Source organism: Phascolarctos cinereus, unplaced genomic scaffold (genome assembly GCF_003287225.1).
Source record: "Phascolarctos cinereus isolate Bilbo 61053 unplaced genomic scaffold, phaCin_HiC Scaffold_4;HRSCAF=312, whole genome shotgun sequence".
Taxonomy (NCBI): Eukaryota; Metazoa; Chordata; class Mammalia; order Diprotodontia; family Phascolarctidae; genus Phascolarctos; species Phascolarctos cinereus.
Genome location: NW_027555847.1, coordinates 446,794,966 through 446,867,054, shown reverse-complemented (window position 1 = coordinate 446,867,054; position 72,089 = coordinate 446,794,966). Strand labels below are relative to the sequence as shown.

Here is a 72,089-nt window from a genome sequence, read left to right as displayed (position 1 = left end):
CAAGTCACATGACTAGAGTAGGAGGTAATAAATAGATAAATGGGTAAACTGTCAGGAAGAAAGTAACTCTAGCGACTAACCCTCAAGCTAGAATATGACTATGTGACCAGGTGATTACCTGAGTAAGAATCCCAGTACAAAGTTGCCCAGCAACCAAAGATGATACCTAGAATTGGGAGAGAACAATACAGCAGACCTAATGGGGTGAGTAAAATCATGGCCTGAAAGAAGAAGAGGAATCTTGATATACTTGCAGATTATTATTGTTTGTCCTTCATTCTTGAAAAGGACCAATGAAATCAGGAAGATGCTATCATAACTTGCAAGTTAATTGGATTTAAGTGAGGCAGGGCTGTACAAAGTCAACAGCCTCACTCTCTCCTCCAGAACCATCTGGATTTAGTGGCAAGACATAGATCAAGATGACTGGAGATGGCCCCAGATGCAGTGGGAGACCTTGGCCTTTTTAAACCAAGGTCTTTCCCAGGTCTCAGTTTGTCTGATACAACACCCATTCAATGATTAGCTAGGCAAAAAATGAAGCAAAAGACAACCTCTTTTACCTACTCAAAAATAAAATCAATCTGGGAGGGTTTCTGGGTCAGAACAGCAACAATTACTATGTACACTCAATCTGAGCCATCAAAACCCAAACAATGACCAACAGAAGCTTGGGCTGGGAGAGTCAAAGTGATTTGGGCTTAAGGCATACCCAAGTCGTTCCATTTGAATCCCAATGGGTTTTACCAAAACCTGTTTTTTCCAGAGCTCTATTTCAGGAAATCCACTTTTCTTTGGGCCAAACACTCATATGTAAGTTCATGATTTCTCATATAGACAGAAGAATGTGAGGGAGGGAGGAAAGGAGGGTGGGAAGAATGAAGGAAAGCAGGAGGGCAGGCAGGCAAGAAGGAAGGAAGAAAGAGAGGGAAAGAGCAGCATTGCCCAACTAGAACTGGCAAGCTGGGTCCCCAGTGGGGCAGCAACTACTAATCACAGATTGTTGTTTGTCCTTCATTCTTGAAGAGGACCAATGACATCAGGAAGGTGATTTCTTGATTTGTAAGTGAATTGGATTTAAGCAAGGCACAGCTGGGCAAAGTCACCAGCCTCACTCTGGCCTCCAGAGCTATCTGGGTCCAGTGGCAAGGCACAGATCAGGATGACTGGAGAGGGTACTGGGTACAGTTAAAGACCTTAAGCTAAGGTCTTTCCTAGGTCTCAGTTTGTCTGAAGCATTCCTGCAGATAGGTACAGCACAAAGCACCATGGGCCTGGAAGGCAGGAGGCCTTAATTTGAATCTTGGCTCTAAAGCTTTCTAGCTCCATGATCCTGGACAAATGCCTTAGTTTTTTCTAATTTCTAAGCGTCTGTAAATTGGGAATGACAGCATTGATAATAACTATCTAAGCAGGTTCTTATGGGCAAGTCATTTTAGAAATGAGAAAAGTTTTATCTCCCACCGTGGTTATCTTTCCTCCTTGATACCTCCAGGGGAGTGCCCTTCTTCCCTACCCATCTAGATCCTTTCCAGCTCTGGGACTACAATCAAATCAATACTGTCATTGCTACTGGAAATTTATCAACCAATTTCAACCAATGACTCTACTCATTATCCGTATAACTTCACTAGCCAAAATAACCTTTCCTAGCTAACACTCTCCTATTTGCATGGTCTTTCCCTATTAGACTGTAAGCTCCTTGAGGCTTTGAACTGTCTTACTTTTTTATTTGTATCCTCATAGCTTGGAAGTGTTTAACACATAGTGTTTAATAGATGATGGTTCATTCATTCATTCATTCATTCATTCATTCATCCAAGCAACTAACAGGTGCGATGTCCAGAGGACTGTCAATGCTTCAATTGAAGCTTTCTTTGCTAGATTTGTGCAAAGGAAGAAAATAAGTGTCCACCTATTAAATTATCCATGAAGTATCTCATTAAACTCTCAGGTATGCTGGGTCAAGGCTTGTCTCACAAGTGTTATTAGAGGCCCATTGTGGCCCACTCCCTCATAGCAAAATTATTTACATGTTTCAGAGTTCAACTAGATGTTGTTCTACAGATAAATTGCAGAAAGTCACAGTATCTACTTTAAAAAACAGAAAAGAAAAATCGCTATTCCTCAAATCCCAGGGATGGCTCTATGGCTACACAACTTTTGAATGAGTCCTGCCAAATGATTTTTTTTTCTGTCAAGGCATTACTTAAAATACACTTACTCAGGTGATTTTAAAAGGCAATTTGTCATAGTTCAGAGGGGGAAAGTTTAAAAAAAAACCTGTTAAATGACTTCAAAGATCCCTTTATAAAACATTACTTAGTCAAAGTTCAAATCAGTTACTTTAATTGAGACAAGTGGGAATATTTGCCCCCCTTCCCTCCCCCTCAAAACAAACCCCTTTCATTTATAAATAATGTGTTGGGGTAAGAGAACACAACTTGTAGAAACATGAAGACTTAGAATTTTAATTCAGGTGCATCATTGAAAGGCACAGAATAAATATACAAAAAGCTTATGTATTATTTTATAAGTTGCAAACATGGACATAGTTTAAATGGGTAGATCGGCTTTAGGAAAAAGAATAAAGCTCCATCTCATGAAATATAGCTAATTAAAGAGCTATTATTTAGTTATATCTAGACAAACAAGGGAGAGGAAGCAAAGAAAAAAGGGGAAAAAAGAAATTTATGTGATAAGCTTATTTTATATTTGAAAGGAACATCAAGTTGTGCTAATACATTCTCATTTGCATGTGCAATCATCTTTTTATTTATTATATTATGTTATGGAAGTGATTGTTTTATTCCATAAATTAAAAATTAAATATAATTTAAGAAAAGAAAAAAAAAACCTTGAGTAGAGAAGATGGGTTATGATAAGCCCAGGTGAAACCACTGCAGTACTCTACTACTACTTTACTCAGTAGATTCAGTGGCTCTCCTTCTAGAGCCAAATATAAATTCCCTTATCACTTGAAGTTTTTCACAACTTAGCTTCTTCCTAAGTTTCCAGACTTTTAACAAATTATTTCCCCTCCCTAAACTCTGTAGTTTGATCTCACTGGAGTAGTGGTTTTTCTCTTTACTGAAAGCTCAATCCCCCTTCTCTATACCTTTGTATATTGACTGTGCCCTATGGCTGGCATGTTCTTCTTCCTGATCTCTACCTTGTGGAAGCTCTGACATCCTTTAAGATTCAGCTCATACCAACTTTGGTGGGATGACTTTTCCAGTTCCTGCAGTTGCTAATTCATTCCTCTTTAAGGTTACCTTATGCTATATTTACTATTTTTATGCTGACTTATGGATGTATTGTCTTACTCATTGAAATAAAAGCTCTTTGATGACAGGGACTGTTTTTTTCCTACTTTCACTTAGCATATGTCTAGCACCAAGAAAGTACTTAATAGATGCTTATTGTTTGATGGAGCTAATTATAAAGAGAAGCTAGTTAAATGATCTGCCAAGATGTCATTAACTCTGTAATTCCTCCTATAACATAGCCTTCACAATCTTTGGAAAGTCCACAAGAAGCAAAATTTACCCCAAAACAATAACATTCTGGCAAAACTAATGGTGCCAAATCAATGATAAGTTCTTTGAATTTAATGTGGCTATTATTGCAGACTGTTTCAGAAAATAATGGCATCATCTTATGTGAACTTTCCCGTAATTCTTTCTGCATGACTCTTCATTGAACCTTGGTAAATAGGTTGGGACTTTTTTGATTGGACCTTGCATTATTGAAAATTACTTGTTTTTAAGAAGATGTAATAGGAAAAAGCTAAAATGAAGTTATAAATCCCTAATCTGCATCTGTCTATTCCATATTTAACCTTTTAATTATTTCCATTTATCTGTAGGGATTAAGACTACATGAATGGTGTGCTGTTGGAAGAGTGGAACTTAGAATTTTAGCATTTGAATGAGTCTCCATCCAGGAGAGTAGGGACTTTGGGGACTTTGAGGAAATCACAATATAATATAAAGTTTACAAGGCAGGAGTCCCAATTGCGCTTAGCAGGTACTTGAAATAATAACCTGAAAAATTTAACAGCCACATGGAAGAGGCCAAGGTTGAAGGCTCTGGGTTCAATTCTCTCCCCAGGCATTTCCGGTGGGGAGTAGGAGAGGGAAGGTAAGGGAATAAGAATTTATATAGCACCTATATTTGCCAGATACCATGCTAAACACGGCACAGATATTTTCTCATTTAATTTTCACAGCAATCCTGTGTGACAGGTGCCATCATCATCCCTATTTTATAGTTGAGGAAACCAAGGCAAATAAAAGTGTCTGAGTCTGGATTGGAAAACTCAGGTCTTCCTGACTTCAGATCTATTGCTCTATTCACTCCACTATCTTGCTACCTCTACCAGGAAAAGTAGAATAGCCAAGAGTTATAAAGTTAAATATGTTTAAACCTGACAACATTCCCTACACCTTTCTGGTAAGATTTTCCATCACATACTACACCTCACTGTAAGTATTGTCTCCAGTGACCCTACCACACAGATACATTTGTTCCCAATGACCTGTTCATTCACTTCAATGGATTCATGATTTTTCTACCATACAAAAGAGCTTAAGACACTTTTTGGATTCAACACAATTATCTGCTTTCATCTATCTATCTATCTATCTATCTATCTATCTATCTATCTATCTACCATTTAATGTCTTAATATAGGTATCCATTTAGATACCAATCTGTGCAGATATATGTGTATATATGTATAAACATATGTGCATGTAATAGTATGTATGCCATATATGTACATAAGTACAAATATTTATAGAGATACAGGTGTGGATAGCAATATCTATCTGAATACATATGCATATCTATCTCATTGTAGAGAGATTTTTTCATGTATGCATGTATGGGGTGACATTTTTATGTACATATAGATGTACATGCACATATTGCATAAAAGTATACATGTATATATTCATGGCATAAAAAGTCACATATGTAACACTAATAATACTAACAATAACTACCATTTAAATAGTTCCTACTAAGTGTCAGGTACTGTGCTAAGTGCTTTACAAATATCTCATTTAATCCTCTCTGCAACCCTGGGAGGTAGGTGCCATTATTAGCCCCATTTTACAGTTGAGGAAAATGAGTCAAACAGAGATTAAGTGACTTATCCAGTGTCACATAGTGTCTAAGGCTGGATTAGAACTCAGATCTCCTTCCAGGTTCAATGTTCTATCTACACAGTTCTATATTTGTTCATATGTGCATATAAGTATATTTGTAGGTATATGCATTTATATGTGCATATACATATGTGTGCCCACATATACATGAACTAGTGTACATATTATGAGTACATATAATTACTTCTATATAGATTTATAAATCTTTATATAGATACCTATATCTAATATATGTGTAACCACTATCTATATTTACTATATTTATCTATATTGTATAAACATCTATATTTTGTCATTATAGTTATTTAGAAAGATGTGTATTTATGTGTGTGTATGTGTGTGTGTGTGTGTGTGTGTGTGTGTGTGTATATATATATATGCTCTTATGTTCATGCATCATTTGTATATCAATGCAGGTACATGTGTATGCATATATCCATACACAAATATATAATATGCACATCCATACACATGTATATACACATGCACGTACACATATATGTATATACATGTGTGTTTATGTATGCATATGTGTCAATGCATGTATATATGTGCATTTATGTGTACACAAATGTAGAAACATGCACACAGGTATTTTCCATGTGTATACACATACATACATACACACATGTTATGTATAGATACATAACACATATGAATACATAAATATACACACATATACCATATATTTTAAAGTATATGTATACTTATGTATATAAATGAGTACACATAAGTGTGTATATGTGCATATACATTAACTAGGCACCGGATCTCTGACATCATTAGTATAGGAAACTTGCAGGCCAGTTAGAGGGTATAGAAACTTCGTACTTGACATAGATCAGAATCTCATTCATAAACTATGTTCTTATAATCTCAGAGTGGTACTTGGGCCAAAGAAAGACTAAACTTGTCAATGATCACTTAGACTACATATATATATATGTATATGTATATATATATATACATATATATATATGTATATATATACATATATATACATACATACATATATATATATATATATATATATATGGAGAGATAAATATAGATACACACATATAAATATATACATATATGTGTGTACCTATATATGTGTGTGTGTGTATGTGTATATCATGTTCTAAAAGTCTTAGTGCATTTTTAGATTTAATAACTTAAAGCTTCACTACGACTTTTGGAGCACCTAATATATAAAAAATAAGATGTGAATCAAGGTTTGATTCCAACACTGGTTCTTTATCTAATATACTAGCACTCTCTATTTATGTACCTTAATTTACAAAATGAATTTATTTTTAACTTCACGGATGGAAGGCACTATTTAATTACAGGGGTTTCATTTGATATAGCAATCAACTATTGAAGAATGATGATTTAACTAAACATGGCATAAATTTGAATCTGATTTAACAGAAACAACATCTGAGTTGCATTGTAATATGTGAGACAATACCTGAAATGAAAATACTAGATGTATTCCCTCACAGGTGACTAGACACTGAAACAGACCTTTGGTTTAGTGAAAATGTAAAGTCCTTATGCTTTCTGCATCTGTGCAGGTGATTACGGTTTTGAGTATCTCCTAGGAAGGCAACTATTCTCATTTCAAAGATTTTCTCCTGGGAAAATTGATTAACTACATTTTGACTCATCATCTCAATTTCTTTAAAATTCTTCCTATGTACTATTTGTCAATGGACCAGAACAGGTTTTGTTAAATTTGCTTCCTATATATTGACCAACCCACATGTATGTAAATTAAAGATTTCATATGATAGAATCATGGGATCATAGATTTAGAGCTGGAAGGGATATCCAACTATATATTTCATAGATGAAAAAATAGATGTGCTGAGAGGACAAAAAATTGCCTAGGGTCACATAGCTGTAGTATATGAGGAAGCATATGAATGCAGGTTTTCTTGACTCCAAGTCCAACATTTCTGTTTTCTTTACCTGGAATCTAGTTCTAGGTCCAGTCTCAGCTATATCCATTCAGTAGTGATTACAACATGAAGGTTCCTTTAATTATCAAGGAAGAAATATCTAATTTCCCAATATGTCAAATGTTGATCTGACCATCAGAGCACTGTTTTCATAAACCATACAGAATAAGTCATGTGACTAGGTAAAGTTCAGGGGAAAAACATGTACAAAACCTCTCTGAAGGAGACCATGACAAAGAAGGAAGCCCATGGGAAGTTGAGGGTTTCAGATGGCTTGAGGACATCTTGCAATGTGAAAAAGGTCCAGTGGAAAGATCTTTTTTTTTTTTGTGACATGAGGATCTGTATTCATTTCTACCCATTGATGTTTACTACTTTGGGTAATTCAATTAATCTTCATGAGCCTCAATTTTCTTATATGTAAAATGAAGGTGGTAGACTATATCCTCTTTGAGGTCCTTTATGGCTCTATTATTCCTATTAACTTAAAATACTGTACAGATGATGTGGCTACAATGAGAATTTAGCAGCCATCACTTCTACTTTGCTTTTGGCCTTGCAGAACACATAAAATGCTCCTTATTTGATCTTCATAAAAACCCTGTGAGGTAGGGAACATTATCATATTCAATGTCAGATAAGAAAACTGAGGTTAAATGACTTGCCCATGGTCATGTAGATAGTAAATTTCTGAGATTGTATTGAAATCCAGGTCTTTCTGACTTTAATTTCATCAATTATCACCTCTATTCAGAGGGATCCCAGATCTATTTATTCATCCCTACTCACTCTTCTGAGGACTGACAACAATAAATTCCTATTAGACATTTCTAACTGGATTCCCATAGGTATGTCTTTTTTTTTTGTCCAGTAAATAGTATTTTATTTTTCAAATTGTTTAGATCTGACTTTATTTTTATGAAAAGTATTTTGTAATTGTGTTCATATGGCTCCTGCATTTGTCTTGGCAGGTAGATTCCAAAACATTTTACATTGTCTACAGTTATTTTATTAGAATTCTCTTTCTATGTCTTGCTGCTGGGCTTTGTTTATAATATATAGAAATGTTAATGATTTATGTGGGTTTATTTTATATCATACAACTTTGCTAAATTGTTAATTATTCCAAGTAGTTTTTAGTCGATTATTAGGATTCTCTAAGTATACCATCATATCATCTGCAAAGAGTGATAGTTTTGTTTCCTCATTGCCTGTTCTAATTCTTTCAATCTCTTTTTCTTCTCTTACTGCTAAAGCGATATTGAATAATAGTGTTGATAATGGGCATCCTTGTTTCTTGGGCATCCCTGATCTTATTTGGAAGGCCTCTAGCTTATCCCCATTACAGATAATGCTTTCTGATGGTTTTAGACAGATACTACATATCATTTTAAAGAAAGCCCCATTTACTCCTGTGTTCTACAGTGGTTTTAGTAGGAATTGGTGCTGTATTTTGTCAAAAACTTTTTTTCCACATCTACTGAGATGATATGATTTTTGTTAGTTTTGCTATTGACATGGTCAATTATGCTGAAAGTTTTCCTGATATTGAACCAATCCTGCATTCCTGTTATTAATCCCACCTTGTCATAGTGCATTATCCTGCTGATAAATTGCAGAAATCTCTTTGGTAATACTATATTTGAAAATTTTCCATCAATATTCATTAAAGAAATTGGTTTATAGTTTCCTTTTTTGCTTTAAATAGTATTTTATTCTTTTTCCCGTGATTACATATGAAGAAAATTTTTAGCATTCCTTTTTTACAAGATTTTGCGTTCCAGATTTTTTGCCCCCCCTTCCCTCCCCTCCCTACTTCTGAAACAGTAGGCAGTTTGATATAGTTCATACATATGCTACATGTAAAACATGCTTCCATATTCATCACAGTTGTGAAAGAAAAAATAGGTCAAAAGAAAAAAAACACAAGAAAGAATAAAGTGAGTGAGAAAAATATGCGTTGATCTGCATTCAGAGTCCATTAGTTCTTTATCTGTATATGGATAGCATTTTCTGTCACGAGTCCTTTGTACTTGTTTTGGATCATTATGTTGCTAAGAAAAGTGGAGTCATTCATAGCTGACCATCACATGATGCTGCTGGTTCCAGGTTCTGCTCATTTTGCTTTGCATCAGTTTATACAAGTCATTCTTGCTTTTTTCTGAAATGTGCCTGCTCACTGTATCTTATTGCACAATAATACTGCATCACATTCATTTGCCACAGATTTTCCAACCTTTCCCCATTTGATAGGCATCCCCACAATTTCTGATTTTTTTGACACCACAAATAGGGCTTCTATAAACATTTTTGTACATGTAGGTCCTTTCCCCTTCTTTATGATTTCTTTGGGATATAGACCTAGTGGTGGCATTGCTGGATCAAAGAAAAGGTATGCACAGTTTGGTTGCCCTTTGGGTATAGTTCCAAATGGTTCTCCAGAATGGTTGGATCAGTTCTCAATTCCACCAACAGTGCATTAATGTCCCAATTTCTCCACATCCTCTCCATCATTTATCATTTTCCTTTTTTTTGGTCATAATAGCCAATCTGATTGGTGTGAAATGGTCATCTGACCATCTGAGATGGTCATCTCAGAGATGTTTTAATTGGCATTTCTCTAACCAAAAATGATTTAGAGATCTTCTTCATATGCCTATAGATAGCTTTAATTTCTTCATCTGAAAATTGCCTGTTCATATCCTTTGACCATTTATCAATTAATGAATGATTTGAATTCTTATAAATTTGATTCAGTTCTCTATATATTTGAGAAATGAGGGATTTATCAGAGATACTTGCTGTAAAGATTGTTTCCCAGCTTTCTGTGTTCCTTCTAATCTTTGTTCAATAATTTTGTTTTTGAAAAAGCTTTTCAATTTAATATGATCAAAATTATCTATTCTACATCTTGTTAGGTGATGTATTCTTTCCCTCCCCATAGATCTGACAGGTAATTCCTCTTCTAATTTGATTACTTCATTGTCTATGGTACCATTCAGCTAAATGTAGTTTCCTTCTTTATCTCTTCAAATTAGGTCTATTTTTGCTTTTACTTTGTGTAAGATCAGGATTGCTCCCCTTGTTTTATTTTTTTTAACTTCAGATGAAGCATAATAGATTCTGATCCAGACCCTTCTGTTTATTCTGTGTGTTTCTCTGCTTGTAGTGTGTTTCTTGTAAGCAACATATTTTAGGATTTTGGTTTTTGATCCATTTTACTATCTGCTTCTGTTTTATGGGAGAGTTTTATTCAATTCACATTCACAGTTATGATTACTACCTGTGTATTTCCTTCCATCCTATTCTTCCTCCTGTTTGTCCTGTCTCTCCTTTCACCCTTTCCCACCTCACCAGTGTTTTGCTTCTGTCTACCACCTCCCCTAAACTGCCCTCACTTCTGTCGGTCCCAACCCTCATCCCCTTTATTCAATCTCCTCCCCTCTTGCTTCTTTTTGGAGTAAGATAGATTTCTATATTCAACTGATTGTGTGTATTATTCCCTCTTTGAGCCAATACCGATGAGAGTAAGATTTAAGTGATGCCTATCTCCCTCTTGCCCTATCTTTCCCTCCACTGTAATAGGTCTTTCCTCTTCATATGAGATAATTTACCTATTTCTCCTTTCCTTCTGTACCTATTGTACTCCTCTTTTTCATCCCTTAATATTTTTATTTCTTTCCTTCAAATTTAACTTTGAATTTGTTATGGTTATACCCATAACCTCTGTCTATATATATTCTTTCTATCTGTATCATTAGTGATGCAGTTTTTTAAGGGTCATAAGTATTTTATTCTGATGTAGGGATATAAACAGTTTAGCTCAGTTGAATCCCTCATGTTTTCTTTTCCCTTTTCACCTGTTTATGCTTCTCTTGATATTGAGGGTTAAATTTTTGGGCTAGTTCTAGTTTTCTCCTTATGAAGGCCTGAAATCCTTCTATTTCATTGAATTATGCTTGACCTATTAGGCTTAATTTTGCCAGGTAAGTTATTCTTGGTTGTAGTCTTAGCTCCTTTGCACTCTGGAATATCATATTCCATGACCTCTGAACCTTTAATGTTGTAGCTGCCAAGTCCTGTGTGATCCTAATTGTCACTCCCTAATATTTGAATTGTTTCTTTCCGTCCATTTGCAGTATTTTTTCCTCAACCTGATAGTTCTGAAATTTGGCTATAATGCTTCTTGGAGTTTTGATTTGGGGTCTCTTTCCTGAGGTGAATTGGTGGATACTTTTAATGTCTCTGGTTCCAGGGCATCAGGGCATTTTCCTTGATAATGTCTTGAAAGATGCTGTGCAGATCCTCCTTTTCATTATGGCTTTTAGTTAGTCCAGTGATTCTGATATTGTCCCTCCTGGATCTATTTTCCAGGTAAGTTGTTTTTCCTATGAGGTATTTTACATTTTCATACATTTTTTGGGTGTTCTTTTGAATTTGATTGATTCCTGATGTTTCCTAGAGTCATTAGCTTCTGCTTCCTCAATTCTAACTCTTAAGGAGTTGTTTTTCTGAATTAGCTTATTTACTTTCTTTTCCATTTGGCCAATTGTACTCTTTACAGAGTTGTTTCCTCAAGTAGATTTTTGTATCTCCTTTTCCATTTGAACAATTCTACTTTTTAAGTAGTTGTTTTCTTTTTCCAACCTGTTGACTCTTTTATCAAAATTATTTTGCATCACACATTTCTTTTCCCAATTTTTCTTCTACCTCTTTTATATGACTTTTAAGCTCCTTTTTGAGCTCTTTCATGAGTTCCTTCTATTCTTGAGAACACTTCCATTTTTGGGGAGAGGTTTGCCTATAGGTGTTTTGACGTTGTTTTCCTCTTCAGAATTTGTTTCTTGACCTTCCCTGTCACCATAATAACTTTCTATGTTCAGATTTTTTTGCTTGCCTTTTTTTTGTTTTGTTTTTGCCTTTTTTCTTTCTTTTAGATTTGATCTCTGATCCCAGGGTGGAAGGGTCTCTGTCTTAGGCTTCTTGTGCCAGTGGCTACAGGCCCTGGCTATATACCTGGTGCTGTGCTGATGTTGTGCTGAGGCCCACAGGGGACCCTCATGTCTGGTGCTGTGTTTAGGGGTTAGGTTTGGGTGCAGCTGGCACTACTGCAGGCTGCAGGGTTTGGGCACCTTACCTGGTGATGAGCTATGGTCCTAGGAGTATTGCCTGGCATGTGCTGAGGCCAGGTGGAGTTTTCTAAACTTCCCTTGGGCTACACTGAAGCACATGGTGGTCTGGCCACTGCAGGATGCCTATTTGCCCAGGGCTAGGCTGAAACATGAGGCAGTTCTTGGGGCTGAAGTTTGCCAGTTCCCCTGGCTATGTCAAGGCACATGGGAGGCCCTGGTGTAGGCATTTGCCAGCTCTACCATACTGGGGCTCAAGATCTTTCACTAATTTGCTGAGGTGAGGCTTGCTGATGACTTGCTGGGATGCTTCCTGTTCTGTTATGTGCTCCCTTTTTATCTGAGTGAGATAGATCTTTCTTGCTGATCCTCCAAGTCTTCTGGGCCAAAAGACCATTCCATTCCATTCTTCTATTGGCTCAGCCATTCCAGGATTTGTTCTGGGGTATTATTTTATTTTTGTTTGGAGGTGAATATGGGAGAGCTACAGCAACTTATTGCTTACTTTTTGACTCCCAGTATAATTTTCTTTCTCTGTTTTGCTCTTCCTGGTTTCAGATTCAGCACCATATATGTGTCATAAAAGGAATTTCACAGGACTCCACCTATTTTCCCAAGTAATTTCTATAGCATTGCAATTAATCATTCTTTAAATGTTTGATAGAATCCACTTGTATATCCATCTAGCCCTAGAGATTTTTTCTTACAGAGTTCATTGATGGCTTGTTCAATTTTTTTTTTCTAAAATGGGGTCAAGTATTTTATTTCTTCTTCTGTTAATCCATGCAGTTTGTATATTTTTTGTAAATATTCATCCATTTCACTTAGATTGTCAGATTTATTGGCACATAATTGGATGAAATTGCTCCTAATTATTGCTTTAATTTCCTCTTCATTGGTGATGAACTCACCCTTTTCATTTTTGAGATTGTTAATCTAGTTTTCTTTTCTTTTTTTAATCAAAGTAACCAAATGTTTGTTTTTTCCACATAAAACCATCTCTCAATTTTATTTATTAGTTCAATATTTTTCTTACTTTCAATTTTATTGATCTTTCCTTTAATTTTCAGAATTTCTGGTTTTATGTTTAATTGGGGAATTTTAATTCATTAGTTTTCTAGCTTTTTTAGTTGCAAGCCCCATTCATTGATCTGCTCTTTCTCTATTTTATCCATGTAAGCATTTAGAGATGTAAAATTTCCCTGAAGCACTGCTTTGGCTATCCCATAAATTTTTGTATGCTGTCTTATTATTGTTATTCTTTTTGATGAAATTATTCTATTAGTTGTTGTTTGAGCCACTCATTCCTTAGGATTAGATTGTCTAGTTTCCAATTAGACTTTAGCCTATCTTTCCATGGCCCTTTATTAATGTGGTTTTTATTACATCATGATCTGAAAATTATGCATTTAATATTACTGTTTTTCTGCATTTGACTGTGAGATTTTTGTGCTTTAGTACATGATCAATTTTTTGTGTAGGTGCCATGTACTGCTGAGAAAACTATATTCCTTACTATCTCCATTAAATTTTCTCCAGAAGTCTGTCATATCTAACATTTCAAAAATTCTATTTACATTCTCAACTTTTTTCTTCTTTATTTTGTGGTTAGATTTATCTATTCTGAAATGGTGGGGGTTGAGGTCCCTCACTAGTATAGTTTTGCTCTCTATTTCTTCTTGTAACTCATTTAACTTTCCTTCAAAAATTTGGATGCTATACCATTTGGTGCATATATGTTTAGCAATGATATTACTTCATTTTCTATGGTACCTTTTAGCAAGATATAGTTTCCTTCCTTGTCTCTTTTAATTAGATCTATTTTTGCTTTTCTTTTCTCTGAGATCAGGATTGCTACCCCTGCTTTTTTTTTTTTACTTTAGCTGAAGCATAATATATTCTGCTCCAGCATTTTACCTTTATTAATGTGTGACTCTTTGCTTCAAATGTATTTCTTGTAAACAATATATTGTAGGAATATGATTTTTAATCCACTCGGCTATCCACTTCCATTTTATGGGAGATATCATTCCATTCACATTCACAGTTATGATTACTAAGTTATGATTACTGTGTATTTCCCTCCATCCTATTTTCCCCATGTTTATACTCTCTTTTTCCTCTTTCTCTCCTTTCACCCTGTCCCTCCTTACCAGTGTTTTGCTTCTGACCACTGCATCTTCTCTATCTGCCCTCCCTTCTACCAGTCCCCCCTTTTCTATTTCCCATCTCCTCTGCTTCCCCATGCTGTAAAAGAGATTTCTATAGTCAAGTAAGTTATTCCCTCTTTGAGCTAAATCCAAAGAGAGTAAGGTTCAAACAATGCTTTCCCCCTTACTTCTTTCCCTCCACTGTAACAGATCTTTTATGTCTCTTCACATGTTATAATTTACCACTTCTACTTCCCCCTTTCCTCTTCTTCTAGTACAATCCTTTTTTACCCCTTATTTTTTTTTTATCATCACATTTCTCAACTTATACCCACACCCTCTGTCTACATACACTCCTTTTAACTTCCTTAATAGAGATATAGTCTTAGGAGTTACAAGTATTATTTTCCTGTGTAGGGATGTGAAGAGTTTGATGTTATTGAATACCATGTATTTTTTTTTCCTTTCCTTTTTTCCTTTTTTATGCTTCTCTTGATCCTTATATTTGAAGATCTAATTTTCTGTTCAGCCTGGGTCTTTTTATCAGGAAAGTTTAAAAGACCCTTATTTCATTAACTGTCTATTTTTTCCCCTGAAAGATTATGTTCAACTTTGCTGGGTAGTTGATTCTTTCATGTAATCTAAGCTCCCTAGCCTTCCAGAATATTATATTCTAAGCCCTCTGATCCTTTATGTAGGAGCTGCTAAATCCTATGTAATCCTGACTGTGGATCCTTAATATTTGAGTTGTTTCTTTCCAGCTGCTTGAAGTATTTTTTCCTTGACCTGATAATTCTGGAATTTAGCTACAATATACCTTGGTGTTTTCATTTTGGGATCCCTTTCAGGAGGTGATTCTTTCAATGACTATTTTATCCTCTGGCTCTAAGACACCAGGACAGTATTCTTTTTTGATCACGCCTTTCAGGTAGTCCAGTAATTCTTAAATGATCTCTGCTGGATCTATTTTCCAGGTCAGTTGTTTTTCCAATGAGGTATTTTACATTTTCTTCTATTTTTTTCAATTTTTTGATTTTGTTTGCCTGATTCTTCATGTCTCATGTAATTGTTACCTTTCCCTTAACCAATTTTAATTTTTTTTTCTTTTTAGGCAATTGGGGTTAAGTGACTTGCCCAGGGTCACACAGCTAGTAAGTGTCAAGTGTTTGGTCTGAGGCTGGATTTGAATTCAGGTCCTCCTGACTTCAGGGCCTGTGCTCTATCCACTGTGCAACCTAGCTGCCCCACCAATTTTAATTTTTAAGGAATTATTTTCTTCAGTTAGCTTTTATACCTTCTTTTCCAGTTGGCCGATTCTACATTTTAAGGAGTTCTTTTCTTCAGTAGATTTTTCCTCCCATTTTGGCCAGTTGTATTTTTAAAGAAATTGTTTTTTTCCAGTCATTTGATTTGCTTCCTTTTGCAGGCTATGTACTCTTTCTTGCATAACTCTTATTTCTTCTCCCAATTTTTCTTCTACCTCTCTTACTTGATTTTTAAAATATTTCTAAAGCACATCTGACCATAGTATTACCCAGTTCAATAAACTCCAATATTTGTTTATTATCTCTACATTCAAATACAACATCTTCTATTTGGTATTTAATAAAACCTTTTACCACCTTGCTCCAACCTCCCTTTCCATGTTTAATGCATGTTAACCCCTGTTCCACATCCTATTGTTCAGGAAAAAAAAAACAAAAGCTAGCCTTCTTAATGTGCCTCTCACACACCCTTCTGTCTCTTGTTCTTATACACTTAGAGTCTGTCCTTGTGCCTGGAAAGTATTCAATCCTCTTGATCTCTGGTTCTTATAATTCCCAGTTTCCTTCAGAGGTCAGTTCAAGAGCTATCTACTCTATGAGGCCTTTCCTTGTCTCCCCTGAGCTGTGTGTGCCCCTCGTGCTTCCCTCCTTCCACCCAAATGAAATTGGTTTTCATTTAATTTTTATGTATTTCACATCTAATTGCATGCATACCTGTTGTTTTTCCTCATAGCGTGTAAGATCCTTCAGGGAATAAATGCCCTAATTTTTGTCTGTATGTTCCTAGTGCTAAACATAGCACTGAGCACATAGTAGACACTTAATAAATGCTTATTGCTTAATATGTCATATTAGACTTCCTCATCAAACCATTGGATTCAACCCCAAATGACTAACTGGAAGGGCAGAAATTTTAAAAAATATATCTTATCCATTTAGACAGGGATAAAAATATCTACCCTCTATACCCTCTCCTCCCCTCACAATATTTAATCAAACATTTCTTGAATTTACTGTATCTTACTTCCTATCATGATCACTCATATAGATAGTCAAGGTATGGTATGGGTTGGGGAAGATAACAAAGAAGGCAAGAAGATAACAATAAGCTAACGAACCATTAGATGTTTCCAGGTTCCAGTTAACAAGTGGAAGAAGATGGAGAAAGAAGTGGGGAAAATTACAGATACAGAGTTCCTGATTAAAAAGAGAGAGATACAGTATAGCACATTTCATTTCATCAACCTGAGATTTTCTAGTCATGGGGTCTCTCTCTGCTAATATATATCAAAAATATCTGTAAAGTTGTGGTTGCCAGAAGTTCAGAGAAGTTAAATACTGTTACAAAGGAAATACTGTCAGATACATGATTTCTGCAAAGAACTTCTTCTTGCCTAATCAGGGCTCTCAGCTCTCCCTACTACAAAACACTGTCTCTAATGGGCACCTTGGGAGTGTTTTAACACTAAAAGTTAAATATATTAATTGCTCTTTTAATATAAAACACTTCCTGTCACAACTACCATATGATATGATAAACCAGCATTTAGTATTTCTCAAGTGTTGGAATAGAACGCAGGTCACTGCATATTAGAAGTCCTTAGGCAGGAAGAACATTTATTACATTCTAGAAGAAACTTGTCTAAGTTGCTGGTGATACTGTGAAAATGAACAAAGGCAGGCTTTCTGTCTCACCTGAAATCTGCGGCATTTATGATTCACATACTATAGATTTCCAGTGTTGATACTGTTGCGTGATCCATCTTTTTTGAGTAGATAGAAATGAAATTATTCCCCGGCCCCCAAACTGAAAGCCTTTATGCTTAGCAGAATCGTCAAAGGTCGTATTTGAAGGGACATTGGAAAGAGAAATGAGACAAAAAGAGAAGCACAGAAGTTATTAAATGAAAAATGAAGCTGTGCAGTCTCTTTTGTTCTTTTTAAGGACAAAAGAAGCAAAACAAAAGATTAGCATTAGCTATTTCTCTTGTGTCCCAGAGTGATAATCCCCTTTGGCCTAAAGTGTGGGTACTTTTTAAATGACAATAAATATTAGACACAAACATATGAAACTACCCAAATACTTGATTAAGGGTATGTTGAACATTCCTATGAGGAAGGGCTGTGGAAAGATTAGTGGAAAAATAATTAGATCTTGCATCTGGAAGACCTGGGAACAAATCCCCTCTCAAATATTGACTTGCTATGTGACCACAGACTAAACACATTCTCTCTGAGCCTCAGTTTCCTCATGTATAAAATAGGGATAATTATATCCCAGAAAAGAGAGCCATTGTATTCCCTCAGGATTTACAGGACCTAAAATATTCAAGGATCTAACAATGGTGATCTGGCACTTAGAAGCTAAATTGTTATAAAGATTCTCATGTCAATGGAACTATAATTATTTCTACATGCATTAGAGAGAGGCAATATGGGTATGCAGAATGAAGGATAATTTGCATTGTTTCTGTTCTGCCTTCTGAGGCCAAAAAAAGAAGTCTAATGTCTTCTATGTTATAACTCTTCAAATACTCGAAGTTAGAAATCATGTCCTCTTTCTACAGGCTAAATAGCCTCCATTCCCTCAATAGATTCATAAAGGACATGTTCTACAGGCATTTCCCCATCCTGATTGACCTCCTTTGGGGCTCCCCAGTTTAACAATGGCCTTTCATAACTGTGGTATCTAGAATTAAACACAGTGTCCCTATGTCCTGAGAGAAATGATTATTGAATAACTAACCATTAATATTGGAGAAACACAGGATTTATGATTTTCTAAAACCTTACTCTCTACTGGGCCAAGCCAGCATGTGAAAGACATTGAGGTTAATGAGACTGGATTAACTTTCTCTTCAATCTTGCTCAGAACTCCACCCAGGCAGGGTTATATTTTACTCAGGTTATATTCTACCATTATATTTTACTCAGGGCTATATCCTACCATTATATTCTACTCAGGTTTGGGTGGGGATAAATTCTTTGATTAATTAAATGATGTGATTAAAGTCAGATTTTTCCCCAGTCCCTTATTAGAATAGGTCTACCTCTCATTATAATACTCATTTTCTCTCATTACTTGTTAACCAATCAGAGTCGATTGGCACCTTCAGGAACCCACTCTTCCAAGGGCATATAAGTGTTGAGTGGGTTCCATGAGGGTTTTTTTTTTTACATTCAAGAGTGTCACTGACTCACTTTTATCAATTATATACCAGCATGACTAATAAATGAGTAATTACCCAGAAGTTGTATCTCTCACACTTTTCAAATGTCACATGCTATATGATAGCAGAATACAACAGAATAATCATTTCCCTGGCTCCAAAAAGATTGCTTCTTTTTAGGCAATGTAAGATCTCAGCTTTTTTTGGCTTCCATGTTGACTCATATTGGGGTACTCATCTACTAATACCCTCAGATTTTTTCTCTCACTAAGAACTTTCTGCTCATGCTTTTTCCATCTTGTAAGGTTTATATTTTAAACCCAAGTGTAAGACTTTACATTTATTCCTATTCAATTTAATTTTAATATATTGATTCATTTTTCTAGTCTGCTGTCAAAAGTGTTTTTGGATCCTGAGTTTATCATCAATTATTTTAACTAATTCTCTTAACTTTGTGACATCTAAAGATTTATAAAATTGTTCTCTATGCTTTTTATTTTATACGTCAATGATAAATATGTTAAATAGCTCTAGTCCAGTGTGAGCTAGGGCAATCCATGGGAGATGCCCTTCCAAATTGAGCACACAATTCTTTGGCTTTAACCATTCCTTTAAGGTTCATCTAGCTCTGGAGTTGAATACTATGAATGTGTTTAGATTGTGATTTTGATTATATTTGTGATAAACTTGAAACTCATTCTACAGTTTGTGGAATCTACTTCTCTCTTAAAAAAATTAAAATGCTTACCTGCATATAGTCTTCTGGAATCTTTCTCATTATTAATATTTTCTAACACTTTCCTGATACTTGTTCAGATACCATTTCTCCAAGTTCTTTCAGAGCTATGGGATTTTATCCTTTGGTTCAAGAATCATGAGCTCATTCAGTATCACTTTGTACTGCTAATGTTGTTCCAATTCATATTGCTATTATTTCCTTTTCTATTTTTGGCTCCAATAAACTCCTAATTATGTTTGTTCTGTTCTTTCTGGATCTATCCCAAGTTAAAGATATGGCCATTGGTGGCCTAAAAGGTATAATGTCCTTTAATCTCGAATGAGTCATGAGATGTGACAATCACACTATTAGTCAGTCTGTCTCATCCTTTATGGATAAAGGAAAAGTCTGTCCATTCTGTTAATAAACTATCTTTGAGTTTTAAATGTGCTCTCAAAAATATTAGGCAATGAAGCCTAATGATAAATGTTTTGAGAGCAATAAGTAATTTTGCAATTTGGCTGACATTTATGTATTTGCTATCTGAGTTCTAACAGAAAGGGGAAGAAAAATACCTTCCCTACAATTAGGTAAAGATATTTACTATAATGTCTCAAGGCAGAGATTTGACAAATTTCTTTTCTATGATTTCTTCTATGCAACTCTGTAGCAATCAGCAAAAGTAAGAACAGGGTGACATAGCAAGTATTATCTTAAGCTTTCCTCATCACCTATCCGTATTAATAGTTTACAACCACAAACTACATAAGGGGAACCTGTTCTTCCATAAATAATGATGATGTTGTACCAAATTATCTCAATCAGTGTTAAAACCTCATCCTAACAGTGTAATAAAAAGGGAATGATATTTCTAGGAATGACATTTTTCTCTTGAAAATGGAGAATGGTCCATCATAGTAAGAACGAAATGATGCTAGCAATTAAGTGGGCAGTTTTTTTCTCAGTAAGATGATAGTAAAACTTCTATTGTTACATATATACTAGTTATCTTAAATGTGCTATTCTCTCCTCACTTTCTGGGGCCCAAGTCACTTGGGTATCACTATGCTCTCATCCATAATATTTTTTTATATTCTCCTTCCCCTCTAAAATATCCATTGCTCTATCTCTCTATTAAAATCATTTTCTGGTTTTATTTACCCCATTAATATTATCTCAAATAATTCTGCTTATTTTTATTCCCCTCTTTTTTTAAATTTTTGCCAGCATTTTTTTTTCAATCCTGCCTCAGACAATTACTAGCTATGTGATACTGGTAACATCATTTAATTTATCCCAGCCTAGTTTCCACACATGTAAAATGAGAATAATTCAATTCAATAAACATTTGTTAAACACTGACTATGTGCCAGTGTGGATGCTAACTGCTGGGGAATACAAACAGGTGAAAGAAAGATAGTCCTTGTCCTCAAGAAGCTAGGGATAGCAATTGATTCAGCACTTACTTTCCAGATATACTGTGAAGACCAGCAGACAATGTATTTTTTATCATGTGACCCTGTGAATCTAGAAGTGTGGAGAACACCCAGTGTGGAACTGCCTTCGCCAATATAGTTTGGAAAATTTAACCAATCAATGAATAGGAATTTATTAAGCATTCAGTGTATACCAGAAACTTGATGGCAACTTTTTCTTACAGAGTTGCTTGAGGGGTAAAATTACTTGCCTTTGCTTTTCTGGCTAGTCTGTGTCAGAATCAAGACCCCAAACCAGGTTTTCCTGATTCTAAACCCAGCCCTTTAACTACTAAGTGCGCCACATTGCCTCTCTTTAATGTTTTTGAAGGTACCTCATCTACAGCATTTAGATTCCACCTCAAATAGTAAACAGCATTATGACATAGAGGAAAGCATGTTGTACATGAAATGAGAAGATCTAAGACTAGAATTCTAGTTGCATGACTATGGGGCAGTGACTTAAAGTTTCTGAGTTTTCACATCTGTAAATGGGAAACAATCAGGCATGTGTTGTCTCCCTTTAGAGTTTCTATGAGAAAAGTGTTTTATTAGCCCTAAAGGGTCACATAAATTTGAATAATTAATTTAACAGGCAACAACATACTTTTTTATCAGTCTCTATTTGTTTCATGTATAGTTGTCTTATCTTCACTATTAGACTGTGAACAGGTACTACGCTCTTTAGCATGAAGCAAGCACTTGTTCAAATGCCCTAAAAATAATAATGTCCTTCTTACCTACAACAGCGCATGCAATATTAACAACTTTTATATTTTAAGCATTTTCATAAAATTGCTGCATTTGGAACTGGAAGTGATCATCTGGTGGATTCCTTGTGCTTTGCAGATAAGGAAACAGGCCTGCAGATATGAAGATATGCTCAATTCTGCATAACTAATATGAATTCAAGTTAATTTTTAAAAATGTAAAAGTCTCTGTGATGTATAATAATACATCCATTAATTCCTTATTATAAACTGTTGTAGGACTCAACATGGAGAATGGAAGTGATGTGTAAGGATAGCAACATACTCCATAATGCTCCTGAGTATCTCAAAACCAAATTAATATATAATTGAGAAATATCTAACAAAATAAATGAAAATATAATAAATCAGATAATGTTAATATGAGATTTTCTAAGGCAATATACTCCCATAAGGATCTTTATGTATGGTTTGGTAAGTCCTGTTTCTTTTTGAGTTTGACAACACTGGAGTAGAGTGTTGAGAACTGATCTAAGAGAATGGAATTCCTAAATACTAGTCCAGAATTCCACACATGCTAGGTGGCTTTGGACAAGTCACTTATATTCCTCCAAAGTTCCATGAAACTTTGTAAGACAATACAATGCAGAGAAGGTGCATATTTGTATTGGTTGGAGGAATTTCCTTATTAGGAGTTCTCTATACCAATGAAATCATGTGTAGACTGAAAATAACTAACTAAATGAATGAATGGATGGATAGATAAGTGAAAGAATGAATATGCAAACAAATGAATGAATAGATTGGCCAGTTTTCATTTAGCAAGCCAGTGATCTAATAATAATGAGTTCCTGGATAAATGAGGCTCTGAAAAGGTAAGTTTTGAAGGGGCTAGGAAGGAAGGAGAAATCTGGAGCATCTACTGAATAATTTCTTATACTTCCTGAGTTTCAGTTTCTTCATCTGCAAAAAAGAGATAAATGTAAATATATTGTCTATATGGGATTATTATAGAGCAAACACTTGGTACAATGTAAAGCACTTCATAAATGCTTTGGTTTTATTATTGTGAGGGTGTGTTGCTAGTGAAAACAGCCTTTGATGGGGTGCTTTGTAGGGGGGGAGTTGGCAAAATGGTACAAAACAAGAGCTTCTGATAATGGGGAGGCAGGAAGAAAGGGCATTTGGGGTTGCCTAAGCAAATCTCTGCCTACTTCTCAGCTCAACACCGTAATCATACCTCTCAGTTGTCTTCCATGCACAGATAAGTGGGTTGTTGGCTTAATAGTATCAGTGTAAAAGATTTTTTAAATTGCTATTCATTTGTCCTTATTCAAATTATTTTTCCTTCTTGCCTCTGTCAGGATTCCTCATTCAGATTCATTTTTTCCCTAGGCCTCAGGATAGTGCTGCAGAATCTAAACAGTACCATTTAAAAATTAAAATAAGGATTCCTCCTTTTTGCCCCCTCATTTGTTATTTTTTTTTCCAAACAAATGACTGGCAGCCGTGTAGCTCTTCTGTTGATTGACATTCGTATTATACACAGACTTTAATGCTTGTGCACATCTGTAAAAATGAATTCAGTATCATGTAAAAAAATGAGTACTGTATTCACACCTTCATTCTGTACTCAAAAGTACAAACACCAGAGAAAGCTAACTTGAAACAAAAATAGGAAACCAGACAAAGCCAGAGTGTTTTATTGAAATAAAACTGATGATAAAATTCATTTTCTTTTGTTCTAGGCCCCATGAACACCAGTAAACAAAAAATTATCAGATATAGAAAGATGTCATACCTATTAATTAAGAAAATATAATGAATGAGTAGGGATCAGTGATAATTTTAATTCCTTTATAAGTTTAATTCTTTCATAATATTTACCTCTCAAATGAAAAAAAAAATCTCCAGGATGATATAACCTGTGGCCTTTCAAAATGAAGTGATAATGCCTATACTTAGTCCCATCTGAACATTTCACAACTCCCATTTTGTATTCTTTTAAAATTTTATGCATATTAAGAATAATGAAAAAAAGAAAACACCAAGGATCTTATTGTTTATTTTCCGTTCAGGCTCATCCAACATTTAGACATATCTGATTAGCCCATTCAATTAATTAAAACTTAATACCCACTCACATTCATTACTTGTCAGATACTCATTTAAATTACAAAAGAGATCAAATATAAACTTGAATCATGAATCAGCATAGCCTTCATTCTGGACAACACAACTGCTAGATGAAGGGCACAGGGTCACCACTCCAGGATGAGGATTAAAAAAGCATAGCAGAATGGGAAAGAACAAACTATTTTCATATACTGAGTTTACAATTGAGATAATGGCTATTTTGAATGAGACCTTACTCTTTGCATGGCCTCAATTATGCATGTGCCCCTAGGAAGTACCAACAAAAAAAAATCATCTTATAAACTTAAAGTTGCTTTGTGAATGATCACTTTCAATATGGTGAAGGCAGCAATTATTTATTGTCACTTAGGAAAAAGGGGGGGAATCTGGAAAGGGACACAAGGTTCAGCTATCTACCCTTGCTGTTCTACCCAGGAATTTATTTTGTGTTGCTTGTTCGGGGGTAGGAGTGACTACGAATAACATATAGTCTCAGTCCTGGTGCTTCCAGTTTATGATGAAGGGAATGAGACCCTCTGGAGCAAGGGGAGGGTGGGCAGGCACATTCAGTTTTTTGGATACTCACCTGGAAAGACCATGATCATAGCAAGCTAGGAGTAATGCTTCAATTACACCTTAATAAAGCGTAGAGTATAGAGGCAAACGGTGTGTGTGTGTGTGTGTGTGTGTGTGTGTGTGTGTGTGTGTGTGGGTAGTGGCTGGGGAAACAGGGGCAAACAACCTAGAAACTGGGATGGGATGGTGGAAAAAGGCAGGCAGTGGAGGAAAGAGAGTGAGAAGTAGGTAGAGTCATTTAGAAACAGTGGTTATGAAGAAGTGCTGGGGGATGGGTTGGGGGTTTGGAGTCTCATTGTTATAGGATTTTGGTGGTGGGGGATGAACTGTTATCAATGCCACCTTATATCTAGTTCATTTACATATCCACATCATCTCCAAGTTATCAGAAAACCTCAGGCTTAGCTAATTAAGGTAATGCTTTGCTTCTGTTCTGCTTTTCTTACTGCACATGTCTGGAACTCACCTGAGGCTTACAGACCAAGAGCAGTTTGAGAGACTGAGGGGCCCTTACAGAAAGGACTAGCTGGCTAACCCTAATTTAGCACAGTCTCAAGATGTGGCCTTAGTCAGTTTATGAGAGTTTCCACTGGCTGCTATGCTCCCTTATTTTATGAGACAGTTTGCAAATAACTGTTATGCTCCCCTAATTTATGGGACAGTCTTTAAGTGAATTCTAGCTTCCCCTTTGTAACTTACTTCCTACTATTGTTACCTATACTAGCTGCTTGTAAACTTACTTTAATAACTAACAGGGTGGAGTTGTTAGAAGGACAAGAACAAGATACAATTTTAATGCAATTATCTAATTCAGAGTGTTAGAATGAAAAAATCATTTTGAAACTTTGGTATATGAACGAGAGATGTACTACATAGTTTTTGTTGTTGTTAGAGTATCACATAGAAGTCAATAGATAGAAAGATCTATTGTGGATGTGAACAGGCTGCAACATTTAACTAATACAGAATTCCAGAGAAGAGCAGGAATAAATAATGCTATCAAAGAACAGGACAGACAAAGACAATTGACTAGTCACATGGTGAGAACCATGATGACAAGAGGGTGGTCAGAGTGTTTCACTAATATGCTTGAAATCCTGGAAGAAAAAAATAATTATTCGGGGCAGCTAGGTGGCACAGTAGATAGAACACAGGACCTGAGTTTACATCCAGCCTCAGACCATACACTTGACACTTACTAGCTGTGTGACCCCAGGCAAGTCACTTAACCCCAATTGCCTAAAACAAAAACAAAACAGAACAAAACAATTCTTCCAGCACATTGGATGAACTCCTACCCTGAACTTTTGGTAGTTCTTGGATGTTGTTTCAGTTTTAGTCATTTCTAACTCTTTCTTGGCAAAGATAATGGAGTGGTTTGCCATTTCTTTCTCCAGCTCATTTTACAGATGAGGAAACTAAGGGAAACAAGGTAAAGTGACTTGCTCAGGGTCACACAGCTAGTATGCAATTGAGGCCAGATTGGAACTCAGATCTTCCTGACTCTAGGCCTGTCACTCTATCCACTATATCACATAACTGCCACAGACCTGGATGAGTACCACAGTATTGGCAGGCTTTTCCCTCCTACCTGAGCTTCTGATTTTCCTAATTACAGCATCATTGTTCAATGTTAATTCCCTTAGCATGGGGAGGCTTTCTCATCCTGGAATATCCATGCATCATGTATGCTAGACCCCTTTTCCTCTTTGCTGAGTTCCTTTTGTGCCTCCATTTTGGAGAGGGTCCCAGGCACTAAACTTCATTTCCCTCTTTGCTATGCTTTTGACTTTTTGGACTTCAATAGCATGTGCTTTGTTGATATCTTCCCCATTTCCTTTTCAGATCCCTTTTGTGTGTACTTTTCCTATTTTGCAATGTAAGTATCTTCATGGCAGGGATGATCTCTCTTTTGACTTTTATTCATATCCCTAACATTTAACAGAGTTCCTGGCTAAAGGAAGTGCTTAATACATACTTCATTGCCTTTCCTTGCATGGGTAACTTGTTATCTCAATTGCTAGAGGGAGCTTTTGAATATTTGTGCATAACTGAGAGGTATTACTTTAATCAGTTTAATGTGCTAGGTGGTACATTGAGTAGAGTTCAGAACTTGGAGACAGCAAGACCTGAATTCAAATGCAAACCCCAAATCCTTCCAACCTGTTTTCTAATCTGTAAAATGGGGATTGTAGTTCTCACCTCAAGAGAGTTTTTATGAGGATCAAATGAGTTAACATATGTAAAGTGCTTGGCAGACCTTTTAATGTTATTGTTCAGTTGTTTCAATCATGTTCCAACTCTTCATGACTCCTTTTGGAGTTTTCTTGGCAAAAAAGTCTGGAGTGGTTTGTCATTTCCTTCTGCAGCTCATTTTACACTTGAGGGAACTGAAGAAACAGGTTAAGTGATTTGCTCAGTGTCACACAGCTAGTGAGTATCTAAGGCCAGATTTGAACACTCCAGGTCCAATGTTCTATCCACTGCCACCTAGCTGCCCTTGCAAAACTGAAAGTGCTATATAAAGTATTATTATCATCCTTATTAGTATACTTATTAAGTATTGAGGGAGTCCATGTTTTAAATGCTGAGGCAATGATTATGATGATAAAGAGTATCTATCTTAGACTTCAATCCTGTGCAATGAAAACTAGAGTTGTACTAGATGATCCCATATGTTACATTTAACAATTCTTTACAAATCTTGCTTACAGCAGTGAAGCCAAGAAACAAATAACTCATAGTTTTATATAGATAGAAAATTATATGATTAAATAAGTCTTTGCTTTTTCTAATTTGTTATCTTGGCTTGGGGACATATCTAAATATTTGGATTACACTCTTGGTATTAATATACCCAAAGCAACCATTTATACTTTGGGATCAGGTAAATCTAGGACCTAATTAGAATCACGCATCTTGTGTAGATGCACCTGTAAATGCAAAAAATGGGGGTGTAGAGAACCCACTTCCTGGGTCATCACTGCTCATGATGCCTAAGGGTTGCAGATATAGGAAAAAACTCTGGGGAAAAACTTCTTATTTTTGTCATAGGAAAGTAAAAGTTAACAGTCAATATACTGCTTAGGACAGGCATAATGTTTACAGAATTTTTTACCACATTGGTAACACTGGGAATAGTGAAGACTGGTTATTTATGATGATAATAAATTCACATAGTAAAACTGCTAAATCTCATGTAATAGATATGTAGTAGACAACTACTGTAGTAGTTATTATGTAGTTGAAATCTATAGATATCTTAAATTCAATATATACAAATCTATACTCCTTACTCCCCCTCCCCCACACTCTTTCCCTTTCTAAACTTCCCTGTTACTGTCAAGGGTACCACCATCCTCCCAGTCCCCAGGATATATCATTCTCAATTCCCCTCTCTCTGTTTACTTATATTTTCACATAAATAATAAGCTTGAAAAATATATATCATCTATATCTATTTTATACATTTATTTGGAAGACAATGGAAAGAATTGAATATGAAGTTACTGCAACTGAACTCAAATCTTGATTCTGCCACCTTGGGTAAATCACTTAATTTTCCTGGTCCTCAGTTTCTTCACCTATAAAATGATAAGGCAGGCCTAAATGACCACTAATCTCCTTTCCAGTTCTAACTCTGACATTCTATAAAATGTCTCAGAAAGTTTGACCATGCATTTTTAAGGACCAATGTATATTTATGCATGCTTTTTAGTATTTTGTTTGGTCGTTTTGAGTTCTTCAATTCAGTTTTATTAATTTATTAATTCAAGTTTATTAAGGACCTCAGGTGAAGAGCTAGACAGGTATTATCCTCCTTTTGTGTAGTTTACAGCATAATAAAAGTATGCCAACACAAATAAATCCTATATAAAAACGATGGAATCCCAATAAACTGCTCCCAGATTCAACATTCTAACTTTCTTATAGGGCCCACTGAAAAGAAGGCATGTCCTGATTTAACCACACAATCTGGTTTTAACCACACCACAGGCCCCCAGACTCAATATAGCCACTGCCCCTAGCTAACCACTGCCCCCAGATCCAATTCATATATGTGAACATATGTGTCCTTGTACTGAACCACAACCACATCATCCGTTTAGCCCAAGACAGGGACCACAATACCTGACTATCCATTTTGACCAGACAGGGCCACAATAGCTAGCCAATCAGCAGCATGACAAGAATGTTTGACCACTGAACCATAGAAGGGACCCATCCCCTATTACCTAACCCGTTAACAAACTTCTCCTGCCTTTTTAGTAATCATAACTTCTGTTGTATAATCAGCATCATTACACTATACATTTGCCTATGTTGTTTTACTAAGTTGCAGTTCTTGTAAGTTAGCCCGCTTCTGAGGGGCATCAATCCTCAATAAATGCCTGTACTTGGATAAGAGGTGATCTGACTGAATTTTTTGAGATGTCTCCCACAAAACACCATGAAACTGCAAAAAAAAGAGATGTTATAATCATTATATATGTATATATTGTGTATATAGTGACTACATAGATATATAGTTGTATGACTTCCATACAAGTATACTTTATTATTAAATCATCTTTTTTTAACAGCTGTCATTATTGCTGTCACTTATCGCACTATTAATATGGTCAACAATTTTGTTTTTAATTAACAGACCATCCCATTAAGGATCTACTACCAGGCTTTGCAGTCACTATTAAATAATTTTCTACAGAGCATTTCTTCACCTAAATGCTTGTGTGTGTGGGTAGCCACTTCATGAAGATGATATTTTGAAATAGTACAACTGCTAAAGGTGATGAATTCACTACAGACTTGCAGAACTCTAGTATGACCAAATGCTATATGTGAGGACTAGACTACAAGCTGCCCCTGCATTTATTATTTTGAATCCATGTTACCCAACTTCAGTTCACTTGGTACATAGGTGGTCAGTATTTAATTTTAACAATAATTCTAGTAGTCAAAGCTCTTTCCCCACTACCCCTGAAATTCCAGTTAGATTTTCTCAATGCTGAAAGTTTTCATGTAAGATTCGTTAGGATACACATGTATAACGACATTCAGATCTGAATCAGTATGTGACCAAAGTTGCAGACTTGGCCTTATCTTCAAGAATCAATCATCTTTCCCTATGTGGTACATTAGTATAGCTTGGTTTACCAAGCCCTTTCCTTCCAAAAACATCAAATATGACATAAAATAATATCAATATTATAACTTGTACATTCTAATTATTTTATTATGAAATTAAACAAAAAGATGAAGCTATGAACTGGATTACTTGTTACTTTCTTTGCCTCCCACTTCAAAATGCTTACATTTCTTAATGGCCAGTCATTAGTTACCAATACAGTTGTGCTCTAAACACTCAAGCCTCAGTAAACCTTTGTGGTTTTGCTCCTCCTTTTTTTTCTTTTTTCAGAAAATTGACTTTATTTGACCACCATAGTCACTTTCCTTCTAGTCATAGCACCTTTTGTCCTTAATATAGAGTCCTTTCCCTCCTTTCACTGTGTCCATTTGTGAGACTGGTATCTGCCTTACTTTTGATAGGAAGTTCTGTGTGTTTTGGTGGCATTCACTATGTCAGTGACACCATTGTCAGCATTGTCAGCTATCTTTTTTATTTTGAAAGAAAAGCTTTTAGCTCCAGTCAAATTCCTACCTAAAATTCTTTGATAAGTTCAAATTATACACTTCTTTGGGTTTTAGTGGGGATTAAAATAATAAATTTAAAGTTCTGTTAACATATGAGGTGACTACTAGCACTTTTTCAGTCCCGTAATAACAGAGGTATATCAGTGCCAGGAGGTGCCAAGAAATACACCAAAAATACAATAAAAAGGATTCCACTGGTGACTGAAAACATTGCTTTCTTAAGGAATTTTTACCTTTTGGTGTCATGGACCCTTTCTTAGAATATTTTTTTAAATTTATAAAATAAAATACGCAGGATTTCAAAGGAAACCAAATGTATGAAATAGTTATTAAAATACAAAAAAGTTCGTGGAACATAGGTTTAAAAAACACTGTTTTAGGTCAGCTGACCATTCATAACCCTCTTTCCTGTTATATTTCTCCTAATTCCATCCAGATTTCCCCATCTCTCGTCTCCCAGCATGCATCACATTCTTAAGTTCCCTTGTCTTTGTTCAGGTTTTTCCTTCCTACCCTACAATCATAAGATATTCAGAATTGGAAGAAATCTTAGATGATATCAAGTCCTTTCCTGTTATATCTATATATGTATGTAAGTATTTTATATATGTACATACATACACAAACATATACACGTATATGTATGTGTGTGTGTGTGTGTGTGTGTGTGTGTGTGTGTGTGTGTGTAAGATTTTTTTGCCTCAGTGCTTGCACTATGTTTTTTTTCCTGCAAAATTCTGGTTATCAACTCAAGTTTAGCTTCTGGTTTCTTTACTTTCTTCATTTGTCTTATAGCCCATTTTCTCAGGCTTTAGAATTGCCCCACTCATGTTGCCTCATGTAGATAAAGATCATAAATTTATACATTTAGAGCTTGAATGTACCATTGAGGCATGTAGTCCAAAACCTCTTATTTCATAGATGAGGAAAATGAGGTCTATGCACATGAAATGACTTGAACTCTAAAAATTAAAAATATTGAACTCTAAAACTGCATAAAACTGTCACAATCCAGAAATCACTAAAATAGAGAAATCGTCATCTGCAGATATAAATGTCTAAAAACTTTTGTACATGAACTGATAGAGTTAAAAATGTTGAATAACTAGCTGAGGGTTTTATATATTTTAATACATGTTGTAATTAACTCATGTAAAATATACTCATTTGGAAACTTAAAAAATGTTATAACTTCAGATGAATACAGTCACAATTAAACTGATATATCTTTTTCATTGGGGGATGACTTGCTTAAAATACCTGCATACATAACAGACAGGGTCACCTCTACTGATACATTAAATGAAGAATGCATGTATTCCTTCCTAGCCACCATCTTATGATTTTACTTAGCATATTAATCAGATCAACTTTATTCCTGGAAATATACTTCATTTGCAGATAGAATATAAAACATCTTATGCCCTTATAGAACTCAGAGAAGATAAGAAGGGCTTTATGGATGAAGGATACTTATGACAACATATAGGATAACAAACTGGAGGATGAGAAAGAAAGAAAGAACATTTTCTTCAGATGCAGTAACTGAGTGGAAAACAAGAAGTTTAATGACTGTATTTTATTGTTTTCCCTACTTCACGGAGTTGTGAGGATAAAGTAAAATTATATATGATTTCCCTATTTTCTGTCTTCCCATTTCAGCTCCTAACATATGCCTCCAGTAGAAATCTCTCAAAAGCACCATCTTGAGTATTATGCCATATCTCTATTCAATAACCTGCACTGGATCCCCAATGCTCATGATAAAAGAAATCAAACTCTTTAGCTAAGCATTGAAGACCCTCCAAAACTTGACTCTTATTTACTTTTCCAGACTTGACTCTTACTAGTACTATATATGAATACTGTGCTCCAGAAAAGATTGAATTGGCCTACTTGCCATTCCCTGGGGAAGTCCTTGTGCCTATCTGCTTTCACATCTTCGCTAATACATAAGATTATGGAATGGAATAATAAATAGTGTGCTAATTTTGGACCCAGAAAAACAAGAATTCAAATCCTACCTGCCTTTTATATTTCCTAGACATGCGACCATGGACAAGTCATTTAAATAAACTTCAACTTTGTCACCTCTAAAATGCAGATAATGATGCATGGGGTTTTATGGCTTCAACTAGATAACATATAATGTTGTCCAATTAAAAAAAAGCATTACACAAGTATTAAATATTGTTACAAATGTCTACTACTATTACTAGGCGAATACCTATTGTAAGGTAATGTGCTAAGTGTGTGTATGGGGGTGCCGCTGCAAACATAAAAATAAAACATCCATTCCTCTTCAGTCACTTGAATTTTCCTATTATGTTATTGTTTCCTCTGTGTGGAGTGCTTGTCATGTCTCTGTCTATTGTGATTGTTCCTTCCCTTCTACATACAGCTCAAATACAGGCTCCTCTATGAAATTTTCCCTAATTATCCTTAGTAGAAATGAGTTCCTCCATCTTTGAAGACTTACATTTTGTGGTCATTATTTGCGTAGACTTGCTCATATACTGCTTTATATTATAGTTCATTATATTCATGTCTCATCTCTCTTACTAAAATAAAAACACTGAGGTAATGGGCTACTTAGGCCTGGTTCTATTACTAAATATTAATTTAAATTCAAATTTATTTTCATGCCATTTACTTAAGGGGGTCTCCATGTTCCCTGCTTTGTCAAGAAAATCCCAAGTGAGGTCAGAAGGAGCTAGACATAACTGAAAATGACTGGACTGGTAGTGTTTACAAAGCATTTTTACATAATATAACCTAATCTCATACAGTGTCTATGTGTTTTTGTCTTATTTTTGTGTCTTGATTCTTGGTCTATTGCTTTGCCTATACTTCTGCTGTCAGAAATCAGTATTTCTGATTGCTTACTGCTTTCTGCTTTGCCCAGTTTCTGGTTGAATAACTGTGATCTGCCTTCTACATTGTTCTCTTGACTTGTGCTATGAATTCCCCTTGGTTTTGGCACCAATCTTCTTAAACTCAAAACTTGTTTTCCTGAATAGTTGGATGGATTTGGTATTTCAACTATTTTTGACTTTTTGACTCATGGCCTTGTGACTCCAGTTACCTATGTGATCCTTGAGTTCAGATTGCTCACCTCTCTTTTGGTACTTGGCATCATTCTTGGTCGAGCTCACTTTCATGTTTGCCTTTCCTTTTAATTCTTTTCCTTGCCTTGGTTCTCTGGTTTCAGTCTCTTATGCTATCTTGGCAATCCAATACAAGCGATGGTACTGTTATTATAAAATGTAAGATATTACTACAATGAAGACATTTCAAAGATTAAGATTGTATAACTTTTAGCTGTGTTGATCTTTAGAACGAGCTTCCTTCAACCACACATTTTGTTTTATTTAAGAAAATTAGTTTATTCTCAAAAACTTCACTCTCTCATATTTCAGGATGACAACTAAAAGCATAATCATTCTTCACATAAACTTATACTTCCATGCCACACCTACCTCCTGCACACATTCTCTCAGAGCATTATTAAGAAATATGCTTGTGGCTGCTAAATATCTTTTATTTTGTATTGATGTTTTAATGATAAGTGAGTCATTTTCATTTCAAGTTGACTAATGAGATTTTATCTCAACATTTTAATCTTTCCTTTCATTAAAGATTACACTTTTTTGAAAATGATGGATTCTTTTTTTCAACAGCATGTCATTCAACAATTCATTCCTTCATTCATCTATTCCTCCATTTATTGGTTTATTAGTTCATTTATTCATGACTGAGTTTTCTCTTTTGTGTAAAGAGAGTTGGACTAGCTACTTCTCTATTCAAAAGTTCTATGAATACATGATTCCTCTAAAAATTACATACCTACTCTGCAATATAGACATTGAGGGTACTGCAAAAGGAATGCAATATACTCTCTCCCCTACATGAGCTCAAAATCAAGTTGAAGAGACAAGATACACATGCATGAAAGAAATAAAAAATGATCCAAGGTGGTTTATTACTAATTGGTACGGGAGTTAGAAGAAGTGGGACACAGAGTGGGCTTAGTTAGCTATATGTTCCCTCTCCTATACTTCTGAATCTTAGATTTATCTTGGAGATCTAATCAGGAGAAGTTGGCTCCAACAATAGGCTTTTGCCTTGTTTCCATGGTAACCAAATAAAAATAATCACAAAACTATACTTCAATCCTTAATGCAATTTAGTCAACAACATTTACTGAGCACCCACTGTGTGTGGAGCATTGTACTGGATGCTTATAGCAACAACAAATTTTGTTGTCAGAAGTAGGAATTGCTAAGAAAAAAAATGAACTTCTAAACAACAGACGTCTCATTTTTCCCCCTGAAAATATTCTCTGAAATAAAACATTTGAAAAATATGCAGAATTATTTCCAAACTGAAGTCTCTCAAGGTTATTTTGAGCTACTAGTGCATGAATGAAACTTTCAAACTTTTGGAAAGAAAGAAAAAATAGGAAAAAAAATTGCTTAGAGGAGAAATGGGACATATTTTTTCTTTCTGTGAAATAGAATTCAATTTAGAGAGAAGGGTTAGGAAGCATTCTACTTATACTGGAAAGCTCCTTTGAACTTTTCCCTGAGAGTAAGCTTGCTATTTTTTTTCTAATGCAAACATAATTTGTGTTTGTTTGCTTTTGCGGCAACACACATAGATTCCTTTCACTGGCCCCTAGGAAGATAGAATTGAACAGAAAGCTGTTTAGTATGATTAAGTAAAGCCAGGACATACAATTAAGTGATGGCAAGTGCTAAGACAATTTTGGTGATCTCCAGAAAAAGCAAATTGCTTACAAGCTAGCTGGCACATTATCTAAGTCGAGGCTCCAAATACCTTCTTTTAGAGCTATTCACAGATGTATGCTGCTAATCCATCCACAGATTGCAATGAACACCAGGTGTTTGCCATCAACCTTCTTATTTGGACATTTATTCTGTGTGTTCATAAGTGGGGTTATCTCTTGAATACCTCTCTTTAATTTACTCTCAACTACAACTTTAGCTTTTTAGGCAATTTTCTCTTGAAACTTTTTTTTTTACTCCACCTGCATTATTTTTATTCAAGTAAAATCATGCTTTTTCAGCCATCTTACAATTCTTTATCCCACTATTATTGGCTCCCAAACCTGCATCATTTCCAAGAAGTATGGGTAGTTGGTAGACAGTATGTGTTAGTCTATATTCACAAATAATTGTTTGCAACTTTTTAGCTGTGAGTCAGAATCACCTCTAACTATCACTGTTCCTTTTGACTTCTTCTGACTTCTGGGATATAGTTCTACAGTTCATTTCAGGATTATAGTCAAAAGCTCTCAAGAATCTCTTATGTATGCACAATATGAAGGTTAAACTTAGTTTGCTTCGGGAATATACTGATTCCCTTGGGCTTCTTGCAGTCTCTCCCAAGGCATGACAGGTAACTCTCTAGAACAAGAGTGAAAATTCTCACAGACTCCTCAAAGAGTTTTCTTTATAATATTTCTTCAAAAGAGTTCTCTCAAGAAAGATGTTTTGATTATCCTCTTTCTCTATTTTCTTATAGTTGCTCTCAAAATTTATCACTATTAACTTTCTCTAGAATGACAGGTAAACTACCAATTTTCTCACAGACTCTTCATAGAATGGCAGTTAAACTGTTGTCATTCAACATTCCAAAACCTCTTAAAGAGACAGTAACATAGTCTATGGTCTCTATGGCAAAGGCTATTGAAGATGATGTTACACTAGCACCTCCCCTCTTTCCAAAAATAGAGAAGTCAATAATAGGTGCCTTATATGGGCCTCCATCCTTTCTCTTGGAAAGGACCCAAGGAAGAAAAAAAAAGGACATTATGGCCCCATTAAAAACCATGCTTCTGATTCCCCACATTTTTCTCTTTTCTTACTTCTTACCTTTTTGTAAACACCACTCTCTCAGGTACATTGATTCCCAGACTTGCTTGTATATTTTGCTGAAGTGCATGTCTAAACTTTAGTAGAGGATGGGAATTTTGAAGCACAAACTGATACATTTGAAGTAAATTATATGGAAGGTTTCATATTGTTTATCTTGTATAACCTTAAAGCACTATATTATTTGCTAAAGAATAGCTGGTTTTAGGGGGCAGCTAGGTGGCACAGTGAATAAACCACCAGCCCTGGAGTCAGGAGGAACTGAGTTCAAATGGGACCTGAGACACTTGATCTTTACTAGCTGTGTGACCCTGGGCAAGTAACTTAACCTCATTACCTTGCAAAGGACAAAAAAAGAATAACTGGTTTTATTTCTTACTTATTAATATTTGCCAATCAGAAAATCATCCAGTCTTACTGCAAAACACTCCCTTCCAAATAATAATAGCTGATATTTATATAGAACCTTCATTTTTATCTAATCTGTACCACACAATGACACTGTTAAGTAGTTATTTTTAATGGATCTGGTCTTTTTATTGACATAGGGAGCTCCTTTCTGTGGAAATTCCCTCAACCAAAGCAGATTTTACTTCAGCCAAAAGTCTTACAGAACTTCCTGGGCCACCAAGAGATCAAATGGCTTGTCTAGGATCCTACAGGTAGCATGTATCAGAGGCTACAATCAGACCATGTCTTCCTGAAGACTTAAAGTCTTTAAATGTCTTGCCTATGATGAGTGTCATATTTTGTATTTGAACCCAGGTGTGTATTACTCTGGTTTGGCTGCCTATCCTTGATATAAATAAAGTTTCTACTGAATTCATCTTCCAACTTTTATTCAGGCCTTGAAAATGAACTCAGTTTATCCAATTTGCACATTCTGGTGTAAAATAATTATCCATGGTCCACAAGGGATATAGACTATAGGAATCTACTCATTTTCTTCATTCTGCTCAATCTTCTAATAAACTAGATTATTTCTAACTCAGCCTTTCTATTTGTACTGGAAGCTACACTAGGCTAAAAAGTTCAACTCAACTCAATTAACATTTTTTAAATATAGACTATGTTCCAGGTCCAGTGCTAAGCTCTGGGGAAACAAACAAAAACAGAAAGACAATACCTGCATTCAAGTATCTTAAAATATAATGGAGGAAGACAATAAATAAAAGGAAGATGAAAAATGGGGAAACCAGAAAATACTTGGAGTAGAAATCAAGAGTAGCTGATGGAAACTAATGGAAACTAAAAAGTTTTGGCCTCTCTATACAGGAAGGCATTAGGAGTTTATTATTTTTTCGTTGAGCCTTCCAATCAGAGGTGACAGGCAACTGACGGTATTAGAAAATGCTGAGTATCAAAAGTTGAGTCAATCTGCATGATTATGAGATTTCATATGATCAGCTTATCTGGGAAAGGAATAATATTTCTGGAGTCCAAGCCAAACAAAACTGTTGATAGAAAGCAAAGAGTTACCTGGAAAGTTCATATATCACTTAAACAGCATGGACAGCTCTCTCAGAAGTCATACTGAATCCCATTCTCTTCTTTATTGATGAGAGTGACAGTTTAGAACCTGTCTACATCTCTACACTGGATGGATGGCTCCCAATGCCAGATCTCATACTATCCCATGATACCTCCCCATCATTATGGGGTAACATTAAAGTAGACCTACTCCAGTGGTCAACAGCATTTAACTTTCTTAAAGCCTAAGGATCTAGCCTGTTTCTCACTGTTCCCATCTCCAAGTTTCAGACAAGGTCTTATTTACATGCCATCTAATTCCAGCAAACATTGAGTAAGTGCCAGCAATGTGCAAAGCATTGGAATGAGATATAATTGTATAAATTATTATTATTATCACTGTTATTATTAGTGTTTTTTATTATGCCCTGGAGGATATGCAAAGATAAATTGGATACATGCTTCACACTTGAAAACAGTCAGGTTGCACTGGGATAGGTTTATGAGGGAGCAGGAAGCACATCCTGGGGACTTTGAGTTTCCTATGCTGCTTAAGAAATGACTAATCCTGGTGCACTGGGTAGAGTAGGGGAAGATGGAGAGAAAGGCTGCCCTAGGCTGAGGCCACAGCAGATATTTTTCTTTCAGGAGTACTGTTTTGATGGTGATTATTTAGAAGCACTGCTCTAGGCTCTGGAGGAGAAATAAAATTTAGGTAAGACATGGTTCTTGCCTATTCTGAGCTTATAATAATACATGACATCAGGAGAAATTTGGCAATGACCCTTCTTGTTTGCCAAAACAGAGAAATTGTAAAGGGGCTATGGACAATGAAATTGGGCACGTAAAACTAAAATTTTGTTTTTCTAAGAAATTTATGTTAATTATGATCTGTTTTTCAAAATGCTTACCATTTATTTTCAGTTACCATGTAGAACAATAACAATTATGTATATCATTAGATATGGTTCAGTAAAATTTTATTATTAGTTCATTGAATTTAAAAAATGTACCACTTTTTTATTGCTGTTCATGCAATAGATTGAGCATGTCTCTGTGGGAAAAATGCTAGAAGTATACTTAAATCCTTCCACTGATATACTTGAGCAAATTCAGGCAAGTCGGAAAACTTCTCTGAGCCTCATTTCCCTCATCTTCAGCAAAGGGATAACAATTCATGTATACCTATATCATTACTTTGTGAGGAGATACTATATGGAAAGCACTGTCTGACTTGACTATACTCCCCATCTGATGTTTTCCTTTCTTTTTTTCTTTCTCTGTCTCTTCTCACTTAAAATTATTTTCCTGGCCATTGTATGTAGTTTGTTCCCCATTTCCCCTAAGCTAGAGTATTGCATCCTGTGTGGTTTTAATATTATCTTGCTCTATGCCTGCACCTCCCCCAATTTTTCTGCTTCTATAGTTTAAACTAAACTCACTCTTTAGCTCTCTATCAATTCTTCTATTTGTGTCCTTCCACCCGGAATCTGTATCTCCATTTAAGGATTTATGGGTACATATTTTCATATCATTGAGAACCATCATCTAATTTGGATAATCTTTAATATATTTTGGACCCCACACTTACATTCTAAAATGGAAATGTCTAAGCTGTGTATATGTGGTAGTCCCTGAATCAAAATCTACATTTTGGGGGAGACAGTAGTGTCTATTTTGTGACAAATTCAAAATAATGCAGCTCAATCCCTATATTAAATGCTATCTTCAAGTAACTCATTAAGCTGAGACCAATGGCATCCAAAGCATTTTGCAATATAATAAGTTCCTTTTATAATCAAGTCATTTCTTACAGTGATATGTTGGGTGGTTGCTATGGAGCTGGAGTCTAGTTGTTTTATTTGGACACCAACTAATCTTCATTAGATATTTTAGCATTAACCGTCAACACAGATACCCAAGGCAGCTTTTACATTCTTTGGTGTAAAAGGGGTATTGGTTTCATGTAATCAAAGTTTTGAAAAGCTGTATTCAAAGACCAACAAGTCATTGTATATTCATCACTGTTGAGAACTTGTACCCTTGAGGACTGATGCAGTAATTCAAGTGCTGACTTCATGGAAATTGTAATTCTGGAGCCACATTTATTTTAGTGATCTTGCTGAATAGTGGAAGTTAAGCTAGTTAAAAATACTTTTTTACTTTATCATGGAAATGGCTGGAGTATGACTATAAGTTTGTCATATTTAATTTTTCAGGGGTGTGTGATTAGTTTCAGAACCAATAACACTCACTTAGAGCTAAGGTGTCATTTCTTTCTATGAAAAGGCTTCTTTGGAAGACAGCTGATCATTTCTAAGAGCAATTAGGGTAGATATTTATCACTTAACAATGTCACCAAGAGAAGATTTTGTCAAATTCAATGACTTTTCTTCATCAAAGTCCAACAAGAGGCATGATTATGACAATTTGAAAAAAAGCTCAGAAGATTCTCCCAGATTTTATAATAAAACAAATTGTATTCAAAGAATAAAAGAGTGTTTTGTTTTGTTTGTTCTTTTGCTTATTAAACATTGGTTAGGTCAACTTTGCCTGCCTAATGCAATGAGATTTCTCCTTCTGCCAGAGTAAGTGGAATCACCATCACTCAGGGTTATTACACAGTAGGTATTTATAGTTTTCCTACCTATAATGAATTTCTGAAGTTTCTAGAAGCTTCTCAGAAAATAATTATTACACTGAGAAGCTTCAATTGAATATGATGGGATTTTAGGTAATGCTATAGTATCTGAAAACAGAGACTAAGAGCTTCTTAATAAAATGATATGTATTGATAGTGGTTATTATTAGCACTTTTTTGGATCCCTTGTTGTCTCAAAAGCTATTCAGATCTTCTGGAAAGTGGGACTGAAAGGAAATTACCTTGCCTTTGCATGCTGAGGTATTAATAATGGCTGCTAGAAATGGCATGTTTCAGGGGCAGCTAAGTGGTGCAGTGGATAGAGCACTGGCCCTGAAGTCAGGAGGACCTAAGTTCAAATCTGACCTCAGACTAAACACTTGACACTTACTAGCTGTGTGACCCTGGGCAAATCATTTAACCCAAATTGCCTAAAAAAAAAGGGAATAGAAATGGCATGTTTCCTCTAATCCTTGTTTATTTTTTCACAGGTTGTTATTGATCTCAACACTTCTTACCCTGTGCCAGATTATGCATTGAATTGAAGCATCTTATCTCCTTTGGAGGAGGATAAAATAGTGACATGATATGGGAGAAATCCCCAAAATAGAGAACCTGGAGCATCTTGGGTACAAGTAGCTTACTACATTCCAGATAACAATAACAAAGATCCACTGGTGCTTCCAGGAGGGGAAGCATAAAGTAATACAAAAAGAAAGATTCCCAGGGCTTAGAGAATATTTCTAGCACATTGCATGAATTCCTAAACTGAACTTTTGGTAAGACATGGTTTTGCTGTTCAGTCATTTCAGTTGTGTCCACCTCTTTGTGACCCCATTTGGGGTCTTCTTGGCCAAGATAGTGAAGTGGTTTACCATTTCCTCCTCCACCTTATTTTTCAGATGAATGTTCTGAGAGAAACAGGGTTAAGTGACTTGCCCAGGATCACATAGCTAGTAAGTGTCTGAGGAGAGCTAAGCCTTCCTGACTCCAAGTCTGGCACTTTATCCAGTGGACCATCTTATTATGTGCCTGTAATGGTCAAATAGTTAATTTGTTTTGCTTGACTACACATATTTGTTACAAAGGAGGGTAGGTGGTAGTATATTCCTGTGTAATGAAAGATAGGCCAAAAGAAGAATATAATAAAATATATATTTTATAAAGAAAACAAAAATGTAGAAGGTAGCAAATAAGATTTGTCACAAATTTGTTAAATTATATGTGTATGTATGTATGTATGTATTTGTGTGTGTGTGTGTGTGTGTGTGTGTATACATACACACATATACATACAAAGAAAATAACGACAAGGAATCCAACATTTCTTATGCAATAAATAATCTTTCTTTTTTCCTTTGGATTTTTAAACATTTCTGTTGATTGAGTATTCTCAATTTTCCCAATCAATAAAATTAGAAAGAAAAGACAAAACACTTTGACCTGAAATTCTACAAGGAATACCAGAACGATAAACATGTGATGCTCAAAAGAACAGAATTTTTAAACAAATACAAGTGATTTTTATGCAGAATATGGAAAGATATACATAAAAAAGATCATTGTGTCCTCATAGGGAACAAAATCAACTCATAAAAAAACATAAAGATTTACATATTTAATCAAGGACAGTTTCTTGTTCTGATATTCCTTGTAGAATTTCAGGTCAAAGTGTTTTGTTGGATTCCTTGTCATCATTTTCATACATACATATGTACATACATAAATACATACACATATATACATATCCATATATATACATACATATATATATATACATGTGTGTATATATATATATACATACATACATATATATATGCATATATATATGCATATATATATATATATGTGTATATATATATATGAATACACACACACACACACACACATTTAACCCTGCTGATAAATTGCAAAGTCCATGAGAGTAGGTCCTTTGCCCTTTTAACATTGTATACTGCCTCAAATCAATGATTTCAAACTCAAATAGAAATTGAGAGGGGGAAAGGAGGAAGGGTGACTAAATTGTACAAAAAAATCCCTGTATACCATATATCAATTTAGAAAATCACATATGATGGGGCGGCTAGGTGATGCAGTGGATAGAGCACTAGCCCTGAATTCAGGAGGACCTGAGTTCAAATCTGGCCTCAGACCAAAAAAAACCCTTCATATTTACTAGCTGTGTGACCCTGGGCAAGTCACTTAACCTCAATTGCCTAAAAAAGAAAAAAAAAGAAAATCACATATGGATAATAGCTATGTTTTATTACATTTTTATTTATTTTGTTAAATATTTCTGAAGTATATTTTAATCTGGTTTTGCTGTAATAGAGAGTTATGTGGACTGAATTCTGCATTTGACATCTCTGCTTAACTATTCAAGTAAATTCTATTGCTGCATAGTACATTTGTGAGTAGAGAAATAAGCATGAGTAAGTTGAGAAAATAGTGAGATTCAAAGACTAGAGTTTGGTCCTAAAATCAATGAGATGACAGTAAATAAACTAGATAGATTATTTAATTCAGCCATGGTGGTTTAGTAGGAAAAGTGCTGCACTGATACATATGATCTGTGTTACCCTGGTGAAGTTGGTTAACCTCTCTGAGTTCCTTATACCAATTAAAATCCAGATCTATATAGAAAAGGGAGGAAGGTAGATACTAAATGCAACTGAGATCAATAAGACAACCAGCAGTCAATTTGCATTTATTAGATGCTTGCTATGTGAAAGACACTGTATTAAGCACTGGGATACAAACAAAGACAAAAGGCAGAAACCATTTCTGGCCTAAAGGACATCAAATTGCCAATATTAGGATCATTTAAGGAAAAAATTGTTGCTGAATCAGAAGAAACATGGAGAAGCAGATTCAGAATGCTGGCAGCTATCCCTGTTGCTAAGAACAAAACCAGTGACACTCCAATTTCTCTACCCATTAAGTTACCCTGATTCTTGAATCAAAATTGTATCACCAACCATTGTCTATTGAGAGTTTGTTTTGGAAGGCAGAGCTAAGATGGTGGTGTGTAGGTAGCAATTCAGATGAACTTTTCCAACATTTCCCTCCAAACAATGCTAAAATAAAACTTCTAATCAAATTCTGGCATGACAGATCCAGCAAAAGGTTAGAGTGAGACATTTTTCCAGGCCAAGACAACTTAGGAGGTTGGCAGTAGAGGTCTGTGACACTGGGGTGGCCACTGACTTAAAACAAAGCATAGACACCAGGGGCAGGCCTCAGAGGCTGATGAAACAGCAGCAATGGCAAATTTGGGCGTTCTCAGCCCAGAGATGGTAAAGGCATAAGAAAAATGGCCATAAAGAGATTACAGGGTATTCTTTCCTAGCATGGGGTATAGAATCCTGTTGAATTTCCTATACACAGTCCCAGGTAACAGTTTCAAGGAAAAGAGGAGCACTTCTGCTCATTCACAAAGGAGCAAGAGCCCTAGTCTCATCTTCAAGCCAGAAAGGAACACTAGAGCTTGCAGCTTCAGGAAAGGAAGGGCTCTGATTCCAGGATTGAAAAAAATGATGGTGGTCATTCATAAGGGAGAAGGGTCCCTAGTCTCAGTTATTATGCAGAAAAGAGGATTAGCACTTAAGGCAGTAGGGGAGCAAGGTCTTTTCCTGGGTAAAGACCTATACTCTGTTCTCTACCTTAAATCATACCACCTTGGAAGCATAAAAACCTTACAGACCTCCAGAACTAGTTCTAAAAGCAGCAGCATGGAAACCTGAAGTTTGAGAGAGTGACTCTTTCACCATCAGAGCAGAGCTATATTTTAACATAAAGTTAAAAGTCAACAAATAGGCTAGAAAAATGAAAAAGAAAAACAGCAACAATGAAAGAAAGAACTTAACTATAAAAAGTTACTATGTTGACAGGAAAGACCCAGACACAAACTCAGAAGACATTGATGACAAAAGAGCTAGAAGCAAAGCCTCAAAAGCAAATACGGATTGGACAGAAGAATTCCTGAAAGAGCTCCAAAAGGAATTTAAAAATCAAATGATAGGTAGAGGGAAAATTGGGAAAAGAAATGAGAGTGATGTAAGAAATTTGTGAAAAGAGATTTAACAACTCAGTAAAAGAAGTTCAAAATAGTGAAGAAAATAACTTAAAAAACAGAATAGCATAAATGGCAAAAAAAAAAGGCACAAAAAATCCACTGAAGAGAAGAACCCCTTTAAGAGCAAGATTAGCCAAATAAAAAAAAAGAGGTACAAAACTCACTGAAGAAAATAACACCTTCAAAATTGGAATTGAGCAAGTGGAAGCTAATGACTCTAGGAGATGTCAAGAAACAATAAAACAAAATCAAAAGAATGAAAAAATAGAAGAAAATGTGAAATAGTTCATTGGAAAAAAACAACAGACATAGAACAAAGATCAAGGGAAGACAATTTAAGAATTATTGTACTACCTGAAAGTTGTGATTTAAAAAAAAAAGAGCCTAGACATTGTATTTCAAGAAATTACCAAGAAAAACTGCCCTGATATACTAGAACCAGAGGATAAAATTGAAATGAAAAGAATTAATTGATAATCTACTGAAAGATCCCAGAATGAAAATTTCCATTGCCAATTCCCAGAGCTGAAAGATAAAGGAGAAAATATTGCAAACAGCCAGAAAAAAAAAAAACAATCACATACCATAAAGCCAGAGTCCAGATTACAAAAGATTCAGTAGCTTTCACATGAAAGGAGTGAAAAGTTTACAATATGATATTCTGATATGCAAATGAGCTAAAATTGCAACCAGGAATAACCTACCCAGAAAAACTAAGAATTATGCTTCAGGGAAAAAATGGATATTTAATGAAATAGAGTACTTTGAAGCATTCCTGATGAAAAGACCAGAGTTAAATAGAAAATTTGACATTCCAACACAAGATTCAAAAGAAGTATAAAAAAAATGAACATGAATGAGAAATCACAAAGACTTAATATTGTAAAACTTTTTTTACATTCCTACATGGGAAAATGATATGTGTAACTTCTAAGAACTTTATCTTTGTTAGGGCAATGGTGTGAGTGAATTATGTTGGGATGATCTTATAAAAATATTTAATGGATGAGAAAGAGGGATGCACTAGGAGAAAGGAGAGGAAGAAAAGGGAAAATTATCTCACATAAAAATATTCTGACCTAAGGAACTTTCTTACTGGTGGGCAAAATAAGAAGGGGAGGGGCCTGCAACACTTGAACCTCATTTTCATAGGAATAGATTCAAAGAAGAGTCACAGAAAAGTAGGAAGAGGGGCAGAGCCAAGATGGCAGAGTGAAAGCAGTGTCTTGCTTGAGCTCTCCCACAAAGCCCTCCAAATACCTGTAAAAAATGGCTCTAACAAATTCTAGAGCAGCAGAACCCACAAAGACAGAATAAAACAAATGTCCAGCCCAAGACAAACTGGATGGTTGATTGGAAAGGTCTATTGCACCAGGCTATAAGAAAAACACAGTTCAGTGAGGGTGCGCAGGCAAAGACTAGGCATCAGCCAACCTGGAGCAGGCCTCAGAGGACTGAATCACAGGCAGCTGTGGCAATTTCCAGACTTCCCAACTCACAAATGCCAAAGACAATTTAGAAGGTCAATAAGAAAGGTTCACTACTGCAGTGAGAGAGAAACTCTGCCCCAGCACAGCCCCTGTGTGGTGGCAGCTTCCAAAGCTCCTGGCCCACAGACTGAGGTGTAATCGAGTGGTTGATCAGAGGGGGATTATTTTCAGGGATCACTTTGCTGGTGCTGAGGCAAGATTCTATTGTTTTGCCCATACTTGGATCTGGGTCACAGTTCTGGGTGGTGGTCCTGGGGCAAGGAGGAGCACTGGTGTGGTGGAGCTTGCAGAGAGAATCCTCCTCACAGTTCCAAGGCAGAAAAGAGTGCTTATGGTCACTCATAGACCAGAGCACAGGCCAGGAAATGGGTAAACACCCCACCCTTGATCATACCACCTTGAAAGAACTGAAAATTTACAGGTCCCAGAAGTATCTCTGAAAATAGCTGCACAAAACTCTGAAGCTTGGGACAGTACATTCTCCACACTGGAAGCAGACCCCTACCTTAACAAAGAGTTTAAATCTCAAGTAATTGGCTAGGAACATGAGTGAGCTGTGAAAAAAAGTCAAGCCATAGAATCTTTCTTCGGTGAAAAAGAAGGTCAAAATATACAACCGGAAGAAGACACCAAAGTCAAAGATCCTACATCTAAAGCTTCCAAGAAAAATATTAATCAGTCCTAGGCCATGGAAGAGCTAAAAGAGGATTTTGAAAAGAAAGTAAGAGAGGACGAGGACAAACTGGGAAGAGAAATGAGTGACACAAGAAAATCATGAAAAACAAGTCAACAGCTTGCTAAAGGAGACTCAAAAAAATACTCAAGAAAATAACACCTTAAAAAATAGCCTAACCCAAATAGCAAAAGAAGTCCAAAAAAGCCAATAAGGAGAAGAATGCTTTCAAAAGCATAACTGGCCAGATGGAAACAGAAGTCCAAAAGCTCCCTGAAGAAAACACTTTCTTAGAAATTAGAATGGAGCAATTGGAAGCAAGTTTCTTTATGTGAAATCAAGACATTGTAAAACAAAACCAAAAGAATGAAAAAATAGAAAACAATGTGAAATGTCTCATTCAAAAAACAACTGACCTGCAAAATAAATCCAGGAGAGACAATTTAAAAATTATTGGGCTACCTGAAAGCCGTGATAAAAAAGAAAAGAGACTAGTCATCATCTTTCATGATATTTCAGGCAGGAAAACTGCCTGAACCAGAGGGTTATTCTAGAACCAGAGGGTAAAATAGAAATTGAAAGAATCCACCAACCATCTACTGAGGATATCCCCAAAAGAAAACTTCTAGGAATATTGTAGCCAAATTTCAGAGTTCTCAAGTCAAGGAGAAAACATTGTAAGCAGCCAGAAAGAAACAATTCAAGTATTGTGGAAATATAATCAAGATACCACAAGATTTAGCAGCTTCTACATTGAGAGAGCAGAGGCCTTGGAATATAATATTCCAGAGGTCATAAAAGATAAGACTACAATCGAGAGTCACCTACCTAGCAAAACTGAGTATAATCCTTCAGGGGGGGAAATGGAAATTCAATGGAATGGAGGATTTTTGAGCATTCTTTACGAGAAGACCAGAGCTGAAAAAAAAAGTCTGACTTTCAAATACAAGACTCAAGATAAGCATGAAAAGGTAAACAGGAAAGAGAAATTATAAGGGACTTATTAAGATTGAACTGTTTAGATTCCTACATAGAAAGATGATATTTGTAACTCATGAAACCTTTGTCAGTATTAGGGGTAGTTGGAGGGAAAAAATTAGATAGATAGATAGATAGATAGATAGATAGATAGATAGATAGATAGACAGACAGATAGAGGGCACAGGGTGAGTTGAAGATTAAGGGGTGAACTCTGAAGAATAAAATCAAGGGGTGATAGAGGATTATACTGGGAGAAGAAGAAATGGAGAGGTAGTATAGGGTAGAATTATCTCACATAAAACAGACAAGAAATGGCTTTTACAGTGGAGAGGAAATGGAGAAAGGTGAGAGGGAATGATTGAATCTTACTCTCATCTGACTTAGCTTAAGGAAGGAATAACACACACACTCAATTGGGTATGGAAATCTACCTTACCCTACAAGAAAATAGGGAGGGGGATGGAACAAGAGAGTAGGGGCTTGATAGAGGGGAGGGCAGATTGGGGGGGAATCAGAAGCCCCTCTGAGGAGGGGCAGGGTCAAAAGAGAGTGTAGAATAAATGGGGCAGGATAAGATGAAGGGAAATATAGTTAGTTTTCTACAACATGACTACTATGAAAGTGTTTTGCATGACTACACATGTATAACCTGTATCTAGTTGCTTGTCTTCTCAATGAGGGTGGGTAGGGAGGGAGGAAGAAAGAAAATTTGGAACCCAAAGTTTTGAAAATGAATGTTAAAAATTTTTTTCACATGCAAGTGGGAAATAAGATATACAGGAAATGGGGTATAGAAATCTATCCTGCCCTACAGGAAAATAGAAGAGGAAGGAGATAATAGAAGGGGTGGGGAGAGATAGAAAGGAGGGTAGATTAGGGTAATGCCCACTGTCTTGGGGTGTGGGGAATGATGAGCTGGGAAGAAAATTTGGAACTCAAAATCTTGTGGAAGTGAATGCTGAAAACTAAAAATAAATAAAAGGAAAAAAGAACAAAAAAAGTGAAAAAAGGAATCACATACATACTCAGCTGAGTATAAAATATATCTTAACCAACAGGAAAGTAGGAGGGGAAAAGAATAAAAGGTTGGGGGGTGATAGAAAGGAATGAAGCTTAAGGGAGGCAGTTGTGAGAAGCAAAACTGACTTTTGAGGAATGTCAGGGTGAAAAGAGATAAACAGAAGAATAAACAGGGAAAAATAAGATGGATGGAAATATACTGTTAGAAATCACAAGTGTGAATGTAAATGGGATGAACACCCATAAAACAAAAGTAATAGCAGAATGAATTAGAATTTCTGTTATTGCTTTTGTTTCATGGGTGTTGTTATTATTGTACTGGCTCAACCTACCCATGAGCAATTAATAAATGTTTCCAATTGTTTAGATCTGTTATTTGTTTAAAAATTACATTGTAAATTGTGTTCATATAGTTCCTTTTAGAAGGTAGTCTGCAAGTATCTTATATGGACTGCAGTTATTTTTGATCTTTGTCTCTCTTTGTTTTAAATATGTTTCATGTAAGTAAATAACAATTTTACCTAAATTAATTTACTTATGCAGTGTCATGCCAATGAAACTACCAAAAAAATTTTTTATAAAGCCAGAAAAAACAATAACATTCATCTAGAAGAATAAAAGGCCAAGAATATCAAGGGAATTAGTGGAAAAACAGTTGAAGATGGTGGCCTAACAGTTCCATATTTCAAAGCACAATACAAAATAGTATTCATCGAAACAATATTGTACTTGCTAAGAAATAGAGTGCTAAATTAGTGGAATAGATTAGGTACATAATATACAGTATTAAATGATCATAGTAATTTATTGCTTGACAAACTCAAAGATCCAAATTTTGGGACAAGAACTCAACATTTGACAAAAATTGAGGGGAAAAATGGAAAGCAATTTGGCAGAAACACTTTGAAGCAATTTATCAATCAATAAACATTTGTTAAGGATGTATTAAATCATGAACAGAACTGCCTCAGACCTTCCTACCACAAGTGTGGCAGAGCCCAGACCTAATATTAAACCCAAAGTCAGGAAGTATTTGGGAAGAATGGACAAAGAACCCAACTAAAATGAGCTATTATGGGAGCAGATATTCTCAAGACACAATTATAAAAAAGAATAATTCCAAAACATTTATAAGCATTGCCCTAGTGAAAAACACAACTTGGGCACAATCTCAACTAGAATTACTGGGAGGAAAATGGAGCAAGAAGGTTTTTTTTAAGTTAAAATATTTTTAAAATAAATGGAATGAGGGTATTTGAGGGAAAAAATGGAAAAGGAATAAGAGCTACAGAAGAAAGAATTAGAAAGGAAATTAACAGCTTGGCACAAGAGATGTAAAATTTTGCCCAAGCAACAAACTCCCTGAAAAACAGAATGGACTAAATGGAAGCCAATTACTTCAGGAGGCAATAAGAAATAGTAAAACAAAATGATTGGGTCAAACAACAAATCATAGAAATAATCAATAATTTCATTCAAGAGAATGACAATAATGAGACAACATACCAAAACTTATAGGATGCAATGAAAGCAGTTCTTAGGGGAAGTTTTATATCTCTAAATGCTTAAATAAACAAAATAAAAAAAGAGGAGATTAATGAATTGGGCATTCAACTAAAAAAAAAACTAGAAAAAGAACAACTTAAAAATCCTCAATTAAACATTAAATTAGAACTATTGAAAACCAAAGGAAAAATTAATAAAATTGAAATTAAGACAACTATTGAACTAACAAATAAAACTAAGAGCTGGTTTTATGAAAAAAAACAATAAAATAGATAAACCTTTGGTTAATTTAATTAAAAAAAGAAAGAAGAAAACCAAATTACTAGTATCAAGAATGAAAAGGACGAAGCTACCACCAAGGAAGAGGAAATTAAACAATAATTAGGAATTATTTTGCCCAACTATATGCCAACAAATTTGACAATCTTAGTGAAATGGATACATATTTACAAAAATATAAATTGCCCAGATTAACCAGAAGAGGAAGTAAAATACTTAAATAACCCCATCTCAGAAAAAGAAATTGAACAAGCCATTGATGAACTCCCTAGGAAAAAATCTCCAGGGCCAGATGGATTTACATGCGAATTCTATCAAACATTTAAAGAACAATTAATTCCAATACTATATAGACTATTTGGGAAAATAGGTGAAGAAGGAGTCTTACCAAATTCTTTTTATGATACAAATATGGTGTTGATACCTAAACCAGGAAGAGTCAAAATAGAGAAAGAAAATTATAGACCAATTTCTCTAATGAACAAAAAACTAGCAAATAGATTGCACCAACTTATCACAAGAATAATACACTATGACCAGGTAGGATTTATACCAGGAATGCAGGGTTGGTTCAATATTAGGAAAACTATCAGCATCATTGAGCATATCAACACCAAAACCAACAGAAACCACATGATCATCTCAATAGATGCAGAAAAAGCTTTTGATAAAATACAACACCTATTCCTATTAAAAACACTAGAAAGCATAGGTATAAATGGAGTCTTCCTTAAAATAATAAATAGCATATATCTAAAACCTTCAGCAAGCATTATATGTAATGGGGACAGGCTAGAAACATTTCCAATAAGATCGGGGTGAAACAAGGATGTCCATTATCACCACTGTTATTCAATATTGTACTGGAAATTTAGCTTTAGCAATAAGAGAAGAAAAAAAATTGAAGGCATTAGAATAGGCAAAGAAGAAACAAAGCTATCACTCTTTGCAGATGACATGATGATATACTTAGAGAATCCTAGAGAATCAAGTAAAAAACTACTTGAAATAATAAACAACTTTAGCAAAGTTGCAGGCTATAAAATAAACCCACATAAATCATCAGCATTTCTATATATTACCAACAAAGCCCAACAGCAAGAGATAGAAAGAGAAATCCCATTTAAACTTACTGTAGACATTATAAAATATTTAGGAGTCTACCTCCTGAAACAAACCCAGGAATTCTGTGAACACAATTACAAAACACTTTTCACACAAATAAAATCAGATCTAAATAATTGGAAAAACATCAGTTGCTCATGGGTAGGCCAGCTAATATAATAAAAATGACAATCCTACCTAAGCTAATTTACTTATTCAGTGCCATACCAATCAAACTACCAAAAAATTATTTTATAGAGTTAGAAAAAGTAAAATTCATTTGGAAAAACAAAAGGTCCAGAATATCAAAGGAACTAATGAAAAGAAATGCAGGGAAGGTGGCCTAGCAATTCCAGATCTTAAATTGTATTATAAAGCAGCAATCATCAAAACTGCTTGGTACTGGCTAAGAAATAGGGAGGTGGATCAGTGGAATAGGTTAAATATGCAAGACACAGTAGTCAATGACTATAGTAATCTATTATTTGATAAACCCAAAGACCCCAGCTTCTGGGATAAGAACCCACTCTTTGAAAAAAACTGCTGGGAAAACTGGAAAAGAGTATGGCAGAAACTAGGCATAGACCCAAATCTCACACCATATACCAAAATAAAGTCAAAATGGGTTCATGACTTAGATATAAAGGCTGATACCATAAGTAAACTGGGAGAACAAGGAATAGTTTACCTATCAGATCTATGGAGAACAGAAGAATTCATGACCAAACAGGAGATAGAGAACATTATGAAAAGCAAAATGGATAATTTTGATTACATTAAATTGAAAAGTTTTTGCACAAACAAAGCCAATGCAACTAAGATTAGAAGGAAGGTAGAAAATTGGGAAAGAATTTTTACAACCAGTCTCTCTGATAAAGGCCTCATTTCTAAAATATATAGAGAATTAAGACAAATTTATAAGAACACAAGCCATTCCCCAATTGATAAATGGTCAAAGGATATGAACAGACAGTTCTCAGATGAAGAAATTAAAGCCATCTATAGTCATATGAAAAAATGCTCTAAATTTATTGATTAGAGAAATGCAAATCAAAACAACTCTGAGGTACCACATCACACCTATCAGATTGGCCAACATGACAAAACAGGAAAATGATAAATGTTGGAGAAGATGTGGGAAAATTGGAACACTAATACATTGTTGGTGGAGTTGTGAAATGATCCAACCATTTTGGAGAACAATTTGGAACTATGCCCAAAGGGCTACAAAAATGTGCATACCCTTTGATCCAGCAATAGCACTTCTAGGGCTATATCCCAAAGAGATCAAACAAATGGGAAAAGGACCCACATGTACAAAAATATTCATAGCAGCTCTTTTTGTGGTGGCAAAGAATTGGAAATTGAGAGGATGCCCATCAATTGGGGAATGGCTGAGCAAGTTGTGGTATATGAATGTAATGGAATACTATTGTGCTATAAGAAATGATGAACAGGCTGACTTCAGAAAAACCTGGAAAGACTTATATGGTCTGATGCTGAGTGAAGTGAGCAGAACCAAGAGGACTTTGTACACAATAACAGCCACGTTATGCGATGACTAATATTGTTAAACTGAACCCTTCTCAGCATTACAAGGATCTAAGACATCTCCAGAGGCCTCGGGATGGAAAATGCTGTCCACATCCAAAGAAAGAACTATGGAAGTTGAATCGCTATCACTTATTTTTACCTTCTGTTGAGTTTTGTTTCATCTTTCTGATGGTTCCTCCTATTGGTTTTAATTTTTACTTACAACTTCACTAATATGAATATATGTGTAATAGGAATGTAAATGTAAAGCCTATATCAGATTGTGCACTGTCTTGGGGAAGGTGTGGGGGGAGGAAGAGGGAGAAAAACTTTCAACTCAAAAGCATATGGAAGTGATCATTGATAAATCAAAATAAATTAATAAAATTTAAAAAAAATAGTACGACTAAGGAAAATGGCTGAAAAAAATAGAAGAAAACGTAATGTATCTTGTAGCAAAAGCAACTGACCTGGAAAATCAGTGGAGGAGAAAACTAAGAATCACTAAAATGTGTGAATGGAAGGGGTGGGGGGGGAGAGAGAGAGAGAGAGCGAGAGATCGTATTTGAAGGTATCTTGAACTAGATGGCAAACTTTAGAATCCACTCACTGTAACAGCATAACAAAAATTCAAAGCTTCCAAGTCAAAGAAAAAAGTACTGCAAGCAGCCAGAAAGAAAGAGTTCAAGTATGGAAGATCCATGATCAGGGTCCCACATGACTTTGAAACCATCCAACCTGTAGGAGTGGACTTGTAAGGCAAAGGATATGGGCTTACGGACCATGATAATTTACCCGGTAAAACTGAATCTAATGCTACACAAGAAGAAATTGTCATTTAATGAAGTAAATAACTTCCAAGCATTCGTGATGTAAAGACCAGGACTGCAGAAAAATAAATCAAATAGTTTTTTTTAAATAAAAGACAAAATCTATAATACCATCAGGTACAAAGTTATTATAGACAATTCTAGATCATTCATATGTGCATGATATTCTGGGAGCACTCTTTTCAGTCAAGTTTTGGCTCTAGGCTGTCTTCACACAATCTGGCTTTGGATCAGTCACTGAATTTTTGGGAGTGCAAACTAATGTTACTATTCACCCTGGACAAAAGTAATTAAGAAGGCAAGGCTTATGGGCACTAGGTTTTCTTTTTTGAGCAACATCAAAGAGAAAGCATTTTTTTTCTGATTATGTGATATTTAGGATTAGACATATGGTTGACTTTGTTCCTTTGCATAAATAATTGAATCGGGAAAATAGAGAGTTTGTTTTGCCTTTTGATTTGGCATTTAAAATATGAAACTGATATTTCCAGGATCCTATAGTCATTCATTTCAGTTACAATATTGTGTGTGCCCTTAGAGGTGAAATGCAACATGGGGATGAGGAGAGCAATGACATGCAGGAAAGAGGAGTAGGAAATATATGCCTATGTACACACACACACACACACACACACACACACACACACACACACATTTACCAGAGAGACTCTGTTTAGTCACCACAACTAAAAGTCAAGTACTCAACATCAAAGGAAGAGATTTTGTGTTTATATATATATATATATATATATATATATATATATATATATATATATATATATATATATATATATATATGTAACCTCTCAAAGCATAGAAAATATGGATTAAGATTTTCCCAGGCAAAGAACCTGAAGCTGTTAAGGGTGGCTGAGGAAGGGGGTGGAAAGGAGAAGAATGAGAGATAGTTATTTGCTGGAAGATTGTTGTCTTTTCATTTTCCTATTGTTCTATTACCGATAGGTTTAGGGAAACCTCTCCCAAACAAGATTGAGCCAAGAACGGTGTCTTGGAAGAAAATCACACCTTGGGAACATTGCGACCAGCCAAGAGGAAATAATTAGTTCTTCTCACCAAGCTTCCCCCTTCTATCCCACATGACTGCTAGGCAAATAATTTAAGTTCCTAAATCCTGGAAGAAGGAATGTGTTACTTTTGCCCTTATTTTTAATAGAAAAGAAATAAAGACAGACCCAGGATATTTTGTATGTTTTAGCTCTTGCCTATATGCAACCAATTCTTGCTAGTCATCTTTGACCATGCCATTTTCATTTGATTTTTACTCCCTGCCTCAGAGGAATATTAGACTCCATCCTGCAAACCACCCAGAGTATTCGTAGGCTGGTCATGGCCTTATTTTGTTAATTTGCAGGTGTGTATAGACCTTTCTAGACATCTTCAGACATGACAATATGCATGTGCCCCTTTCCATCTTCTCTACATGTATTGTACTACTCAGTTGATAATGTAAGCTCTGTGGCTGCAAAGACTGACTTGCTTGCTTTTACTTATATCTCCAGTGCTTAGCATAGTGTCTGGAACATAGTAAATGCTTCGTCTGTCTGTCTGTCTGTTTATCTATGTTGCCCTCTCCCCCTAATCAAATCAACTCTAGTGATCTCTTATTGCCTCTATGTTCAAATCTGAAATTTTTGGTTTGGATTTTAAAGTCCTCCCTAAGCCAGCCTCTTCCTACATTTCCAGTCTTTGTACACCTTACGCTTCCTTTCCCTGACATACTCCCAATTCCATGTATTTTTCACTTGCAGCTCCTCATGACTGGAATTCTATCCTTCATCATCTTTGCCTCCTAACTTTTCTGGCTTCCTTCAAGTCTCTGTTACAATCTTTCTTTCTGCAAGATATTTTTCCTTATCTCCTTTAGTTTCAATTCAGTATGTTGTTTACCTGCAATTTATCTTGTATAATACTTTTTTGTACATTTATTTGTACATTGTGCTCCACCTCTCATGAGACTCTCTCTCTCTCTCTGTCTCTCTCTCTCTCTCTGTCTCTGCTTCTGTCATTATGTCTCCTATATAGTGATAGACAAATATTAGGAAAGCATCTGTGACAGAATTGTCTCATCTATGAAGAAACTATTTTTAATAGCTAATTCAGATATTCCCTTATAGCAGGTACCTGGTAAATTTGGCAGTCATAATAAAATGAAGCAAACATTTGTATTCTGGCTGCCTGTATTGAAAAAGACATTTTGTCTAATCTTATGACCTTCTCCTAAACCCAACCAGAGTGCTTCAGGTAACACCTTTATTTCTACCAAAAATAAAAGGGCTTATAGAGAGCCTTGAAAACATAGCCCGAAGTCATTTGAATGTGACCCAACATCTCAGTGTGTCACCATGATTGAATTGAATAATAAACAATAAAACAAGATAAAATTGTATTTGGTCACCTATGCCCACATTTAACTCACAGGAACTTAAGAATCATAGAAGATACAATAATATTTCACTTTTACTTAGTACTTTAGCATTTATAAAGTATTTTCCTCATCATAATTTTAACAGTTTGGTAATGTACATAACATTTTCTCCATTTTGCAGATAACCAGACTGAACCTTAGAGAGTTATAATGTCTTATCTAGTGCCACACCTATTAAGTGGCAGAATCATCTATACAATTCAGCTTTCCTGCATACACTAGAGTACTCTGTCCACTTTCAGATGTAATTTTCCATAGATCTATCCTTTCTTTCACTGATAGCAATATTGATGATGTAAAAAGTACTAAATAATGTTTTTAGGAATTAGAAATATGTATCTAATATATAAAATTACCTTTTATATTGTAATAATTTTTCCAAAATTCAGGTCAATTTATCTACTAGTGATAAGACATTTAAGCCTGTTCAGCTCATGTTTAGTGAAAACAATAATGGACTGAGATCTGTCTTCTGTCTATCAGCTATCTATACTAATAGCTATCCTAGTTATGTATAGATATAGTTAGATATAGCTATAGACTGACAGGCAGATATGTGCACATTTCAAATGTAAGCACATCATTCTTTTCGCTGAACAGACTTAGATGTCTTATCTCTGTATATTCTTATATCTGTCTTTCTATTTTATTGTTGGTGTTGTTGTTACTTACAATACTAACCAGGTGACTGTGAACAAATAACTTTACTTCCTTCTGACTCAGGTTCTTTACTTACAGAAGGAGAAATTTGGACTAGCTAATCTCTACATACCCTTCCAGTTCTAAAGTTCCATGATTCTGACTCTCCTTGCCTCTCAGGACCTGTGCTTCATGAAGTAACATAACCTCTCTAGCTCAAGCAGCAACTAATGGGGCAAAAATAGGTAGTGATAAATTGATCCATAGCAGGAAGGCCAGGAACTTAAATTGTGGTGTTTTCTTTCTATTCTTAATAGCTGCTTAGGCAACATTTTGAAAGAAGTTAACACAGTGTCTGGCACTATATAAATGTAATTTATTTGTTATTGTTATTATTATCATTATTATTATTTCATAAGGAAGAAAAATATCTCTTTTTTAAATCAAAACTGGGATGTTTAGCTTTTAAAACATTTTCAGTAGGATCATACTCCAATATTCTATGATAACACAGAGGTGAACTTGAGGATTTAGATGATATACCAGTTATAACATAGGTAATGCCAGTCTTACCAAGCTCAAAAGTTTTTGAAGATAGATCCAACAGTCAATTGTTTATGTATTGTTGAAGGATCAACCTTGATCTGAGCAGCCAAATTCCCCCAAAGCTAACTATCAAGGGATGAGTTTATCTGGTCATATCTGCTCATAAAATCCAACACAGAATCATAAATCTAGAGCTTGAAGGGATCTCAGAGGTCGTTTAGTCTAAGTTCTTAATTTTAAATATTGAAAAACAAAACTATCATTCATAGATGTTAAGTGACTTGCCTCAGGTTACATTGGTTTTAAGTATCAGGAGTGAATTAGAATCCTGATCCTATGACCATGGAATCAATGAATGCTCTTATCAAAATAATTCTTGCAGGTATAGAAATTGATTTATGTCATTGGAGGGTGACCACCACATTGACAAAATTGGCATTGTTTTGAAGGATTAAAATACATAGAAAATTCAGGTTGTCTGAATTCTGGCTTCGCTTGTACACCAAGACATCTGGTATGCCAGGTTCAAGTCTTGAATAACATTTGGTTCTGAATGTGAGCCTTACTCTAGATTGAACTGGAAACATTGAGAAAATTTACTCTATGAAAAAAAAATGGGACTATTATACAGGGTGGAGGAAGTTTTCAAAAAATTTCAAGCTCCAGATTTTTTGAAGTAATAAAAAAAAAGCTCACAGTAGTTGGAACAATTTCATATTTGCATATGAACTATGAGCAATGATTCACTTGGAAAACAATGTGAAGATAAATTTACAATTTAGCTCATGGTCTGCATAGCTAAGTGTAAATGAATCAAACAATATGCAATAAATTTCATGGACAGTTAAGTTTTAGTTCTCATGGTGTAAATCACAGGTGGGCTCACATTACAGATAGATATATTGGAGGGATGATAAAAACAGTAAAGCGAAGAAAAAAAGTCTTATCTTGCTTTAAGTAGCTGAGCTTCAATGGAAAGTGAAACACAGTGGGGGAGATAACGAGTAGTGTTAGCAGAAGAAAATAACTAATCCCAGAGCCTAAAATAAAAGGAGGAATCAAAGCCCTGGCACCTGTATGACCTATCTGAAAAGTCCCAGAGGGAGATAAATCAATTCAAGTTCCAATTTGTGACCATGGTGAAGAAATGGGTCTGGTCAAATCAAAGTGGGCTGGGAGTGGTGGTAGTGGTGGTGATAGTGTAGTGCTGAGGTACATGAGAAGTTTGCGAGGGGGGAGAGAGAACCCACTGTGAAGCTATTACAAATCTGATCCAGTTCAGTCTTATGCCATCAGATGAGGAAAATTCAAACAGTTTTACTGTCTGGCAGTGGAGCATTTATGGATTTTATTTCCACGGGAATGCATATTTTCCTTTTGGCCAAGACTAGAGTCAGAGAAACTACATCACATAACAAATTCAACTCTCAGTACTACTATGTTAGAGTCCACTGCTGCCATTGGCTTGAAGATAAATTCCAAATAAATTCATGAAGTTTAAAAAAAATGATGGGAATTTTTGTGGACAGGGAGTGGGAATGAATCTGTGTATTTGTAAATGGGGCTCCAGCAGCTAAAGAAAAAAAATTGATTTTGTTTCAAAAGATAAAAGCCAGAAAGAAACTCTTTAGTGGAGGGATAGCTTAAAAATCTTTTGTGAGCAGTCTTCACTGCAATTTCCCTTGAGGAAAGCTGTAGTTCAGTACCACATCTGCATGTCTATAAAACCTTTGCAATCTTGTAGAAGTGTAGATTTTAGTTAAATAAATGAAATACAATTCCCAAGATAATATGAAATTACAAAGATTAAGTTAATTTCATGCTACATTCTCAAAGTGATTAAAATACATATCTAGATATTGTTAAGAAATTCCTTTTCCCTGTTTTTTTGCAATTGCAGAATCAAGCTTTCCTCTCCGCCCCTTTCTTCTAAGTTACATACAACTGAAAAATCCCCCTTGTATTCTTTCCTCAATTATTATAGTAGCTTCATGAAGGTTTATATGTAATCTAATATTGACTTTGTGGTTCTAGTGCTTGGATGTTTAACTGAAGGTCATTCTCTATACACATGCATGCACGACAACACACATACAGCCCCATTTTCTGTGTGCTAAGAGAGTAAAGGTACCCTGAGGTACTGGGAAAATATTTTCGTGACTTTTTCAAGGAATTCATATGAGGCAGGAGAGTTATAAGGTAAGTAGATGGGTGGAGGATGAGGAGGTCAAAGAGACAGAGACACAGATTTATTGGGCTCATAGGGAAGCTAAGGAATCACCTAATTCTCAAATACTTTCTACCTTTAGTGCTACTCTCAATCTCAAAAGATTATGTAAAACAATATAAGTTGATCATAAGCTGTCAAAGATTATAAGCCCCCAGTGGGAGCAAAAGGATGGCATCAGGAGAAGATATTTGTGGCTCTGCTGGGTCAAAAGAATGACTTGTCCCTCCAGACTCTTTCAATGACCACACTATGTTTGCACCCCATCCACACATGTTCTCTACTTATGACTACTTTTTTCACTGTTGTGAGTGTTTCTTTCTTGGGGGGTGGCGTGCGCTTCAGGTTTATGGGGCAATTGTTTTGTTATCTTAAAAATAAAATTATCATCTTTTTTGTACCTTTGATTTGAACTGATTATGTCCTTTGGCTAATTAGTACAAATGCATGGTACGTAGTGGGTGCTTAATAAATGCCATTTGACCTGCTGATTGACATAATAATGAGATATGATATTGGAAGGACACATACAGAGAGTATTCTTATCCAGGGGTAACTTTGTTTGGGGGATCCATTTCATAAACCCTGGAAGGATGTCTCCCCACTCTCCTTTGCTATCACATAATGGTGCTCTATTCTTTAAAAGATAAATAACAGTAACATCTAGAGGTAATGAAACTGAGTCAGCAAACTGAGAGCACGTTATTTAAGGCAATGACCATAATGTTAAAAGGCATCTTGAATAATTCCATGCAAAATGCTGAGACACAGCTGAGAACTTTTAAGAAACCATAGCAGCAGGAAGACCAGCTGGTTGGGCCAAAGTCAGTTAGGCAGTGACTTATTTTAGACTATGAGATGAAGAGTCATAAATTAGCTGATAATAACAGTACCTGGGGCTGAAGATTAAAGGACAGAACTCAGAGTTATGCAGGGACAAGATGATCAGCTGCATACTGTTCTTACCAGCAATATCTACATATATAGAGAATAATCCTCACCATGAATCTCATCCTCATATACACATATATTAATTATACCTTGGTGCCAATTTTAATTTAGTCCCTACATTTATCTTGTATTAACTTTATATACACAGATAGATAGATAGATAATTTTCCCCAAAAGAATGAAAGTTTCTCAGTGGCAGAAAGTCTTTTTTTTTTCTTCCTATGTATCCCTGGTACCTAGAATAGTTCCTAGCATAAAGCAGGTGTTAAAAATTCTTGATCAAAATTTCTTACAGATCATTTTAAGGATTCTATACTAATATGACCCTCAATACTGGACACAGCAGATATCATACCTGGCATCTTGACCTGTGGCATTTGTGTCTCTTCCTCCTTAATAGCAAGTTTTAGGACAGCATCATCAACAATGATTTCCTGGAATGTGACTAATCCATCAGCAGTAAAATTATTCTGACCACTAACTAAGTTCTTGGAGCTCATTTTGTACCCAGGATGGACAGCAGTAGATTAGAGAGACATTTAAGCAGCTACATTATTTCAACTAAAGAGTGGTCATGACAAGTAAGAGAAAGGAGTCCATTATTAGGACAGAGGAGCTGTTTCTCAACAAAGGCTAGGAGCAGAATAGGAAGTTAAGAGGCAGTCCCATCAACAGGAGAAGGCTACAAATGTTAAACAAGAGACAAACTTCATATGTGGAAAGGTCCATTGCTGTTCATTTCATTTTTTCAGAGATGATTTCGCAGAAGATAGGGATTATTGTCAAGAGAACTTGCCCCTCTTAAGTCTCCAGTACTTCACATTGCTTCCAGCTTGATTTTTATCCACAGATAATGTCACATCACTCCTCCACTCAAACCCTTCAATGGTTATTCATTAACTACCAAGTATTCCAACTCATTAGTCCAGCATTCAAGGCCTTCTATCACCTGGTACATCAGAACTTTCTAGTTGCTATGATCTGAATTCTAACCAATGATGTCTTAAAATTTCTTCTCTGTGACTTGACTTAATTTACAATTCCCTTTATTTTTTCCCTTTTTGAAATCCTATTCCTGTTTTAAAATAAGATACAACTTAAATCCTATTTTCTCTGACATCCAAAATTATTCAATTAGTAATTATCCTTCCTGACCTCAGTTTCCAAAGCATTTAGTTGACATTCCTAACAAATTCTCATTATATATTAATTTGTGTTATCATCACTTAGGTGCAGATCATATCATCTACTAATTGTATGTTCCAGTATCAGATGCTCTGCATCTTATTTTATCTTTATATCTCTCTCACAATCTAGTACTTCACATAGCAGTTATTTAATAAATTCATATTGGATTTGAAGTAGGATCATCCTAGAAAATGAAGGAACATATGTGTGTGGAGTGTTTTATTAGCTGAATTTTATTTATAATTTCATTTGGTGGGAATGGAAATATATGTACAGTACATAATAATTTTGTTACAGAATATACACAGGGGACATTGGTCTCTATACACATAAAATTAATTTCTTCCTTTTTTCTATTTTTCCCATTCATAAGCATTCATCCCCACTACACTATTATAAAAGAAATAAAATGGAAAGAAAGCCATATGCTTCTATCAAATATGCAGCATCATATGAAACAAATTCCCCCATTGTCAATATCTGGAAATGCACTTGTCATTCCTCTGTCAGAAGCTGGATAGCATATGTTATCATTGCTTCTTTGGAATAATGACAGGTCATTTCATTGATAGAGATCTTCAGTCTTTCTACATTGTTTATTTTTACAATAAAACCATTAATTTCAAACATATAATAAAATGTCTGTACTTTGAAATAAAAAAGAATCAATAAGGTGATTTAAAGCATTGGTTAAAAAGAAGTGCTTCATTTCAGAAACATGAACAATAATATTGATAACTTTCAAATGGAAAATTCAGCATTTTGTTGTTTGGTACAATTGTGAGCTCAAGTGCCAACACATACACAAATTTTCCTGAATTTTTTTTTTCATTACTGGGCTCTCACTGTCTTAAATTCTTGTAGTAGCAGTATGGTCTTTGACAAGTCATTTAATCTCTCCTAGCATAAGTTTCCTCACTCATAAAATTGAGATAATAGTGACACTTAATCCACAGAGTTGATGAGAGAACTAAAGGAGATTATATCTGTGTGTATGTGTACATACAGACATATATACATATATGGATGTGTGTGTGTATATATATACGTATATATATACATATATATATATGCATATATATATGTGTGTGTGTATATATATATATATGTATATATTTAACATGATGCAAACCTTAAAGCATTGTAAAAATGATAGTTAATATTATTACTAAGGGTCCCAATAAGGTGCATTCTCTTTATTTATTTGCCTTGGGAAAATAAGTAGTAACTCTACTTAATATGCAGAAAATGCTGATTGTTTTCATTTGTCTCAGTGCCTTTAATTAATAGTGCAAACTGCTCATGCATTTGCATGTGATGGTAAATCTGGGAGATTGTCAAAGTGCATGTTAAATTCAGTGCCATATAGTTTTAAAGGCTTCATTTTAAATGCTTTTGGGAACTTACTTGCAGGAGCAGCAGATTCACTCACGCATAAAGCTGATGAACTAACCAGCAAAGAAAGTGGCAAGATTATTAATGAGGCATTTATTCAAGGATTCCTAAGTGACTTGCCTATAAGACCTTCAGAGAAAGTTCTCTTGGGAAAGTGAACTAAGGTACACATATATTTTCTCCTTTGTTGGAGGAAGATCTTTTTGATTAGTCAAGAACTCAGACTGGTGTGGGTGATTTTTTGTTGTGGCAGAATCTTCTTTGAATGAACACAGTCATGGAGATTACTTCTATATGACAACACCATTGGCCTTGCTGATAGTGTTACAAAGAATTCTGTTGAAAGATAACTCCTCTCTGACAGATGAGTTTGTAAGTCGCTTTGTTTAGCAATCAACTTTTTAAAAAAATGAACATCTTTACTTACTTAGTGAACAGTTTTACAACCATAGTTTCTGGAAGAACTAGTTACTTTTGCTTATCTTGTACCTCTCAAACTTAACTTTGCCTTCATCATTATCTTTTAATGAAAGGGTGCTTGAAATGTCCTTGTTTACAATTGTTTTGTCTCATAGAACTTTTATGACTCTCTGGTGGGCATGAAGTGGCTTTAACTATAGATTTTTATGAAGGACTTGATTTTTGATCTCTTGCCAACCATTTATCTCTTAAGCATTGCTGAAGTCACTTTGTTTAAGGGTAAGTTGATGCCATTCTCAAGCACATGGAGGCATGCCATGTCATAGATTCTATCATCCGTGTTTTTCAAGATGATAACTTTGCACATGGAGAATACCATGACCACTGGGACATGACCAATACAACCTTCCCAGGTTTCATAAACTTGCCCATTTCAACCTGAAGTGGGTTGGAAAACCAACTAAGATGGTGGGGTAGCAGGCTTTTGCCAACAGGTACCCACAAAGATCTAGAAAATGTACCAGTCCAAATCCTGAACGATAAATCCAAGTAAAAATACCACAAATCATTTTTCTAGCCTAGGCTGTCATAGGAAGGCAGATAAAGAGGTATGGTGATAGGATCTAAACTGGAGCAGATATGTACCAAGGCAAGAAGAGGTTGTAGCCCCACACAGAAAGGCCTGTTCTTGTACAGGGAATAGCAGCAGGTACTACCTGGCAGTTCTGTTGTTCACTGCCCTGTACTGAGTCACATATAAGTAGCAGCTGATGAGGAGTCCTGAGCCTAGGAGAGGTGGTCTGGGGCAGAGAGTGGTCACAGTCCTTTGGTTGTTTACTGAGTGAAGAGCAAGTACAGAACCAAACAACAACTATACAGCTTCATCCTCATGTTGGTCTGAATAAAAACTCCAGAGTACAGAAGTAAGATTGGAAGAATAAACAAACAAACCAAAAAGGAATCACATACATATCTATTTAGGTAATCTACAGCTATATCCATATCTCTATCACTACATATATATCTATCTATCTGTATCTCTAGATCAGTATCTCTATCTATTTATATATCTATAGCCACACTAAATCATCTCCCTCTCTCTCTCTCTCTCCATTCTCTATGGTGTGATTCTTTGAGTTATTCATATACATATAAAAATGTGTATGTTTATATATGTGTACTCTTAACATATGACAGATTAATGTATATTAATTGTATGTAATTAATATTAATTATATCACAATATGTAATTTACAGCCACATATGGTCTTAAAAGAAAAAAAAATAGGTAGGGAGGGAAAAATACAATTGAGAAGAAGAAAGGGTGGGAAAATGATCTTATGGAGTTTGGGCATATAAGCAGAAGTATACAGATAAAGACAAATGAGTGGGAAGAGTACCTCTCTTTCATCATGAACTTCTCATTGTCAAATGAGAAGAATATACTTTCACACATACAATTAGGTACAGAAACACCTTTCTCTCAACAGGGAAATAGGAGGGAAAGGGGAAAGAGGAAAAGGATGAATAACAGGAAGAATAGATTAACAGAAGGATTTATTTGAAGAAAAAAAGTGCCTCCAATCACAAAGAGAGATTAGAAAGGCAAGAAAGGATACGAACCAATGACTGGGCCCCGGACACTGGAATAGAAGAGGGGAAGATTATATCAAACCTAGTATACTAGACCTGAATGCACTCCTTATCTTTAACCACTATTTTCTTTTTCTTTATGAAAGGAGTGTGAAACTGACAAACACAATGAACAAACATAATTCTTAGAGGACTCATGATGAAGTATGCTAAACATCTTCTGACAGAGAGGTAATGGATGTAAGGTGCAGGATGAGACATAAATTCTTATAGACATGACCAATGTGGGAAACTGTCTTGAATATGATGATATTTTTAAGGGCTTTTTCTCTTTCTTTCTATTGGGTGGTTCTGGGAAGGAGATGTGAATTTTAATCAATTAAAATACAGTCAAATTTTTAAAAGAAGGTGTAGGTTGAATGTAGCTAAAATTAGAAGAGAAATACTTAATTGGGAAAATAATTTTGCAGCAAGTTTCTCTGATAAAAGAACTAATTCAAACTTTAGGAATAAAAACCATTTCACCACTTGTATATGACTAAAGCATATGAACATTTAGTTTGCAATGGAACTACATATTGTCAACAGCAACATTTTTTTAAAAAAAAATTCAAATTAAATACAAATTAAAGGATTTCTAAAATTTCCCCTCAAAGCCCTGAAATTTTCAAAGTTCAAAATTTAAAAAAATGACAAATGTTGGAAGGTCTACAGGAAAACAGACATCTTAATGTTCTCTTATTAGATGTATTAATTAATACAGCCATTCTGAAAAACAATTTGAAACTGTGCCTAACAAAGTACTAAGCTGTGTATGTTGTTTTAAATGGTGATAATTCTACTAGGTCTATTCTCCAAAGACATCAAAGAAAGAGGAGTGGACCCATATGTACCAAAAATATTTATAGGAACTCTTTTCATAGTGGTAGTGAACTGAAAACTAAGAAAGGCATCCACTGGGGAATAGTTCAACAAGTTATGTTATAGGAATGTAATGGAATATCACTACCTCATAAGTAATGACAAGAAGCTATGTTCATTGCTGAAAGAACAAATGTAAAAGTAAGATAGTCCTCACCCTTAGATAGGACACATTCTTCTGAGGGAATAGAAGTTGTTCAGAGATAAATAAATATTCAATTTTTAGAAAATAAATACAAATGTATTTGGGAAGTGGCAGGAAAGGGGCACTAGCAACTGGGTGAATCAGGAAAAGCCTCTTGAATGAGGTTGGCTTGGGCAGAGCCTTGAAGGTGTTTAAGGGCTGTAAAAGTACAAGGAAAGAAGGAGACCATTGTAGACATGAAATGATAGCTGGGGAAAAGATGTAGAGGCAGAAGATTGAATGTCCCATTCAGCAAGATGCCACATATATGCAATATCATGAAGGCTAGGAAGAAGGCTGATGTGGCCAGAGTAATTTGGAAACAGCCTGAAAATACAGGCTGGAGCAACACTGTAAAGGGCTTAGAGAAACCTAATCCACAGACATCCACTTGTGTTCAATTCCTCGCTACCACTTAAAGACAAATACACACAATATACATATATTATTAGCATAGCAAATATTTTATGTTTATTGATGATTCAATTGATATTCTAATTATATCAAATATTTACATGTTAATATAATGTATACTAAAATATGATACACTATATAATGATAATATGATAATACATAATAACATATTGAGCCAGCAAAGAACTGAAACACTATATTTACATATGTCTGCAAACATATATGTTATATAGAGACACAGAGAAAATTGGTCTTTGTTCCTTTAAAATAAGACTTATATAGACAGTGACTACAATAATGTAAACAAAAAGAAGATTTCAAAGTCACACAAACTCTGATTAATTATAACAACCAGTCTAGGCCCCTGAGAACAGATGATGAAACACATGTTCCTCTTCTTGGTAGAGAGGAAGGACATTCTGAATGTAGATGGGACATGTGCTATCAGATGCAGCTAGTTTTGCTTGTGTTCTTTTATGTTATAAAGAATGATCTGGTGAGGCAAAAAAAAATGACAAGAGGGATGATTTCAGAGTAGTCTGGGAAGGCTTGTTTGAAATAATTCAGAGTGAAATGAGAAGAACCAGAGTGAGAAGGAGAGGGAAAAAGTTAGGAAGAAAGGAAGGAAAGGAAGAAGGAAAGAAAATGCTAGGAAAAGCAAGAGTTAGGAAAGAGGAAGATGAAGGAAAAGAAGTGAAGGAATGGAACGCAAGGACACACATTTCCCCTCAATATTCAAAATGGCTGCACCATTTTGAAAACCATATCACATTTCATTTAAAATTTGTTATGATAAATTCAATTATAATAATAGCATAAAACTTAATATGGTTAGAACAACATTTGCCCTGAAGCCAAACATACTCCTCTGCAGAATGCTCCTCCATTCTCATTTGTTTTAAAATTCATTGTCCATGAACATTTGTTTTCTGTAAACAAATACTATGCCAGTACAAAGTCTTGTACCTCTTCTGTACACATTGGCAATGGGCTTCATTTTAGTATGGTGCAAATAATGCACAATTATAGCATTGTTGATCTTCCATCACAATTGTTAAACTGAGGTCACTTCAAAACTCACAATTCCCAAGCTGTGTGTAAGTCAGTATGGAAATAACGAAGGCTGGCAGGCTGAGAAAAGATAGATGACTGACAGACTGCTCTCCCTGAACAGGAAGTGTGTTGAAATTTAAAAGTCCTATTTGTCAACTTACCAGATGCCCTTTTTAAAATTAACTCACTTGGGTAGTGATGGATAAAAATAGATGTATATTAGCAATGTAAAGATTTCAATAAGGAATAATCTTTTGATTCAACTTCTTGTCTCTAAGCCTACAACAACAAAACCATACTCGAAGGATGAACATTGATTCTTTGTCAAACATCTTCAGAGATTCTAAAACAGACAATGCAAAGAAAGTCACTCAAGAAAGGTATGTACATGTTGTATACTACCATGCCTTCAGAGAATGCATAAATTTGTAGGATTCTAGAGTTTGGAAAAGACCCCAGAGACCATGTAGTGCAACACTTACTCAAAAGATTAATTTCTTCTATAAAATCTGTCACATGTGCACATCTTGCCTCTAAAAAGAAACTAGGTTAGGGATCAGAATAGAAGGTACTTCCGAGGTGAAAGTTCCAAATTCATACCCAAGTAGGAATCTCTCCTACAACACTCCTTGACAAATGCCTCTGTTGCCTGTCAAAGCAACCCATTCCGATTTTGAATATCAGTTTGTTAAGGCAGTTTTCCTTGTTAAACAGGTCTCCTAAATTAACAGCTTCCAGCAAGAATCCAAGTGCATTTAATAATATCATATTAGCATTGCCTCTGTAACAGCACTTAGCTATGTGACCTAAGGCAGATCACTTAAACTCTCTGAACTTCAGTTTTCTTATATGTAAAATCAACTCTGATTTTAAAGAATAATATTTTGCCTGTATACCTCATATAATTTTAGTGATGAATATATATACATATATAGTAGTATATGCTACATAATATATACCGTATAGATGTGCACATACACCTGGCTATATGCATACATATATACACATATAAATACATATATGTATATACACACATATATATGTATATGTGTGTATACCCACAAATGAACAGAATGACTGATTATGCTAGTGTAAGTATATATATGTATATAGGTAGAAATACATACATACAGACACATATATGTCTATACATGAAAGACAGGAGTGAGTGCACAATAAATTCTAAAGCACTTATAGTAAGCTAGATTGCTCAGTGGATTGAAGTTGCTTGGGACTTTGAGTCAGGAAGATGGAAGTTCAAATCCTGCCTCACATATTCCCTTGATGTATGACCTTGGGCAACTCCTTTAACTTCTCTATGCCTCAGTTTAATGATATGTAAAATGAGGATAAACCTGCTTCAAAACATTGTTATGAAGATCAAATGAGATAAAACATGTAAAAGTGCTTTGTACATGCTTAAAGTACTATATAAATATCTATAATTGTTATTGAAACTGATGAAAGATATTATTATTACTATTATTATTAAAGATCACTTTACATAAAGATGGATGTGAAATCACTCAGCAGACTCCTCTGTACCATATTAACAATACTTTTCATTTTATCCTTCCCTCCAAGATCCTGTTTTACTTAATTATAGATTTTTTTTCTGAATCCTCTTTGTCTTCTCTACAGTCAACAAATTGTATAAATGCAGACATTACAATGAATGCCTTATCATTGTTGAATATAGTAAAAGAATTACCTTATAATTCCCATATACTATTCCTCATTTGTTTGCTTGAAAAATCAAACAAAAAAATACTGCAACAACTTTCAAGCATTACTCTATGTTCTTGGAAACTTGAAATTAGAGTCTCATTAATTCATCTGTATTGGGAAATAAATAAGGAAGTAAATTTTGCGGGTCAAGATTCTATTATATAATTCCCCACACCTCCCTTACCTCTCACCCCTGGAAATTATGAAATAGGCCCTGGGTAATTTTATTTAGTTTCATTCTCTTTTGGTTTGACCTGAAACCCAGCTTCATGCCCTTTAGGCAAGGAGTATGTAAGGACTCCTCCAAGACCCCACCATATAATTTTCTTGTGGGCTACTTTTAACCTCCTTGAAACCTACATTTAAAAAAAAAACACATTTTTTTGTGGGTTTCTTTTCTCATAGCTATAACACTGATTATACTCAGGTATAATCCTTCCACAATTCAATTGTTCAAGAGCAGTTATCATCTCCTGATGAGAAGCAAGGCAGTGAGAAAATGGAACAGTGAAGCCAACAACAGTGACAATAAAACAATATAATTATGCTGAGAAAGAAAGAAGACCAAGGTGAAAGGGAGCCAGTGCAGTGGAACTTTGATGCAGAAATAGAAAGAGGGATTGATTAAGAAGCAATAGGATACAGGGCTTCACTGAGAAGGAGCAAATTTTGACTTTACCTTTTGTTGGGTCTTTACTCAGGTTGTTCTTTTGCACTTGTGTCCAGCTCTCTCCACTACATAGCTAGTATCTGAGGCTGGATTTTAAGGCCAGTCCAAGATGAGTGCTCAATCTACCACACCACCTAGCTGCTGCAGGACAGGACTATAAATCAAATGGACTGATTAGGTTGTTAGGGAGGATTGGCTCCCAAGAAGAATGGAGGTCTTCTGACTCTAGCCATCCTGTAGTTCTTTCTCCTTATAGGTATGGAACCACTGAGGATAACATCATTATTTTGGAAGATTTTATAGTGACTACGGGAAGATGAGGCCCCAAAGAAAGATGGGATACTGTTTGACTGTCTTAAAAAACACCATGTTCTTTCACTTTTCTGGAGAGACACTCTCTAATATAGGATTATACTTCATGTGAATTGTAAAGACATCTGAGAATGTAGAGGCAGAGGACCAGGAGAATACAGTTTCTTGATTATCTATGGGCTTGTTTATGTATTTTTCTTTGTTTTTCATTCTGTAAATTTTTAAACATTTTATATTTGATGCTGTATGAGCCTAAACATCTGTATGGGAGAGTTGATAGTTACCCTTCAAGGGGTAGCAGATACTAATGTTCATTTACCTATGTAGAAAGAAATGAGAGGACAATATTCAAGATATGCCCTTGACATTTCTTTCAAGAAGGCTTCTGTGACACACATGTCAGACAACTATCCGATTTTGTCTGTATTAATTTACATTAAATATATGATACTAAGAAATATTTATAATGAAGCTGACATATTTGAATTATCTGAATTGTCATTAGTTCAGTTTCCTTTCCAGAAAACTTCTCTTTGATGATGGAGCAGACAGTCTTCAAGAGTTGCTGTAATAGGGAAAAAAAAATCATTACTCTCTGGTAACCTGTGATAGCTTTCTCTCTCCTTCATTAAGCTAGTCCTCTAATGACCCATACATAATCCATCTTTAAGCCTGAATTGGAAGTCTTTTCAGCTTGAAAGGATTTGAAAGAACTTCTCTTCTGCTGGCATAACCTTAAAGAAACTAAGGTTAACTGCAAGCCATATTGAGGAATTGGAGGAAGACTTTTATGATGGAGAAGTCATAACAGTTTTTGCATATCTGTATCTATTTATACATATACACAGACACACAAAACACATGTATACATGCATACATACATGCACACACAACACACATATGTGTGTATGTGTGTGTGTATATACACACATACATATATATATACACACACACACACACACACACACACACACACACACACACATATGTATAAAGTGTAGGAACATTTGGAATAGCATAATAGTGGTTAAAGCACTGGGCTTAGATTCCATAAGACTAAGGTTCAAATCTGACTCAAGACACTTAGCAACTCATTTAATATTTGTGTACCTCAGTTTCCTCACCTGTAAAATGATAGATTATCAGATCCTATCCACCTCTAAATTTATCATCACTTTAAGACTAACAAGATTCTTTCTCTATTTCTTTTAATTCCTATAATAACCTTGTTAGGTATGTTATTCAAATATTACTTTCACGATTTTAATGTTGAAGACATGTTCAGATTTGCCTAGGTCATAAGGCTAGTAAGTCACCAAATTCTACTTATACTTGGACAGAAATTTTCTGATTCCAAGCGCAGTGTGTTCTGAGTGATCCCCTGTAATTTGTTTCTTAATTACCTAGTCATGACCACACACATAGTATGCAAGTTAATAAATGATGGATTGATTGAGTAATGTCTATTCAATATTAAGTGTGTTGGTAGGGAGGTGGAAAGCCACATAAAATATGTTACATTTTCACAAATAAGGCAGCACATTTAGTATTCATTAATTCTAATCCAATAATTCAGAATATTTTATAATTCTCATAGGGACTGAAATGAGATTTGCTTTATCTTTACAGTATTCATGAAATTAAAATTAATTTAAAAAACTAACAAAATAGTTTTGCAAAAAGAATGTTTTGTGGTAGAGACCAGAAACTCCAGAAGCCCTAATATACATACACACATATTACATATGCACATATTCATATATATTATATGTACATACACATGTATGTACAAATAT

At 35.2% G+C, this 72,089-nt stretch overlaps 1 long non-coding RNA gene across 1 annotated transcript; it reads right to left on the bottom strand.

Annotated features, from left to right (window-relative positions):
- Positions 1-28,021: 28,021 nt before the first annotated feature.
- On the bottom strand, positions 28,022-37,553 carry LOC144456694 (uncharacterized). The gene is made up of 3 exons (XR_013485711.1): positions 37,484-37,553; positions 33,223-33,358; positions 28,022-28,908 (listed from the first exon to the last, which is right to left on the bottom strand). It is a non-coding gene; the product is annotated as an uncharacterized LOC144456694 (long non-coding RNA).
- Between the last annotated feature and the right edge of the window lie 34,536 nt (positions 37,554-72,089).